At 42.8% G+C, this 71,661-nt stretch overlaps 3 protein-coding genes across 4 annotated transcripts; 1 reads left to right on the plus strand and 2 right to left on the minus strand.

Moving 5' to 3' along the window:
* Nucleotides 1-6,901: 6,901 nt before the first annotated feature.
* On the minus strand, nt 6,902-16,814 carry MRPL52 (mitochondrial ribosomal protein L52). Of its 2 annotated transcripts, XM_060780049.2 has the most exons (5): nt 16,646-16,754; nt 12,604-12,688; nt 10,079-10,146; nt 8,446-8,510; nt 6,902-7,067 (listed from the first exon to the last, which is right to left on the minus strand). In XM_060780049.2, the coding sequence occupies exons 1-5, from the start codon at nt 16,701-16,703 to the stop codon at nt 6,921-6,923; spliced, it is 423 nt and encodes a 140-aa protein (XP_060636032.2). In that variant the 5' UTR covers nt 16,704-16,754; the 3' UTR covers nt 6,902-6,920. The 2 variants fall into 2 exon arrangements, with proteins under 2 accessions (XP_060636032.2, XP_067325859.1); XM_067469758.1 differs by lacking the exon at nt 12,604-12,688 and having other exon boundaries at nt 16,646-16,814.
* Nucleotides 16,815-23,004: 6,190 nt separating this feature from the next.
* Nucleotides 23,005-44,194, plus strand: SLC7A7 (solute carrier family 7 member 7). Its single transcript, XM_060780051.2, has 10 exons — nt 23,005-23,110; nt 24,405-24,977; nt 31,248-31,373; nt 33,002-33,146; nt 34,794-34,917; nt 35,591-35,694; nt 37,043-37,139; nt 39,424-39,573; nt 41,485-41,668; nt 43,649-44,194. The coding sequence occupies exons 2-10, from the start codon at nt 24,464-24,466 to the stop codon at nt 43,729-43,731; spliced, it is 1,527 nt and encodes a 508-aa protein (XP_060636034.2). The 5' UTR covers nt 23,005-23,110; nt 24,405-24,463; the 3' UTR covers nt 43,732-44,194.
* Nucleotides 44,195-44,346: 152 nt separating this feature from the next.
* OXA1L (OXA1L mitochondrial inner membrane protein) lies at nt 44,347-54,613 on the minus strand. The gene is made up of 10 exons (XM_060780053.2): nt 54,473-54,613; nt 53,892-54,020; nt 53,200-53,389; nt 51,409-51,552; nt 50,020-50,105; nt 49,769-49,933; nt 48,001-48,105; nt 45,847-46,009; nt 45,648-45,728; nt 44,347-44,577 (listed from the first exon to the last, which is right to left on the minus strand). The coding sequence occupies exons 1-10, from the start codon at nt 54,572-54,574 to the stop codon at nt 44,474-44,476; spliced, it is 1,269 nt and encodes a 422-aa protein (XP_060636036.2). The 5' UTR covers nt 54,575-54,613; the 3' UTR covers nt 44,347-44,473.
* Nucleotides 54,614-71,661: the final 17,048 nt, after the last annotated feature.

A 71,661-nucleotide genomic window follows, 5' to 3' on the forward strand; every position in this document is an offset into this window, starting at 1 on the left:
TTGAACTGCCAGTCTTCAGGTCAGCAATTTCAGCAGCTCAATGATTTAACCCGTTGGGCCATCGCAGCCCTTTTAATTCATTGTATCAGTCTTTGGAGAAGCTGAATTCATGCTTGCCCCTTCCTCAGTATGTATCCTTTCAAATATTTAAACACGGCTCTCAGGTCTTCTCATAACTTTATCTTCTCCAGGCTCAACATACCCAGGTCCCTAAACCACTCCTCATAGGGATTGTCTTCCAGATCTTTGACCATTTTGGTCACCCTCCTCGAGACTTGTTCCAGCTGGTCCATATCTTTTTTGAATTGTGGTGTCCAGAACTGAACAGAGGGTTATTTCAGGTGAGGTCAAATCAAAGCAGTAGTAATACTTCCTTCGATCTGGACACTATATTCCATGCATGGGCAAGCTTGGGCCTTCCAGGTGATTAAGTGGCTGAGGGGGGAAATGAAGGGGCCTGAGGCTGTTAGGAATTGTGGGAGTTGAAGTCCAAAACACTTGGAGGGCCCAAGTTTGCCCATGCCTGCTATACTATTGATGCATCCTAGAATCGCATTGGCTTTTTTAGCTGCCACAACCCGCTGTTGTCTCACCTTCAGCTCACTGTCTACTAAAACTCTTGGAATCCAAAGGGTTAAAGCAAATGACAGCTATTAAAGACACACAGGCACACAATGCTATATAAAAATCAAATCGCCAGAGATGGCTGCATAACACACAGCCTCTGTATCCTGTCTCCGCCAACGTGACGTCGGCCCTAACCACCACATTCCCCCCATTTGACTGAGTCAGGAATATTGCAACGGATGCAAATAGGGACACAGTTTGAATGTCCCAACCACCCCTTGGCTGCCTTTGTGGTTGAGATTGGGGGTCACTGGAGACCCCCAAATATTGGGGGACTGAGTCTCAATATGGACAAAACACTAGCCATATGCCCCCCTCCCAAGCTCTGTTGGCTGTCCCTTTGGGTCCCGTGCCCTTGGCCAAGGTCCCAGGCGCTGATCTCATCTTGCTTTCGTGGCTATTACATCTGGAAGCAATTAGAGATATATGGTGGGAGGTGGGGGAAAAAGATGTGTTCAAAACACAGCTGGAATTAGCAAGGCAGAGAGATGGAGGGGGGAGAAGGGATGGGAGAAACACACACAACACTCCCTTCCCTCCCCATACTTTGCAGAGTTGGGCTTGGCTCGAGTGCCTCTCTTGCCAGTAGGATCATGGGATGGAAAGATGATTTTCTTTTCTTTTTCAGTGAAAAAATATCCCTGCTCCGTTCCCACCCCTGGCTGAGCCACTGACCCAAATTTGGCATCCAAGTTCCTGTATTCGAAAGCTAAAGAGAAATCCAGGCCTGAGATAAAGAGGGAAAGGATGGATTGGCAAGCAGTTTTAAAAAGCTGGAGTATATTCCGATGCTCTCTAAATATTTTGGATGGCAAGTCCCATCATCCCTTAACACAGTGTTTCACAATGTTCCTAATGCCGCAACCCCTTAATACAGTTCCTCATGTTGTGGTGACCGCCAACCATAAAATTATTTTCGTTGCTACTTCATAACTGTAATTTTGCTACTGTTATGAATCTTAATGTAAATATCTGATGAGCAGGATGTATTTTCATTCACTGGACCAAATTTGGCACAAATACCCAATACACCCAAATTTGAATACTGTGGGGTTGGAAGAGGGATTGGTTTTGTCATTTGGGAGTTGTAGTTGCTGGGATACAGTATTTTGGAGCCCCCCAACTAATCACCGATATATATTTTCTGTTTGTCGTGGGAGTTCTGTGTGCCATATTTGGTTCAATTCCATCATTGATGGAGTTCAGAATGCTTTGTGATTGTAGGTGAACTATACATCCCAGTAACTACAACTCACATATGTCAAGGTCTATTTTCCCCCAAGAGCGCCTCAAGAGCACCCCTGGGCAAAATCAACTATACTACAAATGCTTACTTTGCGTAATGGGTTGAGCCACCCCTGCTGGGATATATAGTTCACCTACAGTTCACCTACAGAGCATTCTGAACTATACTAACGATGGAATTGAACCAAACTTGGCACACAGAACTCCCACAACCAACAGAAAATACTGGGAGGGTTTGGTGGGCACTGACCTTGAGTTTTGGAGTTGTAGTTCACTTACATCCAGAGAGCACTGTGGACCAAACTTGACACACATCCTCAATATGCCCAAATGTGACCACTGGTGGAGTTTGGGGAAAATAGACCTTGATATTTGGGAGTTGTAGATTTATAGTTTACCTACAATCAAAGAGCATTCTGAACCCTACTAACAATAGAATTGGGCCAAACTTCCCACACAGAACCCCCGTGACCAAGAGAAAATACTGGAAGGGTTTGGTGGGCATTGACCTTGAGTTTTGGAGTTGTAGTTCACCTACATTGAGGGAGCACTGTGGACTCAAACAATGATAGTTCTGGACCAAACTTGACATGAATCCGCAATATAATATGCCCAAATGTGAACACTGGTCAAGTTTGGAGAAAATAGACCTAGACATTTGGGAGTTGTAGTTGCTGGAATTTATAGTTCACCTACAATCAAAGAGTATTTTGAACCCTACCAACTATAGAATTGGGCCAAACTTCCCAGACAGAACCCCCTTGACCAACAGAAAATACTGTTTATATTTGGTGACTCCACTGACACCCCCCTTGCAACCTCCAGGTTGAGATATGCTGCCTTAACAGCACAACCTTTGTATGAGGTGGATGATGGGATCTGTCATTCCAAATGCCTAAGAAAAGGTCAGCTAAGGGAAAGCTGGTAGGTGTATTGCAATGCAGACCAGCATATTTTAAGTTACTTAAATTATACCTAGCTTAACCGCAAGATGCCATCACCGGAAAAAGAAAAGGGAGTATTGGATGCGGCAAGATGCTCTCACCTTTACTCCTTCCCATTTTTATGGGGAAAGAAGGCAGTTTTTAGGATGGAACGAGACCGGAATAGTGTCACTGATTAAGGGGAGACCTCTTTCTGCATCAGGAAGGAAATCTGTGTATATGGTCTCACATATACATGGCTAGACTTTGCATCCCTCATTCTTTACTTTTGTTCTGTATTTCCTTCCTGCAGCGCAGTGACCTCAGCTCCAGCCGAGGTTCCCACAGGGCTGGGAAGAAGGGAAGGTGAAAAAAGGAATGAAGGAATCCACGCAGCAGCTGCAGGAGAGGCTGGGCTTCTCCTTTCTTCTTTTTTTCCCTTCCAAAGGGGAGCCAACATTCTTTCCAAACTGGCCCATGGCCACCTCCCAGGTTGAAGCCAGCCTGGGATCTCCCCCAACTTCCAAAAAACACATACGCACACTTCCATGAGCCAGCTGACAAAAGCAGAAGAATAAGTGCAAATCCCTGGCAACTCTTTCCCTACAGAGCCTGCAGGCCTGGGTTTCTAATATTTCCTTTGTGCAAAAATAGATCCAAATAAGTTTAACACTCCCCAAAAAACAAAAATCTCTGTAGAGTTAAAATACAGCCTATTAGGTTATTAGAAGGAAATGCACTTTAGGCATGCTCAGAGGACCTCTTACAATGTGTGCCTTTAAGATGTTTCCAACACTATTTGGAGTCGCAGAGAAAAGTGGGGTAGAAATATCCTAAATAAAATAAAAATTTGTTCAGAACGGTTTGCCAGTCATTTCCTCTGAGGCTGAGAGAGTGTGACTTGTCCAAGATCACATAGGTGGTTTCCATAGCTAAGTAGGAATTTATATTCTGGCATCCAGAATCATAATCCAAATACCAGTACTTAAACCTATACATCATGTTGGCTCATATACACACAGGTTGAGCAGAAGAGTTTGGAATTTTGTTTTCAGATTTTGGAATATTGGTATTCAGGCACATAATGAGGTATCTTGGAGACGGGCTGCCAATTATAAAATTCACATATGTTTTCTATAACCTTATACATATAGCTGGAAGGTAACATTATACGCATTTCAATATATTTTTGCCTGAAAAAAAGTTTGTGAATACTTGACCATCAGAAAGCAAAGGCATCACCTTCTCAGCTGCCCACATAGACAGTTTTGGATTTTGGAATATGTCAAGTTAATCCTGGATTAGGAATACTATCTATCTATCTATCTATCTATCTATCTATCTATCTATCTATCTATTTGGTATGGGCATACCAAATCACCCTGTCTCTCATCTGAGGAATCTGTATAAGGACCAAGTAGCAACACTAAGAACTGACCATGGAACAACAAACTGGTTCAAGATTAGGAAAGGCATACATATTGTTATTGCTGTGTTGTGGGTTGTTATTGCTGTGTTGTGGGCTCGCCTCATGTAAGCCGCACCGAGTCCCTTGGGGAGATGATAGCAGGGTACAAATAAAGTGTTATTGTTGTTGTTATTATTATTATTACATACGGCAGGGTTGTATACTGTCACCCAACCTATTCAACTTGTATGCAGAACACATCATGCAATGTGCGGGGCTTGACGAATGCAAGGCTGGGGTGAAAATTGTTGGAAGAAACATTAACAACCTTATTTATTTATTTATTTATTTCTTGCACTTATTGACCGCCACTCTCAGCCCTAAGGGCGACCTTAGATATGCAGATGACACCACTTTGATGGCCGAAAGCGTGGAGGAGCTGAGGAACCTTCTAATCAAGGTGAAAGAAGAAAGCGCAAAAGCTGAGTTGATTAAACATAAAAAAACCCCAAGATTATGGGAACAATGATTGACAAACTGGGAAATAGAGGGAGAAAACGTGGAGGCAGTGACAGACTTTGTATTTCTAGGTGCAAAGATTACTGCAGACGCAGACTGCAGCCAGGAAATCAGGAGGAGCTTACTTCTTGGGAGGAGAGCAAGGACCAATCTTGATAAAATAGTGAAGAGTAGAGACATCACATTGGCAACGAAGATCCGCCTAGTCAAAGCATAGTTCCCCATAGTCCCCTATGGATGTGAGAGCTGGACCTTAGGGAAGGCTGAGCGAAGGAAGAGAGATGCTTTTGAACTGTGGTGCTGGAGGAAAGTTCTGAGAGTGCCTTGGACCACCAGAAGATCCAACCAGTCCATACTTCAGGGAATAAAGCCCGACTGCTCATTGGAGGAAAGGATAGTAGAGGCCAAGATGAAGTACTTTGGCCACATCATGAGAAGAAAGGAAAGCTTAGAGAAGAGCATGATGCTGGGGGAAATGGAAGGAAAAAGGAAGAAGGGCCGACCAAGGGCAAGATGGATGGATGGGATCCTTGAAGTGACTGGATTGACCTTGAAGGAGCTGGGGGTGGTGACGACCGACAGGGAGCTCTGGCACTGGCTGGTCCATGAGTCACGAAGAGTCAGAAAAGACTGAACGAATCATAGAATCATAGAAGAGTTGGAAGAGACCTCATGGGCCATCCAGTCCAACCCCCTGCCAAGAAGCAGGAATATTGCATTCAAATCACCCCTGACAGATGGCCATCCAGCCTCTGTTTAAAAGCTTCCAAAGAAGGAGTCTCCACCACACTCCGGGGCAGAGAGTTCCACTGCTGAACGGCTCTCACAGTCAGGAAGTTCTTCCTCATGTTCAGATGGAATCTCCTCTCTTGTAGTTTGAAGCCATTGTTCCGCGTCCTAGTCTCCAAGGAAGCAGAAAACAAGCTCCCTGTGGCTTCCTCTCACATATTTATACATGGCTATCATATCCCCTCTCAGCCTTCTCTTCTTCAGGCTAAACAAACATCTATCATCCATCCATCCATCCATATGATGTGCGAAGTAGGTAACTTCGCACATCACTTAGAGAGATCCATGCATTAAATGGCAATTTCACCCAATGATAGTCTAATTAGTTTGCACATTGCCATAATTGAAATGTTTATCAATATACATAATTAAGATCTAGCCTCCAGTGGTGCAGTGAGTTAAAGCTCTGAGCTGCTTAACTTGCTGACTGAAAGGTTAGCGTTTAAATCTGGGGAGCGGGGTGAGCTCCCACTGTTAGCCCCAGCTTATGCCAACCTAGCAGTTCGAAAACATGCAAATGTGAGTAGATCAATAGGTACCACTCCGGTGGGAAGGTGACGGCACTCCATGCAGTGATGCCGGCCACATGACCTTAGAGGTGTCTACGGACAATGCTGGCTCTTCGACTTAGGATGAGCACCACCCCCCAGAGTCAGACACAACTAGAGGTAATGTCAAGGGGAAACCTTTACCTTTACTATATCAGTTACAGCAATGTGCAAACTAAACAACTAGGCTGTCACCCATTAAGATCTATGCATTGAATGGGAAATTCAACTTAAAGCTAATTTAACTTCTGACACTTAAATATATTAGAAAGAAAGTAAAGTCCTGGCATTCAGACATATTAAAAGCTCAGACATTATGATGCACCCCTAAGCAAAAACAACAACCACATGAAATAGTTATGCACACTGCCCAGAGGTAAACAGATGTACCTAGGACTCCTATGCTCACATTCAATTCCCTACCAAGGCACAGTTAGTTGCTAAAAGATTTGAAATAATTTGTATTTTTCTATGTCACCCGTGGCCTAGCCTGCCAAAACAGCCACTGGTTGTAAATGTTACTTTCTGGACTGCAATTCGTAGTATCTCTCAGCTTCTGGCAGTCCAAAAAGTAATCTGTCCAAAAGAATGGAAAAATGGGTATAATTTTCTTTTAGAGCAAAGGCTTCTCGAGAGACGTGGGATGCCTGGCGTTGGAATCATCTGTTTTCTCAATGTAAACATTAAGCTTTGGTCTCAGCCTACAATGCCGCCCCAAGCCAAGGCAGAAGGAAGATGTCTTCACACCGCAATGCTTGACAAATGGCCACGGAGCAGTGACAGAATGATGGAGGAGAGAAGGAACCTTTCCAATGATTAAAAAAGGAACGACTTTTCACATCTCACACAAAATTAAAGTATTTATTTGGCGGTTTCTGGAACAAAGTATGCTTTTGGCTGGAGCCGATTGCGTCGTTTTTCCTGAGCTGCTTGCTCCGCTTCTCTCTGTTTGGCTTCCCATTTCTCCATCCCACGATCGATCTCCGCAGAGATCTCAACCACACGACGCTGTGGATGAAATATGGAGTCAATACTGCATCCTAGAGAGCATGCTTATCATGAGAGAACACACAAATATACAATCTACCTTCTATGAATGTAATAAAGGTTAAATATGTTTGTATGCATTGTATGTATGCATTTTTCAGGGTGTCTCCAATATCCATGGGAGACACCTTGAAAAATATCCAATAGATATGGACCACACATAGCACTCATAACCACCATGACCATCTTAAAATAGATATGGACTACACATAGCACTCATAACCACTATGATCATCTTAAAATACATATGGACCACACATAGCACTCATAACCACTATGACCATCTTAAAATACTGGTGGAGTTGGAGGGGGGCGGTAATTGGCTAAGGATGATGTGAGTTGTAGTTCACTGATGAGTTTGTTATGATGGAACACGTTTCCATCATAACAAACTTAAAATACTGGTGGACTTGGGAGGAGGATGCCCATAGATGATGGGAGTTGTAGTTCACCCACAAAGAATACTCTCAACCTCACTGACAATGGATCTAGATCACACTTTGCACACACGCATCGTGACCAATGTTAAATACTGGAGGAGTTTAGTGAGAAATTGAGACAGGTGATGGGAGTTGTAGTTGTTGGGCGAGTGGGCTTATTTAAAAAAAGACCCTCCTCATAAATGTATAGCAGAGTAACTTGTTAGCAGCAGCATGACCCAGCAGCACTAGTAAAAAGTCATAAAGAAAACAAAAACACACAAACCAGTGCTATCTCTTCCATAGGAGGCTTTTCTTTGTAGGAAATTAATATGGTTACACTATTTACATGAACAAGATCTCCATAACACAAATAAAGTTCTTTATACTTCCTTCTTTACTTCCACGCTGGGCTTCTTTCTCATGCAGATAAACAGTTTCCTCTTACAGAGCCTCTTCTCACACCAAAGGTACACAGGAGCTTCACACAGTAGCATTTTACACACAGCAGCCTTCACACTGGAGCAGGCCCATAGCCAGGATTTTGATTCGGGGGGGGGGGGGGTGCTGAGTTTGATTCAAAGGGGTGGGGGTTGAGGAATACCGACTGTTAGGAATTGTGGGACTTGAAGTCCAAAACACCTGGAGGGCCCAAGTTTGCTCATGCCTGCTATAGTAGATGCTGACCATACAAGATGTGCTGGAGGACCTAAATTTCCTAAAAAGGCATTCTCTCTAGGACACTTTGGGTCTTCCAACACAACGCTTCGATCAACTTTTGCCAAAACTTCTATTGGAAGTTGGCCAAAAAAGACCCAGAGATTCTTAAGAGAGACCATATCTACAAAAGTGAAGGGTCTGATGTTAACTCATCCAATTCTGAAAAATGATGTCCCAAGTGCCGTATGATCCCAACTTACTGCAAGCTCGGCGTTCTTTTCCCTCCGACGGAGATAACCTTTCATTGGGGGAGCAGGTCGCCCATCTGGGGAGAGAAGAGGAAGACGGACGTTAGGGAAGATGGTTTATGTACCACTGCTCTCTGTGCTGGATGAATCCTAAATGTCATATTTTGTACATTTAGCAAGACACTAGCTGTCCCCTGCCACGCGTTGCTGTGGCCCACATGCGGGTTCGGTGTGGGAGGTTTAGCCCACTTCTATCATTGGTGGGGTTCAGAATGCTCTGTGATTGTAGGTGAAGTATAAATCCCAGCAACTACAACTCTCAAGATTCTATTTTCCCCAAACTCCACCAGTGATCACATTTGGGCATATTGAGTATTCATTCGAAGTTTGGTCTAGATCCATCATTGTTTGAGTCCACTGTGATCTCTGGATGTAGGTGAACTACAACTTCAAAACCAAAGGACACTGCTCACCAAACCCTTCCAGTATTTTCCGCTGGTCATGGGAGAACTGTGTGCCAAGTTTGGTTCAATTCCATCATCGATGGGGTTCAGAATGTTCTTTGATTGTAGGAGAACTATAAATCCCAGCAACTACAACTCCCAAATGACAAAATCAATTTTTTTGAGTGAAGGACATACATTGGGTTGTTAGGTGTCTTGTGTCCAGATTTGGTGTCAATTTGTCCAGTGGTTTTTGAGTTCTGTTAATCCCACAAACGAACATTACATTTTTATTTATATAGATAATGTTGAAAGGCCAAAATATTATGTAGAATCCACCTTTCTTATTATTTTTAGGAACAAAAAAGGGCCGGGCTTTAGCACAGCAGATTAACCTCTAGCTGTAGTAAATCAAAAGGTTGACAGTTCGAAACACAGGTCAGGGTGAGCTCCTGGACATCAACCCAGCTCACTGCCCACCTAGCAGACTGAAAGCAGCAATGGGAGTAGATAAATAGGTACTGGGTAGGTATTTAGGCACCCATAAGGAATGCCAGGAAGTTACTGGTGGGACAGTGGGTTAAACCACTGAACTTGTTGATTGAAAGGTCACAGGTTCGACTCTAGGGAGCAGGGTGAGCTCTCGCTTTTAGCTCCAGCTTTTGCCAACTTAGTAGTTCGAAAAAATGCAAATGTGAGTAGATCAATAGGCACCGCTTCGGTGAGAAGCGCTCCATGCAGTCATGCTGACCAGATGACCTTGGAGGCACCTATGGGCAACGCCGGCTCTTCAGCTTAGAAATGGAGATGAGCACCAACCCCCAGAGTGAGACATGAGTGGACTTAATGTCAGCGGAAAATCTTTACCTTTACCTAACGAATGCCAGAAAAATGCCAGTGATTCGATCGAAAGGACGAAGTTTAGAAACAAAAGCTCTTCAGCAGGGAAGATGGAGCGATAGCACCTCCCCGTGGCCGGAACTGAGCACAGCCTCCAAGACGCTGAAGATGGGAAAGCCTATATATACTTCTATGTATGTACAGTCTGTTTTGTTATTGTATAATTGGCATTTAATGTTTGTTGTATATGTGTTCTGTGATCTGCTCTGAGTCCATTTCGGCATGAGAAGGGCGGAATATAAATACTGTAAATAAATAAATAAATAAATAATAAAAATGATACAAATAGCCATTTTTCTCACCGGCAAAAGACCAATCAGGCAGGTCTGTTAAAGGCCCAAATTCTGAAGGGTTGACAGGGAAACCTTGCCTGCAAGGAAGCACAAAACACATTAATACGGCTACAAAAATAATGAGAAAGAATACTAATGGAACACCGTTGGTATTTATAATATATCATGGAAAAATCCCTCTCTATTCTGAACCTCAAACTTGTTGGTTTCAAGCATCATATTGTAATCATTACTACCTAAAGATGCTTCTAAACCCAGATGGGCCATTTAGATGTTGGACTGCAACTCCCATCTGTCCCTTTCCAGCATACTAGTGATGGGCAATAGGAGTTGTAGTGATGCAAGAGATCATGGGAGGCTGGCAGTCACCAGTCCTTGTCCTAAACTTAATGATGCAAGTGACCTTGTTTTTATGGAGCCCCCAGTGGCGCAATGGGTTAAACTTATGTGCCGGCAGGACTGCTGACCAATAGGTCAGCGGTTTAAAGAGTGGGTTGAGTTCCCTCTGTCAGCTTCAGCTCCCCATGCAGGGATATGAGAGAAGCCTCCCACAAGGATGGTAAAAACATCAACCATCCAGGCATCCCTTGGGCAACTTCCTTGCAGATGGCCAATTCTCTAACACCAGAAGCGACTTGCAGTTTCTCAATTCGCTCCTGACATGAAAACCCCTTGTTTTTATATTCTTCTTCTTGAGCTTTGGGGCTATCCTCTCCATCTACGAAGCAATGTGTTCAAATTGCAGGAAAGAATATTCTTTTGGAAAGGCATGACCTTTTAGACCATAACCTTTTGGAAAATCGGGGATATCCATAGCCTTTTGGAAGCATGACCCTTTTGGAGATCAGTTAGCATTCACACTATTTGGAATAACCACAACCCTTTTCCTGAGAAGAGTTAAATACTTCTTTGTGTGAATCTTCTCCCTAGTGGCAAATATCCACTAGTATTAATGCAATGTAAATTATGCTTCTCAGTTGTTAGACTGACATACCTGGTTATCTCTCTGAACTGTTAGGAACAAAGATATGCCAATGCACAAAATATATAGCAGATCTTCAGAAGTGTTATTTCAGTTGCCCAAAAACATCTACTCTCCCATAAAATATATTGCCTCTAAATCATGCTCTCAAGAGACCAAAAATAACTAGTCTTTGTTAAAGGTAACATAGTGGATTTATTCACAAACTTCATGTGTTCAGCATACAGGTACATTTCTTATTGGTTGATACTTTAAACAGTAAGTTCTCTAAAGAATTCTGTTTTAATCTGTTCTCTGTTGCATTCAGACTAACACTCTTTTCAGTCTAACACATTGCTGAACATTGACTCAATATAGACTGACTACTCACTGCAGCGTACTGACACTGACTGACTTCTAAACTGTACTAATTCAGAAGTAAACAAAACATACAGGCTTCTAAAATGGAGTCTCAGTCTGATAGTCCCAAATCTGGACACATGGTCTGGAGTCCCTCCCACAACCTCAAACAACATAGAGTTAAGGGGAAAACTGCATACTAAACCATATACATACTAAATTATATACATACAAAATCTAAAACAGTCGATGTAGCTCTTAATGAAACGTGCCACATTATCAGGGGGGGTCTGCGCCCTACACCAATGGAGAAATTACTCTGTTTAGCCGGTATTGCACCACCTGACATCCGCAGGGAAGTAGCAGCCAATAATGAAAGGACCAAGGCAGTGACATCTCCAGCTCATCCCCTGTTTAGATATCAGCCAGCACGTCAATGACTTAAATCAAGAAATGGTTTTCTAAGATCTACAGAGACACTCGCTGGAACACCTCAGCAAGAGAGAGTCCAAAAGTGGCAGGCTCAATCAATGGCTGATACCAAATGAGAGACTCCCCCCTGGGCAAACAGAAAACGGGGCGACTTGGAAGACACTGAACAGACTGCGCTCTGGCACCACGAGATGCAGAGCCAACCTTCAGAAATGGGGCTACAAAGTGGAATCCACAACATGCGAGTGTGGAGAAGAGCAAACCACTGACCACCTGCTGCAGTGCAAGCTGAGCCCTGCCACATGCACAATGGAGGACCATCTAGCAGCAACACCAGAGGCACTCCAAGTGGCCAGATACTGGTCAAAGGACATTTAATCAACTACCAAGCTTGCAAACTTCGTGTTCTGTTTGTTTGTTTTGTTTGTTAAAAAATGCAATGCAACTGTTTGGTCTGCCCCTGACATGATAAATAAATAAATACAAAATGGTAAGCAATCACAATTATATACACAACAAATAACAAGTATAGGAAGCTTGCAGAAGGTTGCTCTTTCCAACAGTCTACCTAAAGTGTAGGAAGGGCTTCCTGACATAAAAAGCAATGGAAATATACTGCATCAGACTGTGGTGGAGTCTTCTTCTCTAGGTTTTTAAGCAGAGGCTGGATGGCCATCTGTCAGGAGGGGTTTGATTGTGTCTTCCTCCATGGGGGGGATGGGGTTGGACTGAATGCCCCTTGAGGTCTCTCCCAACTCTACGACTCTTATCAGAGGCTCACCTCACCCTCCATTCGCCACCGGCTTGGTCAACAGCACTGCAATGGATGCTCCGGGTTGCGGAAGCAATTTTGGCCAAGTGAGATCCTAAATGGATTAAGATAGAAAGATAGGAAACATGATTTAATCATCACAAGGCATTGTACTACTTGAAGCCAACCTTGCAAGGTAAATAAAGACACTACTGTAATTTCATGGGAGACGGAAACAACTTAGGTTTTCTTGAGGTTTTTAAACAGAGGCAAGATGGCTATCTATTGGGAGGGCTTTGATTGGGTTTTCCTGCACCGCAGAAGGGAGTTTGGACTGGATGACCCTTGGGGGTCTCTTCCAACTTAATGATCTGAGGAATAAGCCAAGATATAATGCTAAATCTGTGATAGAAGAAAGGAGTTTCACCTTCTGCAGTTGGATTGTTCATTGACAATAATACTAAATATTATAATGCCAGACTTGTGTGGTGTTTAGAAGATTGAATACAGTCAACACACATTTCGGTGCTTGAGATGTTATCCCTCTTTCTAGGTATATTTTACCTGCTGATTCCAAAAATGACACCAGTTTCCGCCTATCAGCTCTAGTTTTTGAGATACGTATAATACGCCATATACCACTCTTCACAGAAAACCATGCTAATATCTATAACTAAGAAACTAGAGTTGATGTGGTCTATCCAATGCAATTTTTCTCAATCAGTGCCCCAAATAACTCCAGGAACTAAATGTCTAGATGTATTGGCCTAAAAGCCAATACATCTAGACTTATTTTTTGGCTGGGCTACATAATAATAATAATAATTAATAATAATAATAATAATAATAATAATAGACAGATCCCAAATGTAGATTCTGCAAAGAAGCAGACGAAACAATAGATAACATCCTCAGCTGCTGCAAGAAGATCACGCAGACAGACTACAAGCAGAGGCATAACACCCTTGCTCAGAGGATTCATTGGAACTTGTGCCACAAATACCATCTGCCTGCAACAAAGAACTGGTGGGATCACAAGCCTGAAAAAGTTACAGAGAATGAGCACATCAAGCTACTCTGGGACTTCTGAATTCAGATTGAGAGAGTTTTGGCGCACAATACTCCAGACCACACGATCGTGTTAAAGAACAAAGTATGGGTTGTCTATGTTGCAATACCAGGCAACAGCAGGATTGAAGATAAACAACTGGAAAAGCTGACATGATATGAGGATTTAAAGATTGAACTGCAAAGACTCTGGCACAAGCCAGTTAAGGTGGTTCCAGTGGTGATCGGCACACTGGGTGCAGTGCCTAAAGACCTTGGCCTGCACTTAAACACAATCAGTACTGACAAAATTACCATCTGTCAGCTGCAAAAGGCCGCTCTACTGGGATCTGCATGCATTATTCACCAATACATCACACAGTCCTAGATACTTGGGAAGTGTCCGACGTGTGATCCAATACAACAGTCAGCAGAGTGGTCTTGTCTGCTGTGGACTCATCTTGTTGTGTTTCAAATACTACTACTACTACTACTCATAATAATCATCATCTTGTTTTTATATCTTGACTGAGAAGCAAAACAAACTGACAACATTTAAGAAATGTGATTTAATTGAGTTGCTGTGAGTTTTCTGGGCTGTCTGGCCATGTTCCAGAAGCATTCTCTTCTGACGTTTCTCCTGCATCTATGGCAGGCATCCTCAGAGGTTGTGAGGTCTGTTGGAAACTAGGCAAGTGGGGTTTATTTATCTGTGGAATAATTTCCAGAGTGGGAGAAAGAACTCTTGTCTGTTTGAGGCAAGTGTGAATGTTGCCATTTGTTGCCTTGATTAGCATTGAATGGCTTTGCAGCTTCAATGCCTGGCTGGCTGCTGCCTGGGAGAATCCTTTGTTGGGAGATGTTAGCTGACCCTGATTGTTTCGACAATACAATTTAAGATCAACAACATACACATATTGGAAGAGAACTGAACATACAAGTCAATTACAATTAAAACCTGTTTTCCTTTTTAAACCACTGTTTACCTGGAAATAAACCATATGGCATATACCACTCTTAATAGAAAACTATGCTATAACTAAGAAACTAGAGCTGATGTAGTCGATCCAATGCAATTGCTGTGAGTTTTCTGGGTTGTATGGTCATGTTACAGAAGCATTCTCTCCTGACATTTTGCCCACATCTATGGCAGGCATCCTCAGAGGTTGTGAGGTCTGTTGGAAACTAGGCAAGTCGGGGGGGGGGGTATTTATCTGTGGAATGTCCAGGGTGGGAGAAAGAACTCTTGTCTGTTTGAGGCAAGTGTGAATGTTGCCATTGGTCGCCTTGATTAGCATTGAATGGCCTTGCAGCTTCAATGCCTGGCTGCTTCCTGCCTGAGGCAAGTGTGAATGTTGCCATTGGTCACCTTGATTAGCATTGAATGGCCTTGCAGCTTCAATGCCTGGCTGCTTCCTGCCTGAGGCAAGTGTGAATGTTGCCATTGGTCACCTTGATTAGCATTGAATGGCCTTGCAGCTTCAATGCCTGGCTGCTTCCTGCCTGAGGCAAGTGTGAATGTTGCCATTGGTCACCTTGATTAGCATTGAATGGCCTTGCAGCTTCAATGCCTGGCTGCTTCCTGCCACATCAGCACTTTTAATCTTGTACCCATTACTCTGGCCCGGCCCAGTTTTCTAGTGTCTTGATGTATTGTTTATTGCTTGTTGTTTATACTGCTTAACTGTTTTTAATTTGCTTTAGGTGTTGTATTGTTGTGTTGTGTTTTGAGGCCTTGGCCTATGTAAGCCGCATCGAGTCCTTTGGGAGATGCTAGTGGGGTACAAATAAAGTTATAATAATAATAATAATAATGTTGCCATTGGTCACCTTGATTAGCATTGAATGGCCTTGCAGCTTCAATGCCTGGCTGCCTGCTGCCTGGGAGAATCCTTTGTTGGGAGGTGTTAGCTGGCCCTGATTGTTTCGTCAGTACAATGTGATTTAAGATCAACAACATACACATATTAGACGAGAATCATACATACAAGTCAATTACAATCACTTAACACACCAAAAACCTGTTAAAATAATCAACATAAAATAACTAAGGAAGTAGAAATCATGTTTAATGGAAGGGCAACTGGCAAGGTCATTTAGTTCCAGGAAGTTTTTTAGAAAGTCTGGAGGATGCTGTGGTTTTAGTTGTGAACAGGTTTTTAATTGGTTTTAAGGGTTTGAACAGTTTATTTTGAAATACTATTAATTCTATTTCAATTAGGGGCTTGTCTCTGGGTGCATCTACACTGTAGAACTGATGTGGTTTGAAACCACTTCAACTGCAATGGCTCAGTGCTATGGAATCCTGCGGGTTCATATTTTGGTGAGGACCTAACCCTCTTTGGCAGAGAAGGCTAAAGGCCTTGATGAACTACAACTCCCAGAATTCCGTAGCATTGAGCCATTGCAGTTAAAGCGGTATCAAACTGGATTAATTCTATAGTGTAGATGCAACTGGGTTTTCCTATTGTGTACACACAAGCGTAGGTTTATTCTATCAAACCCCCATAGCATTGAGCCATTGCAGTTAAAGCAGTATCAAACTGGATTAATTCTGCAGTGTAGATGCAGCTGGTTTTTCCTACTGTGTCCACACAAACATAGGCTTATATCAAACTTCCCCCATAGTATTGAGCCACTGCAGTTAAAGCGGTATCAAACTGGATTAATTCTACAATGTAGATGCATCTGGGTTTTCCTCTTGTGTCCACAAAGGTTTATTATATCAAGCCTTCCCCCCATAGCATTGAGCAATTGCAGTTAAAGCGGTATCAAACTGGATTAATTCTACAATGTAGATGCAGCTGAGTTTTCCTACTGTGTACACAGAAGCATAGGTTTATTCTATCAAACCTCCCCCAAAGCATTGAGCCATTGCAGTTAAAGCGGTATAAAAGTGGATTAATTCTACAATGTAGATGCAGCTGGGTTTTCCTACTGTGTACACACAAGAATAGGCTTATTCCGCTAAACCTCCCCCTCCCCAACAACGCTATTCTTTTCTCCCCAGCTAATGAATCCATACCGATCCTCTGGGTCATGCACACTGCCATCCTGACGACAGGAAACGAGCTCAGTCCCATGTGTTTCAAAGGATCCGTACGGAAGAAACACCACTGGGGGCCGCCATTTTAAAAGGGCAGGGCGCCGCCATTTTAAAAGAAACGCTACGAAGGGCGCCGCCATTTTGAAACGTTGTGCCTCAGTCTTTTTCCTACGCTTCTGTTACGGGAACATTCATAAACCTGAAGCGTAGGGCGGAGCTTAGTTCACACCCGCCATCTTGTGTATTGGTTGCTAGGGAAACCGTTGCCCTTGGTAACGAAGTAGCAGACAGTTTCCAAGCAGGATAAGAACAAGGACAACAATAGTTGTTATAGAATCATAGAATCATAGAATCAAAGAGTTGGAAAAGACCTCATGGGCCATCCAGTCCAATCCCATTCTGCCAAGAAGCAGGAATATTGCATTCAAATCAGCCCTGACAGATGGCCATCCAGCCTCTGTTTAAAAGCTTCCAAAGAAGGAGCCTCCACCACACTCTGAGGCAGAGAGTTCCACTGCTGAACGGCTCTCACAGTCAGGAAGTTCTTCCTCATGTTCAGATGGCATTTCCTTTCTTGTAGTTTGAAGCCATTGTTTCGTGTCCTAGTCTCAAGGGCAGCAGGGAACAAGCTTGCTCCCTCCTCCCCGTGGCTTCCTCTCACATATTTATACATGGCTATCATATCTCCTCTCAACCTTCTCTTCTTCAGGCTAAACATGCCCAGCTCCTTAAGCCGCTCCTCATAGGGCTTGTTCTCCAGACCCTTGATCATTTTAGGATTAAAGGATTTAGATGTGGACTGTTCCTTTCCTGAAATGCTTTGGACCCAGAAGTGTTTTGTATTTAATTTCACATGTTTTTGGGATTTTGGAATTCCTGCATTTTCATAAAATGGAAATAAATAGGACTCATATTACCATTTCTTGCTTTAAAAAGTCCTAAGAAATTAATTAGATTTCCTTTAAGACAATTTAGGCTCCTTCCACACAGCTGAATAAAATCCCACATCTGTTTTGAACCAGAATATATGGCAGTGTGGACTAGATAACCCAATTCAAAGCAGATATTGTGGGATTTTCTGCCTTGATATTCTGGGTTGTGTGGTAGGGTCCTTAAAGGCATATTCATATATCATCCCTGTTTCCTTTTAAACCACTGTTTACTTGGAAATAAACCCCAAAGTGCAGTCTTCGGGTGATTCCAATATAAACGGTTCCGGCCCAGCCTACCTATCCGAACGCATTTCTTCCTACGAACCCTCCAGGAAGTTAAGTTCATCTGAGGAGGCCCTGCTCTCGATCCCGTCTGCTTCGCAAGCACGCTTGGCGGGGACGAGGGACAGGGCCTTCTCTGTGGTGGCCCCTCGGCTGTGGAACTCCCTGCCTAGGGATATTAGATCAGCCCCCTCCCTCCTGAATTTTTGGAAGAGAGTAAAAACCTGGCTCTTTGAGCAAGCATTCGGAACCCCGGAATAAATAGTCAAGCTTGAGATGGAGAATGACCCAGGAACGGCCAAGACGATGAAACGGATGAGGATTGGAATGAGAGGATATAGCTCTTTTTAAATTGTTATTGCAATGTCTTTTTTGTCTAAATGTTTTTGCTTTTTGAATGTATGTATTGATGGCATCGAATTGTGCCCTGAGTCGCCTGTGGGCTGATATGGGCGGAATATAAATAATGTAAATAAATAAATAATGTTATTCTTTTCCAGGAATATCACTTGTGATGCAGTCTCTATATGCCTGAACCAAATGGCATTTTGGAGTGGAGAAGCAGTCATTCAGGACTACATTTATTTATTTATTATTTATTTAAGTTACTTCTACCCTGCCCTTCTCACCCCCGAGGGGGGACTCAGGGCGGCTTACAAAAAAAAGGCACAATTTGATGCCTATGTCAAAAATACATACATACATAAAAGGAATTAAACAGTTAACAGGTTAAAATCATCAGTACATAACACAATAGTAAACAATCTCATGCTCAGTATTCAGAGTTCCATAAATCCATTCCGTTCCGTCAATTCCTGCCCATCACAAGGTCTTTCTTTAGCTGCCAGAATGTCCAAAAGCCTGGTCCCACATCCAGGTCTTCAATTATTTTCTGAATAAAAAAAGGGAAGTCGCTGATCTAATCTCCCTGGGGAGTGAGTTCCACAGGTGAGGGGCCACTACAGAGAAGGCCCTGCTCCTCGTCCCCGCCAGCCTCACTTGTGATAGAGGCGGGATCGAGAGCAGGGCCTCCCCAGAAGATCTTAGACTCCGAGGTGGGACGTAGAGGGAGATCCGTGCGGACAGATACACTGGGCCGGAACATGGAAAGAGCATGGAAGAACATGGAAAATTTGAACATGGAAAGAGCTGCAGCAGAAGCATTTCTAGCCGAAGAGGAATTCAGTATGATCTGGAAGGTTACCATGCTTTTCTTATGACACAGCTCTGTAAAGAATGGATGACGCTCCTTCTCTTGAGGTTTTTAAACAGGGGCAAGACGACCATCTTTTGAGAGGGCTTTGATTGTGTCCTCCAGCATGGCAGAATGGGGTTGGACTAGATAGCCCTTGGGGGTCTCATACAAATCTATGATGGGAGTCGGAAGCAACCCTGTTCTGGTATGGCTGTACCAGGAGCTCTAGCTTCTTTTTCGTTCTTTGAGTGTTTGCATGTATTTCAAAGTTCCATGCATTTTGCAATAAGGTGGCTCCCCTTGGTTTGCAATTATAGGGCCAATGACCCATCAATCATCATTAGGTTCTTTAGTTCCGCCTCTTTTTCTGGGTTTAGGAGGGGAAAAGGGGACCTCTAGTTCAGTTCTCACCAAGAAGCCTTTCGTACAGGGCGTGAGTCAGTTCCACCTGTAGAAAGCTTCGTCTTTTACAGCTTTTGCTGGGGGGATCCAGTCCTACAGCTCTACAGCTTTTGCTGGGGGAATTCAGTCCCACAGCTCTACAGAGAAGCATAGCTTTTGCTGGGGGAATTCAGTCTCACAGATCTACAGAGAAGCAGAGCTTTTGCTGGAGGAATTCAGTCCCATAGCTCTACAGAGAAGCATAGCTTTTGCTGGGGGAATCCAGTCCCATAGCTTTACAGCCAGCCTTCGCTGGAAACTGAAGACCTTCTTTCCTCTTGGAAATCTACAAAAGGACTCTGTTTGGTAAGGACCACTCACTGCAGCCATAACGCAATTTGGACCGGGTGTAGGGGCCCACGCCAGCAGAGCCTAAGACGGATTGCCCAGGTAGAGGTCAAGGATTTCCCTGATAGAGAAGAAACAGTTCATGAAGATAGTTGCCTGTTCCTTGTGGACAAGATTAAGAAAGCCACCAGTCGATTCAAAGCCTTGAAGTATTTGTTTGATTTATTGAAGACCTAAGCACTAATAAAGAACTTTGTTAAACTTTTCAAGTTTCTAAAGGCTTTGTTTAGGGAAATCTATAGGGCCTCTAATCCTAGGCATCCCTGGCATCCTGTTGGGCATACAGAGCACGTCCTGTTTACAGACCTTTTCACAGGCCCAGCACGTGACAGCACAGACCCCAAGACCATCAAGACTAATCTTGTTCTGCTATGTAGGAACACAATGAAAGCACTCCTGTCAGATGGCCATCCAGCCTCTACTTAAAACGGAATGTTGGTGGACAGGAAAAGAGATTTAAAGATGGGCTCAAAGCCAACCTTAAAAACTCTGGCATAGACACTGAGAACTGGGAAGTCCTGGCCCTTGAAAGCTCCAGTTGGAGGTCAGCTGTGACCAGCAGTGCTGTAGAATTTGAAGAGGCCCGAATGGAGGGCGAAAGAGAGAAACGTGCCAAGAAGAAGGCACGTCAAGCCAACCCTGACCGAGACTGCCTTCCACCTGGAAACCAATGCCCTCACTGCAGGAGAAGAAGCAGATCAAGAATAGGGCTCCACAGTCACCTACGGACCCACCAGTACACTGATCTTGGAACACTATCTTACTCAGATAATGAGGGATCGCCTAAGTAAGTAAATAAGTAAGTAAGTAAGTAAGTAAGTAAAACCTTTTACAGGAGAGATCACAACAACCTTGCTTGATGCCTTTTATTTTAACTTTAACTGAAGTACTTGTTATGTAAACATATATAACATATAAACATTATATAAACATATAAAATGTGAAAACTTAAAATCTTTTTTTTGGTAATTTTTTTCAGACATAACTGCAGTGTTTCTCAACCTTCCTAATGCTTCAACCCATTAATACAGTTCCTCGTGTTGTGGTGACTCCCAACCGTAAAATTATTTTCGTATGCTACTTTATAACTGTCATTTTGCTACTGTTATGAATCGTAATGTATACATCTGAGATGCAGGATGTATTTTCATTCACTGGACCAAATTGGGCACAAATACCCGATACACCCAAATTTGAATACTGGTGGGGTTGGTGGGGGATTGATGTTGTCATTTGGGAGTTGTAGTTGCTGGGATTTATAGTTCACCTAAAATCAAAGAGCATTCTGAACCCCATCAACAATGGAATTGGGCCAAACTTCCCACACAGAATCCTCATGGCCAACAGAAAATACTGGAAGGGTTGGTGGGTATTGACCTTGAGTTTTGGAGTTGTAGTTCACCTTCATCCAGAGAGCACTGTGAACTCAAACAATGATGGATCTGGACAAAACTTGGAACGAATACTTAATATGCCTAAATGTGAACACTGGTGGATTTTGGGGAAAATAAACCTTGACATTTGGGAGTTGTAGTTGCTGGGATTTATTGTTCTCCTACAATCCAAGAACATTCTGAACCCTACCAACAATGGAATTGGGTCAAACTTTCTAAACAGAACTCCCATGGCCATCAGAAAATACTGGAAGGGTTGATGGGCACTGAGTTCTGGAGTTGAGTTCACCTACATCCAGATAACACTGTGGACTCAAACAATGATGGATCTGGATCTGGATCTGGACCATCATTGTTTTGGTGTTGTAGTTCATCTACATCCAGTTCACCTACAATCGAACTGGAATTGGGTCAAACTTTCCACACAGAACTCCCATGGCCATCAGAAAATACTGGAAGGGTTAGAATCATAGAATCATAGAATCAAAGAGTTGGAAGAGACCTCTTGGGCCATCCAGTCCAACCCCCTGCCAAGAAGCAGGAATATTGCATTCAAATCACCCCTGACAAATGGCCATCCAGCCTCTGCTTAAAAGCTTCCAAAGAAGGAGCCTCCACCACACTCGGTTGATGGGTATTGAGTTCTGGAGTTGTAGTTCACCTACATCCAGATAACACTGTGGATGCAAACAATGATGGATCTGGACCATCATTGTTTTGGTGTTGTAGTTCATCTACATCCAGTTCACCTACCATCGAACTGGAATTGGGTCAAACTTTCCACACAGAACTCCCATGGCCATCAGAAAGTACTGGAAGGGTTGATGGGCATTGAGTTCTGGAGTTGTAGTTCACCTACATCCAGATAACACTGTGGACGCAAACAATGATGGATCTGGACCATCATTGTTTTGGTGTTGTAGTTCATCTACATCCAGTTCACCTACAATCGAAGAGCATTGTGAACCCTACCAACAATGGAATTGGGTCAAACTTTCCACACCGAACTCCCATGGCCATCAGAAAATAGAGTTGAGTTCACCTACATCCAGATAACACTGTGGACTCAAATAATGATGGATCTGGATCTGGATCTGGACCATCATTGTTTTGGTGTTGTAGTTCACCTACATCCAGTTCACCTACAATCGAAGAGCATTCTGAACCCCACCAACAATGGAATTAGGTCAAACTTCCCACACAGAACCCCCATGGCCAACAGACAATACTGTGTTTTCTGATGGTCTTTGGTGATCCCTCTGATACCCCCTTGCAAGCCCCCCAGGGGTCCCAACCTGCAGGTTGATAAACGCTGTGCTAGATAACTAAAAGATGTGGTGCAATTTCCTTCTAGAAACAGCTGATGCCTTTTATTTTCCACTTTTGTTTTTTACTGGCAGAGAAAAGCAAGCTTTTGGTATAGACAGGTCCCTTCTTTTCCCTCTGACGAAGAACTCTGTGTGCCTTGGCGAAGGAAACACTGCTCCTGCTGCTACTGCTTGAGAGAGAAAGTGATCCAAGGGGAAGGAAGCATGTCTGTCGTCTTGAGGAAGCTGCTTGCTACTGTTCCCAGAGGGCATGGCCATGGGGAGATCTGCCAGCCCCTTATCTCCTGTCCTGGAGGTAGGCTCCCCCTGCCCCCACCTGGCACCAGGCGGACCTTGGACTTAGTCAATGGCTCATCCTCCAATAACCCCCCCCCCTGCTCTCCACCCCCCCTTGCAACCCTTAGTTAGTTCCTCAAGTTAAAAGTGCTGTCCTGACAACTTCGTTCTCTTTATTTCCTAAGCCGGCTTGGAGTCGGTTGGCTGACACAGACCTGGAGTGAAGGGGACTGAACCAAACCAAACCGGTGAGTGCCTATCAATGTGTATCTCTCTCATCATCCCCAGCAGTGTTTGTTCCTAACACATACCTGTGCAGAGAAATTTAATGTCTCAGGACACTCAATCATCATTTGCCATTCTGTGCTCTCTTTTCCCCAAAGCTTTAACTCTCAGTCCTTGTGCTCTAGCTACTAGGCAACACTTTCTACTCCTTTGACAGAATGGGGGGAAATATCCACCTGGTTCCCCAAATCTTAGGCCCCATCAACACTGCCATATAATGCGGTTTACTTGCATCAAACTGGACTATATTTATTTATTTATGACATTTCCTGCCTTTCTCGAACTTGAAAGTGACTCAAGCTGGCTTTACAAAATAGGCAGCATTATATGTGTCTACATTGCCATACGATGCAGTTAAATTGCATCGTATGGCAGTGTAAATAAGGCCTCAGTTCACTCAAATAAGTCTATTGCAACGTTTTGAGTATAGTGATAACACCTACTGAAGTTTAATCACTTTGCTAGTGAATCCTTTAAAAAAAAATGTACAGATATTTGAATGACTGAAAACACATGTAGAGATGTTTTCAGTCATTCAAAACTAGGTCTGAATTCTCCCTATTTGGGAGGCAAAGGAATGTATGTGTCTCAATCTTAATGCTTGCCTTTACAGCAGGCATGCGCAAACTTTGGCCCTCCAGGTGTTTTGGACTTCAACTCCCACAATTCCTGTTAGGAATTGTGGGAGTTGAAGTCCAAAACACCTGGAGGGCCAAAGTTTGCGCATGCCTGCTGTAAAGGCAAGCATTAAGATAGGCGGTTAGGAATTGTGGGAGTTGAAGTCCAAAACACCTGGAGGGCCAAAGTTTGCCCATGTCTACTCTACAGTATCGGATTGAAAGCTGAGTATCCCTTATCTAAAATAATGGGAACCAGAAGTGTTTTGGATTTATTTTTGTGTTTGGAGTACTTGCACATAATGAGACACCTTAAAGATAAGACTCCAGTCTAAACACAATGTTCTCTTATGTTTTTCATACAACTTAGCGTCTACTGGTATTTTTATGCAGTAATTATAATTATTTAAGAATTATTTAATTAAATAATAATAATCTAATAATTTAATAATTAATATTTTTGTGCATGAAACAGAATTTGTGTACACTGAATAATCAGAAAGAAAGGTGTCACTCATGAGCAATTTGGTGTTTTGGAATTCTGGATAAAGGATGCTCAATTCAATTGTCTGCTCACCTGAGTAAGCGAGGAAGATCCTTGGCCTCCTAACTTCCCCAAATTTTGCCCCAAATTTTACAGGGCCTGGTGCCTCCTAGAGGCAAGGTTTGTGACTGCGCTACCCATCTCCCTGGCAAGCCATGGCCAACACCACCGACTCCGTGGCAGCTGCCCAGGATGACCGCCCGGCCAAGACGGTACCCAACGGAACCCCCACTTCATCTGACCAGTCTTCTGAAGACTCCATGAAGCTGAAGAAGGAAATCTCCCTGATCAACGGGATCAGCTTGATTGTGGGCAACATGATTGGCTCGGGCATCTTCGTCTCCCCCAAGGGGGTCCTGATGCACAGCGCATCTTACGGCCTCTCCCTCATTGTCTGGGCCTTGGGGGGACTTTTTTCCGTCTTTGGGGCTCTCTGCTATGCTGAACTGGGCACCACCATAAAAAAATCTGGAGCCAGCTATGCCTACATTCTGGAGGCCTTTGGGGAGCTGCCGGCTTTCATCCGGCTCTGGACATCCCTTCTTATTATCGAACCTACCAGCCAAGCGGTTATTGCCATCACCTTTGCCAACTACCTGGTTCAACCTTTCTTCCCTTCCTGTGAGGCCCCTTACCTGGCCAGCCGGCTCTTTGCAGCTGCCTGCATCTGTGAGTACCATTGGCAGGGACACTATTGGGGAGGATTTGGGTGAACTGGTGGATTGGTGTATTTAGGAAACCATCCTCTTTTGGACTGCAGCTCTCAGCGTCTCCCAACAGCTTGATCACAGGGGATTTTAGAAATTGTAGTCCTCTTTCACACACACTTCCCAAAATTCTTCAGCATCCCAGAGCAAGCCTGTGCTGTGGGGTGGGGCAGGGCAGATCTTTTGAAAAGAAAAAGCCTCTTGCAATGCCAAGGTTCATTTGAGCTTCCGGTAGGTTGAAGGGCAATTTTTTTGCCCCCACCCCCTTATCTAATCTGTCATTGTTTTTTTATCTTTTCTTTGACCTTTCAACCCATCCTGTGCAATGCTTGCCTTCCTTGGCCATGGTTTTGAGTCTATGTGCTCACTCAGGAGTTAAAAGGAAAGAACATGGAGGCATTCACATTTTTGACCTTATTAGGGCCCTTCCACACAGCCATATAACCCAGAATGTCAAAGCAGAAAATCCCACAATGTCTGCTTTGAACGGGGTTATCTGAGTCCACACTGTTGTATATTTATTTATTTATTTACAGTATTTATATTCCACCCTTCTCATCCCACAGGGGACTTAGGGCAGATTACAATGCACATATACACGGCAAACATTCAATGCCATAGACATACAACATATGTAGACAGACACAGAGGCAATTTAACATTCCAACTTTCCGGCTTCATGAGGGTATGCTCAATTCCAGCCATAGGGGGAGCTGCCACTTCACCGTCCACTTGTGACACTGAGTCCTTGATGGAGCCCTTCCTCATTCTTACGCATGCTGCTGGAAGGTTTTATGGTGTCGTAAATTAGTTAAATTAGCCTCCCCGCATAAAGTGGTACCTAAATTTCCTACTCGACAGATGTAACTGTCTTTTGGGCTGCATAGGTCAACAGCGAGCTAGACTATTAATGGTCAGGAACCTACTCCAACTCGGGCTGGCTTCGAACTTATGACCTCTTGGTCAGTTGTGATTTAATGCAGCTGGCTACTAACTAGCTGCGCCACAGCCCGGTTCACCAGTTATATTCCAGTTCAAAACAGAAAATGAGGAATTTTATTCATCTGTGTGGAAGAGGCCTTAGAAAATCCCTTTGGGCCTGAGATCCAAGGATCCTGGTTCCTAACATTGCCCCTGGCTATTCTTTTCCACCCTTTGCCCAGGTTTGGGAGACAAAGCCCTGCTTCTAAGCATTGGGTGAGTTTGTTTTCTTAGATTAGATCAATTTCTGGCTCCCAACCCCTCGGGCTAATCTTGTTTCTCTGGTTGATTAGAACATATGAATCAGATATCCAGGATTAGCCTCTCAATGGTGGTTCCTGTGGGGTTTTTTTTATCAGTTGTTTGTTTTCTGAGCCTTTTTAAAAGACTAAACCAGGTGAAACTTTCCCCTTGTACTTCCAAGCTGGAGCTGTGCTTCACCAGTTGGATTTTTCCCTGAAGCGATAGAATGATCCTGCTAAAGGGAAAGGTGGCAACCTTCAAAACTGCTATTCCCCCTTTGTGGCAGCCTCCTAAGCTTCCTTTCTGCTCTTTCAGAGGTCTAGAGAGAAACCAGGAGTTAATAACTAAGTTCCTTTTGTTCTGTGACACAAGGTGACCCAAGAAACAAAGACGTTGGGCATATACAAGTCTGTGCATGTGGGCAACCAACATTTCAAACTTGCCTGGAGGTTGCTGTTGCCTTGGTATGCCAGAGATAAACATTAGTTAACCAACAAGGAGGAAAAGACACTCGGCACATGCTCAGAAGGACTCTATTTTTCACATTGTTCTTTCTGACTCAGGGTCTCGTGATTTCCAGCTCGAGTTGCTCCATGAAGCATCTCTCTCTCTCTCTCTGTTCCTCTTTGTTCCCTGCGGGTAATTCTGGGTCTCTCTCAGGAAGCGAGGACTTCAGCTGAGGGCCAGCCAGTATGCTGAATCGGCAACTGTTGTCTGGATCCAGCTGGTGAGAAATGCAAGCGTCAGGCTCGCCCCAAAACCGCTCCCGTTGCAACACACAGGAATGCGCTGCCCAAAGAAGCCTGGGGCCTCTGGGTCAGACGTGAAAGATGGTTGTGGTGGTGGAGAAATGGGCTGATACGCTGGATTCAGGAAACTGCTGTCTTCAAGCAAAGAGGGATGCAAATGTTTAGGGTGAAGAGTAAAAGCAAGAATAACATATACTTAATATTTATATGCTCTCTCCCTGCATCATTCCCAAGTATCCAAACTACTTGGGATCATTCTGCATCATTCCCAAGTATCCCAAATAGTTATTTATTTACGATATTTATAGACCACCTTTCTCAGCCCTACGGCGACTCAAGGCGGGTTACAGATTGGCACTATTCGATGTCAGGTATTCATAAAAGTGCCATTAAAAACAATCAACATTACAATATATTTTAGATGTATGAATTTGGTAAAACTCTGAAAAGTAGGCTAGCATCATTACTGGAACTGGAATAAGTGTTTTTGCAATGCAATTGCTAATTGGTATATTCACGGGCAGGGGCGGCTCAACCCATTACGCAAAGTAAGCATTTGCAGTATACTTGATTTTGCCCAAGGGTGCTCTTGAGGCGCTCTTGGGGGAAAATAGACCTTGACATATGCGAGTTGTAGTTACTGGGATGTATAGTTCACCTACAATCAAAAAGCATTCTGAACTCCACCAATGATGGAATTGAACCAAATATGGCACACAGAACTCCCACGACGAACAGAAAATATATATCAGTGATTGGGGGGGGGGGGGTGCCAAATAATGTTTGCTTACCTTTGAAAATTACCTAGAACCACCTCTGTTCACGGGATTCTGAGCATTGTAGTCCTGAAGAGCAACCTTTCCTAGCCCTGGTTATTATTCCCATTTTAGAGATGTGGAAGCTGAATTTGAGAGACTGGGAACATATCTTGAGGCTACCTTGAAAGTTTTTGTCTGAGCTGAGATTCTTCTCACCAGCGATAGCTCATAGATATTGTTCTTCACCATTATTTTGCCCAAATCTTTGTTTTGTCTGGAAAATCATTGTCAAGGTAGGATCCCAAAACTGGTGGGTTCACTTTGCAAATCGAACCTCACCTCAATTTGTCAAAAGAAGAGCTCTTTGATCATGCATAGAGCTCCCATTGGCATTGGGATTTTGCAAATAAATAAAATGTAAAATCCAACATAACTGGCAATCCATGGATTCATTAAAAACATTGAAAGTAAAAAAAAGAAAAAGAAAAGAAAGCTGTTGCTTAGAGCCCTGTGCTTCCATTTATAGCTGAAGTCCATGCAATTGATATGGGGATGGTTGATAGAGGAGCAGGTAGCATAGGAAAGGATGGAAACTTTGCATTGCCACAAAAGAAAGCCTGAGACCATGCCCAGAAATGGCATATTATTTGAAGAATTGCCAGAGCCATGAGGAAACAAGCAGAGTTTATGTTAGCCACGAAGTCTCGGTTCTGAGCGTGTTCCAAGTCCGATAAGAGTGTGGAATTTATTGCCTTGTTTATAGAGAAGTTGAGTGATGTTTTTGAGGCGTCCCCAATTTCCCCTTTCCTCCCCTCCCCATAGAAAAAATGTACCCTTGACCTGGAACAAGAAAGAGTAGCTGAGGTTGGTGTGTGTGTGTGTTTGTGTGTGTATGAATAGGTAAGTACAGTCTTTGCTTTGATTGCACACCATCTCCTCACTCCCATGCTGCCCTACCCTGGACTTGGATGTCTGGCACTAAGCCGGATCCCTCATTAGCCCCTTGAGTCACAACAACTTGTTCCAGGAAGAAAGATCAAGGTTAGACTCTGATAGTATATAAAAGAAAGGGTGGGAAAGCAGAAGAAGGATCAGAGAGTAACTTCAATACCTCCCCCACCCCTCAGGATTCTGCCGGGAATGCCTCCCTCCCTCTGTAATGTTTTAACTCTCAGTGTTTGTTCACTTGTTATCGCGCTCATTGCTATTGTTTTTGCATGCAAAGAATTGTGTCTGGTTTCTTGAGTGAAAGAAGGAGAAGCGGCACTAGGTTTATGAGCCAAATTTTTGCCTTCGAGGGGCCACACTGCTTTCACACAAATGAGAAAAGCTCCATATCAGCCCATTCATATACAGGTAGTCTCTGAGTTACAAACATCTGGCTTACAAACGACTCAAAGTTAGAAACAGGGTTGAGACAACAGGAAATGAGAGAAATCTATCCCTCAGAATGGAAATGCACTCCTGAAAGAGTTATCATGGGGAAAAGGTGTCTACATTGAAGCTTTACCACCACTCCTTGTTTCCACAACAAGACACATTTTTCAAAATCCAATTATCACAGGGACAGAAAGGCGCTTTCAGACAGCACTAAATGACGGGTTTTCAACAGGGGTAAAAAATCTCGGGACTTCTTCTGACCACATACAGACCTGTTGGTCCTGGGATTTCTGCCTTTGTTGTCCAGACTTGATACTTTTCTGCTTTTAGGGGCTCCCAAGATGGCCGCTGGAGGATTTCCGCCGGAAACCTCGGCAGGTGTTTTTTAAAAACCCTGAGATGCGTATATGCGGAGGTCCAGATATGCGGATCATTGCAAAGATTCCATTCTTTGTCTTGACCAGAGAAACTGTGACCTCCACACATTTCATGAAGTTTCTGGCACACAAACAAAGTTTTTACCTTTTACTCAAGTGTCACCTTATTTTTAGAAACTGACCAATCAGGAACAAACATCTAAAACCCGGGAATAAACCTAGATAAAACAAATCCCGTGATTTCCAGTAGCAGTGACATACAGACATTCGAAGATGCATATATTCATCTCAAAACCACGATAATCCTGCACCTGGAAATCTCGCATTGTTTGCAGGGAACGGTGTCTGGCCCCTATTGTTTGCTGAGGAAGCTCCTGGGATAAAGGTACTGTCTGGACGGGCCCAAAGTAAGGTGAAATCTTTTGAACAGGAGTTCAACTAAAAATATAGATATTTGGCTGGAGTTATCCCTAAAAAATGTACCCGTTCCAACTTACATATACATTCAACTTGAGAACAAATCTACAGAACCTATCTTGTTTGTAATTTAGGGACTGCTAGTATTTCATTTTAATCCCATCTTCCTTCCTATTCAAGGTGGGCCCACAGCATTTTAAAACATTACAGTTCAATCCCTGTATTCACAATTTAATGTATCCATGCCTGACAAAATATTCCTCTATGGATATTTTCTATCTCCTGCAGTATGACTCTGTAGCATTCTTGGGCTAGTGGGTTACCAGGCATACTATGAGTCATAGACTAAAAATTCAACTTTCTCAATCTTGACTTTGTTTGTATCTCTTCAGTTCATCCAGCCATCCTGACTGCTAATGGCCATCTCAGCATCAACTCCCTCTTGCCAATATGACCAAGAAACAGAAACTTGGTGGAATATGTAGATTAAACGATCCAGTCCTCAGTAGATAGGGAAAGCCATATGGCTCCCAGTAGTCATTTGTGGGATCAATATAAACAGGAGCAATGTTGTCAGTGGCACTGCTGGGAAGTGGATTAAAAGCCCTCATGAAAAGTAGACATGACAGTGTTCTAACCTCTTCTGCATATACATCCTTGATCGCATATAAACAAACAACTGTATTTGAAAGTATCCCATGATAAGGTTGTTCAGTGGAGGCAGATGGGCCTGGCCTCCAGTGTGCTTTGATCTAGGTCAACCTGGAGAGCAATGAGGTTGGAGAAGGCAGTCTAGACACTGGGAATCACTTGTGTCCTGATGCTTGTGTCTCATTTTTCTGCCTCATTACGGTTTCCCCATGTACTTGATATGCAGCTCTTTATTACATGAATGGATTGCAAATTGAAGCAATTACAATCCCATTCCTAACTATTTTCCATGACCAGCCATTGACAAATGTGCATATGTATGGGTATTAAATAGGCTTCCCAGATGTCAGAGCCAATATTTTCTTAGTTTAGATTTGCTTTTTAAAATGTATATGGCCTACTGTAACTGATTTGGTTGATGCTTAATGTAATGCCATGACCAGGACCTTCCCCCTGTGCCATGATCAGCACTCTTTCTCTGCGACATTGCAAGTGGTTGTTCTGAGGTTTCATACTTTGTCTCCAAAATCTTGGGATAGGTGATGGGGGAGAGATTCAGTTCATCTTTTCTTATTTAGACTTCTGTGTTTCAAGGAGGAAGTTGATACTGTCTTTGGGTCCTTTATCTCAGAGTGATTCTTCACCCTTGTGAACTGTGTTTTGTTCTCCCTTCTAGGCTTGCTCACTTTTGTGAACTGTGCCTATGTGAAATGGGGGACTCGGGTTCAGGATCTGTCCACCTATGCCAAAGTGCTTGCTCTCATTGCTGTCATCATTGCTGGCATCATCCGAATTGGACAAGGTACTAACCTTCCATACCTACATCCTCTAAGTTTGCTGTCCTTCAGGTTGACCCATGATGTAGTACTTCTAGTATGGAGCCCATCTCAGCTTTTATTGTGTTTCAACCTACCAGTCCTGTGAGGTATGTGTTTCAGGCCATTTTAGAGACAAATCAGAATGACCAACCCTAAGTTATGAAGTGAGAATTGAAGCCACATCCTAATGCAGGTTCCCAGGTGTGCTTTTTTGCCTCTCTGGGTTTTGGGACTTGCTTATACAGACATCCTCTTAGTGACTGTAAGTGTCAAGTGATGGTCTACCTGTGTGAATAGGTGCTGTTGACATCTTGGCACAGCAGGTACTAAACTCTGGATACTGCAGTTTAAGAAGGATAATTTACCTGTCTGAACGCATCTCTCTCTATGATCCACCTTGGAGGTTACGATCTTCTGGGGAGACCCTTCTCTTGGTTCCACCCCCTTCGCAGATGTGGTTGGTGGAGACAAAAGACAGGGTCTGCTTGATGGTGGCCCCTCATCCATGGAACTCCCTCCCCAACAAAATTAGAACAGCCTCTTCCCTCCTGTCCTTCAGGAAGAAAGTAAAAACATGGTTATGGGACCAGGCCTTTGGACAATAATCTTCCAGAGCAATAATTTTATACAGATTAGTGCAATGATGATTTGAATAGCCTTGGATTATGAGTTTGGATTGTTTAGTTTTTAATAATTGTTGAAATGTTTAAATTTCTTGTTTTTAACATATATGATATTTATTGTATGTATGTTTTATGGCATCGAATTGCTGCCTGTCTGTGAGACTGCTCTGATCCCCTTCGGGGTGAGAAGGATGGTATACAAATGTCGTAAATAAATAAAAATAAATAAATAAATATTATGGTAACCAAATCTGGAACTCAAACCTTATAAAGCTGAGGGGTTTGGGTAGACATAGCTTGCAGGCTGGGTGGTAATACGACAACCATCTTTAAATAACTTGAGTTGTTTTGTAAAAGATTGATTGGATGTGTTTTTGGCTTATCCAGAAGATAATTCATGAGTTAATGGATTCAGATCACAAGAAAGGCACTTCCAACAATACATTAGGAAGAACTTCCATTAGGCAATTGTTGTTTAACAATAAAGTGGGCTATTCTGGAAGATTGTGGACTCCTTCATTGCAGGTTCTTAAACAGTGATTGGTTTTTTGTTGTACACCTTTCTGATTGATGCAAGAAGGCAACCCTATTATCAGATTTTTGTGGCAAGATGCTGAGAAAGTGTGGCTGGCCTAAGATCACCCAATGGGTTACTGTGGCTCTGTGTGGATTCAAATACTGGTCTCTAGGGTGGTTGCCCAATGCTAAAACCACCGCATCATGCTGGGTCCTTCTTAGGGATGTTTTAGTTGTGGCTTTCTGCATTGGCAGAAGGTTGGACAGAACTGGAAGTGCACCCTTGGTAGAGCAGCCTTGGTACTATTCCAGTTCTGTGATTATGTGAGAACACTATTTTACATTTTCTCAGGCACAGTACTTTTCATTAGAGCCAGTTCCCACACATATCCAGTGGCAAGACATCAAGCCATGGCGACAATGACATATTGGGTGATTTACTAATTTACGAGAACTGATATCTTTCCTCACAGGACATTCTGAGAACTTTGCAGACTCTTTCGAAGGCTCCTCTTGGAATGTCGGGGACATCGCATTGGCACTCTACTCGGCGCTTTTCTCTTACTCCGGATGGGACACCCTCAACTTCGTCACAGAAGAAATTAAAAACCCTGAAAGGTCAGAGCATGAACCGTGTGAGAATGTTGTAGTTAGTGTAGGGACATAATTTTTGTGTCTGTTCTCAAGTAGTTGAGGTCACCATGGCTTGGAATGAAGCCAGAAGTTCATATTAGACAATGCTTGTGATGTCCCCGAGGAAGAGCAGTATTACTAATACCACGGTTGCATATATACTATAGACTTAATGCAGTTTGAGACCTCTTTAACTACCATGGCTTAATGCTATGGAACCCCAAGTGTTGAAGTGAGGCATCAGCATCCTTTTCTGGGTAGAGAAGGCCTTGTAAAAGTCTCACTATTCCTCACAACTCTCATGATTCCTGACAATAGATTTCCCTAGTGTTATTCACATCAGTAGTCTTTGTTTAACACTTCTGCGGAAACTGGCTCATGTGGAGAATGGCTACCATCTAGAGTCCAACATTTGACATTACAACAGTTAGATTTTTGAATAGAATCGAGGATTGCTTGCATTTCCTTTTAAGCTCAAGTGGCGAAAGAGACATGTTGTAGAATAAAGTATATTGACATCTGCAGGAAAAAAAAGACATAGATGGACTGCTCTTGGTCTGCATTTGATTAAAAATCAGTAAAAGAGAGCTTGTTGCAATTAAACAGAAAAAAGACAAAAACCTACTGACTTGGCACATGGAAGAGGAAGCAGTAAAAGACTCGATTGTTAGATGGGCTCAAAACATAGGCCAAGAGATAAAAATGGCCTAATGGGAAAAGACATGGAAGAGAAGAATGAAATACACGGCATAACAAAACCTAAAAGAAAATGTCTACAAAATGCATCTGCGATGGTATCTTCCTCCAGAGAGACTAGCAAAGATGTACAATTGCATTGACAAATATTGGAAATGTGGGAAAGAAAAAAGGCACATTTTACCATATGTGGTGGACATGCCACAAAGTAAACAACTGGAAACAGATTCATGTATATTTCAAAAAGGTGTTAAACACAAATTTCAAATGACATCACAAATGTACCTTTTGAACATGCCTGATGAAGACCTGGAGAGGAAATTTGGAAAAAAATTGTTTTACATGACAATGGCAGCTCGAATAGTATATGCTAGATTTTGGAAAACCTCAGAGATACCTCCTTAGAAGAATGGGAAAAATACATAACAGATTTGCCGATAATGGATAAAATAACTGTACTCTTAAGAGGAGAATTGAGAACTTTGTCAATGAATGGCAACCAGTGATTCAACATCTCAATGTAAAATTAAACTAGAAATGAACATAGAGGATCCTATAAGACTATAGAGAAGGAGGAAGTGGATAGTAATTTAGAGCCTATGATACCTTTCTATGTATTATTTAAATAGAAGACTGCGATCCCTTAAAGAAAATATATTATCTGAGAAATGATTATAGAACACTAAATGTTGGAAAGTATTGCACTGTACACAGTAAACACAAATATATGTCTGTTTGAATAAATAAATCTAAAAAAAGAGAAATGACAGGAAGTTTGACCTAGACATTAGAGGATTCTGGGAGACTGGCTTAGGGAGCGGTTTTCTAAGGGTTGGGTTCATAATATGGGCTATTCACCTTGTAGTCTTATGTGATTGGGTTGTTGGAGAGGTATACATTATCTGGTATACTTTTTCTGTCTCTCCTATTCTTCAGAAACCTGCCCCTCTCCATTGGCATCTCCATGCCCATCGTCACTGTGATCTACATAATGACCAACGTGGCCTATTACACTGTGCTGAGCAAAATGGAGATATTGGCAAGCGATGCCGTGGCAGTGGTTAGTATCATTCCTCTTCATGGCTGCTTGCTTTAGAATCCCCGTGGTTCTTGCCTTCAGTCAGATATCTTTCTTCACTGAAAGCTCCTGCATGAAAAAAGTAAAGGATTCCTACAGCGTGAAGGAGCAGCGTGCCAATTTATTAGTTACTTTTATTGTCCTGCAATATGTATTTTCTTGGTTGATCAGTTCATTACAGAAGAGGTGGGAGAAAGTGTGTTGGTGCATGTGTTTTAAAACTGTTTCTGGCCATCCCAAAACAGTGGCCTTACAGCCGAGGCGGATGGGAGTTCCACCCCTACTAAAGAAATAAATAATGTCATACTGCAGGGTTGGGCAACCTTGGTGGCTTCAAGGGCAAGGTTTCTTCAATGGAACCCTATGAAAACTGCATGGGATGTCTAAAATGCCAGAAATTGGGGTGATGGAAACAAAAGCAAAAATAGCCAGAAATTTGGAGGATTTAAAAAAAAAAGATATTTTACAGTGTGGCAGATGAGGGCCCTGCAACCTATTTAAATATTGGTTTGCCACTCCTGGGGGTTTGCAAGTGGCATGCAATATTATTTTGCTGGTACATAAATGTCTGGGTGGGGTATATATGTGCCTGGAATCACACATTCCCCACTTCTTACGACCAGCTCAATTGGTGTTCCTCTCCTCTTCTTTCCAGACTTTTGGCAATCAGGTTTTTGGAGTTATGCAATGGGTCATCCCGCTTGCTGTCGCCTTGTCCTGTTTAGGAGGCCTTAATGCCTCTATCTTAGCAGCTTCCAGGTAATAAATCTCTCCCTCCTTCTTTCTATTTTTCCATATGTATGTTTCCCATGCCTTAGGATTCTCGAAACATTTTTGAGATCTTCTCACTTCTGTTGGTATCCTCTAGGAAATCATTTTGTATGAAAGGCAACCACCTGGATGAAAAAAATGGTACCATATCAAGGAAATTCTATGGAAAGTTATCTTTTGCATTTGTTATTGTTTATCTATTTTAAAATTGAAATGTAGTTGTTTACAAAAGGACCATATCCCCATGGGCAATGTTATATAACAACTTGGAAATAAATGCTTTATGCTGGCTCACAGAATCACCAAGTACTGAAGATGGTTAGTGGGTCCCAGTTACATATCTACATGAAATTTCAAAACACAGCTAAAACTAATATATCATTTAAATGCATAGCTATTCATTCAAATTATTCATTTGAATGTGATATTCCTGCTTCTTGGCAGGGGGGTTGGACTGGATGGCCCATGAGGTCTCCTCCAACTCAGTACAAAATTAATATAGTTTGCATTTTCTTATACAGCATAGATAGGAAACCTTTGGCCTCCAGATTCTTGCATCACAAGTTCCACGATTCCTTAACCATTGGCTTTGTTGAATCTTTTAGGTGCTTTCCACATCAAAAACATCTGAAAGGCCAAAGTTTTCTCATCTCATCAAGCCATATTGGGTGTGGGAAGATAGAAATAAATACACACATAAGTAAGCAAGTGTGATCTAGACCTTGGTGTGAGTTATCATCTTTCAGTGTTTGATTCATTTCAAGATAGTTGGTTGTTTTCAGTGGTTTAAATATATTAAAATTTACTAAAATATTACATACATATCACAGCACACAATTGCAAGCCCATCCCACTCATTTTCTAAAAGCCTGATGGCATAAGAATGCTTTAATTTGCTGGTGCAAGAAGAAAATCACCCTAGTTTTCCTAGGGAGAATCCTGAAGTTTGTGAGCAGAGAAGGCCCTGCCCCTAGTTCCTTCTGAGACCAAATTAAACTTGAACTTTCTCTATAAGCCAAAGTGACGGAACGGAGGCTATCATTACACATCATGTAATATGGAAAAAATGATAGTGCTGGAAAAATCTAAAGGCAGTAGAGAAAGTGAAAGACCACTGTTCAAATGGGTTGATAGGCTTCAGTTTGCAAGACCTGAGCAGGGCATATGGAGATTTCATGTTCATAAAGTTTCCATAAGTCAAAACCATCTTGATGGCACATGAGAGCGTTTTGCACAAGGGTGCCCTTTCCCCTCTGAATTCACAAGCTGGTCTTGGATCAATAAGTTTCTTTTTCATTGAGCCATACTTTCCCTCAAACTTGCTCACTTTCCACAGGTTGTTTTTTGTCGGCTCCCGGGAGGGGCACCTGCCAGATGCCATCTGCATGATTCATGTCTGGAGATTCACTCCCGTGCCAGCCTTGCTCTTTAATGTAAGTCCCATGGGGCAAGGGGAGGTGTGGGAAGGGGGGTCGGTCTTTTAAAACATCTCTGTTTTCCAATAGTTTGCTCAGGCAGGAATTCGACAAGCCACACAGAAGGGAAACAAGCCTGCAGACCTCCTAATGAGTAGTTGACTAAACTTTGCCACCTTTATTTCCTAGATTAAAATGACGATTCTGTTCATTTTTACTAAGAAAAGAATCCCTCTGTGTCAACAGCAAGGGTGGATATGTGCAGGTTGATTTATGTAGACTTCAGGAGGAAAGATACAATATAAATCTTACTAATAATAGAATAATAGAGCAGCACATTTGAAAAAAGACAATATACATATACAAAAATGTTGTTGGCTAGTATGATAAATCACAGTGGCTTTTCTCTGCATAGGAAAGAATGTTAGAAAATTATATTTGTTCATAGTGCATTCCTACCCAACATTTTTCTGGTATCTGTACAAACTTGCACCCAGGCTTTTTTTGTGTGTGTGTCAGGAGTGACTTGAGAAACTGCAAGTTGTTTCTGGTATGAGAGAATTGGCCATCTGCAAGGACATTGCCCAGGGGATGCCTGGATGTTTGATATTTTACCATCCTTGTGGGAGGCTTCTCACATGTCCCCACACAGGGAACTGGAGCTGACGGCAGGAGCTCATCTGTGCTCTCCCCGAATTTGAACCTCCGACTTGTCGGACTTCCGTCCTGCTAGCACAAGGGTTTAGCCCATTGCACCACCGGGGTCTGAAGCTATGCATCCAGGTGACATAGTTTTAGATCCTGGATTCGACAATAAAGGACATAAACTTTTTTAAAATAGGAAGCTTGATGTGTCAGAAATTAAACATCCCTTAAAACAGTTCAATACTCAGAGGAGAGAGGCTTTTTTTTGGTTGAGAGTATTGCATACTTCGTTGGACAGAGGATCAAGGCCTATGCATAGGTGTCCAAATAGTTCCATGACCTTCAACATTTCGCAGATGAGAACTGGGACTTAAGTGGCCATGTACCACCAGAGAGTGGTAAAGATGACAAAAGGTATTAATGAGGAAGAAGACACAAGCTAGGGGAGGCTGCAGCAATTTGCTTTTTCTGAGCCTCCTGTGGAAAGCAGGATTTAGCCTTTTTCTCTTTCCAAAGTGCAAAATATACTTTTGCACTTTGAATCCAGTTTACAGCAGTTGAAGGATGCCAAGAACACAGAGGGAGGAAGGGAGATAAACGGATATTTTTTTGAAAAGCTGAAAAGTTGGATGACAGAGGATTATCTATGTGTAAACCGCTTTGAGTCCCCCTCGGGGTGAGAAAAGCGGTATATAAATGCTGTAAAATCAATCAATCAATCAATCAATCAATCAATCAATCAATCAGGACTGTTGTTGCCATATGGGGACAGTTGAAGGATATGCTGTTCTACAAGGGAAGAAGGGTGAGAAGTAGGAGCTGGCTCCAGCCAAAGAAGCAGAATGAGGCAGTGGACACTGGGACAGATAGGCAAGAGTCAAGCTGTAAGAACTTAGAGAGCAGAAATGTGTATGTGACCCACCATGTCCTTTACCTGTTTGGTCAGTTTGCTGCCCCTTTATGTCCCCCCACCAGTTCCGAATAGTCCCTGTGTTGGGAATATAGGGTCTTGTCCTTTGTCTCAGCATGTTTTGGGCAAACATCTCCTAGTCCACCTTTTTCCTTCCTGAAATTGAACTCTGGCTCACTCAACAAACAGCTGTTTGGTGAATGGACTGGAATGCAACAGGGATAGAGAAAAGGATGAAAGCTCTTCCCCTTGCAGTCTTGTTCCCGCCAGTCTTTATAGTGTGTCTGGGAATGTCAGGTCCCAAACACCCACAGTGGTCCATGCTGAAGACATCCAAAGGCCAGATGTGGCCTGTTTGTGGTCTAGATACCATTACACTACTGAGAAAGCAGGTCTGAGCTGCTGTTCGGAAGGCTTCTCTGTTAGAAACCACCATGGCAGCTGCTGTCTGAGAGCCCAGGAAGGAAGAACGAGGTCAAGTATAATGAGACAACACCTAAAATAACACAAAGCAACAATTTCGGGAATACTTGTGGGTTCTCCTAGGGAGATGCGTGTGGGTGGTCCCAGTCTTGGTGAGGACTGGGTTCATAGACTCCATTATCTATTCCACGAGTCTCACTGACAGGGTTGCTATTCCGAGTTCATGTAGAAGTGTAGGCGGAGTGTGAGCTGACAGGAAAGCAGAAGAGTTTATTCTAGTAACGCTGCGTGGGCCTTGCTCCACTTGTCTCACGTTTTCTACAGGGTGCCATGTCTCTGGTCTATTTGTGTGTAGAAGACATCTTCCAGCTGATCAACTATTATAGCTTTAGCTACTGGTTCTTTGTGGGGCTGTCAATTGCAGGGCAACTCTACCTGCGCTGGAAGGAACCGTCCAAAGAACGACCCCTCAAGGTAGGGAGAGAAGAAACAATACCAAGTTTATATGTTGAACATAGGAGCCCCCTCCCAATGTACAAAGCAGACTACCTACTCAGGGTCTCCTAATACTGATTAGATGTTCACACACTTTTACTTTAACACAGGAGTAGGCAGCTCCTTTCCTCTGTATGCTTTTGAACTAGAGATGCTTCATAACTGGTTATGCTGTGATGGACTCCCAGGAATCAGATATGGGATGCGAGTGCATAATTATCCTCTTTGGCTGTAAAATAAGACTGGGCACAGGTTTAGGCATTGACTGTCTGCCCATTTAAGCCCAGGAGATGTCTTTTTGACAAACTGGATACGATTTTGGGTTACCTTATATACTCGAGAATAAGGTGACCCGAATATAAGCCGAGGCACCTAACTTTACCACAAAAAAACTAGGAAAACGTATTGACTCGAGTATAAGCCAAGAGTGGGAAATGCATTAGTTACTGATCAATTTCAAAATCAAAATAGATACCAATAAAATTACATTAATTGAGGCATCAGTAGATTAAATGTCTTTGATAGTTACATAAAACTGTAATTTAAGATAAGACTGTCCAACTCTGATTAAACCATTATTCTAACTTTCTTCATGTGCTTAGGTATCCTTCCAATAATAATAGAGTAAAATAATAAATGTAATAAAAATAATAGAGTAAAATAATAAATGTAATAAAAATAATAAGAGTAAAATAATAAATGTAATAATAATAATAATAATAATAATAATAATAATAATAATAATGTAAATGTAATAGTAACAATCAGTGGTATTCCCCATAGTCACCTATGGATGTGAGAGCTGGACGATAGGAAAGGCTGAGCAAAGGAAGGTAGATGCTTTTGAATTGTGGTGTTGGAGGAAAGTTCTGAGAGTGCCTTGGACTGCCAGAAGATCCAACCAATCCATACTCCAGGAACTAAAGCCTGACTGCTCATTGGAGGGAAGGATAGTAGAGGCCAAGATGAAGTACTTTGGCCACATCATGAGAAGACAGGAAAGCTTAGAGAAGACAATGATGCTTGGGAAAATGGAAGGAAAATGGAAGAGGGGCCGACCAAGGGCAAGGTGGATGGATGGGATCCTTGAAGTGACTGGATTGACCTTGAAGGAGCTCGGGGTGGTGACGGCTGACAGGGAGCCCTGGCGTGGGCTGGTCCATGAGGTCACGAAGAGTCGGAAACGACTGAACGAATGAACAACAAAATAGTAACAATAACAGAATAGAATAACACATGTAATAATAACAGAATAACATAATAACTAATAATAATAGAGTAAAAATAATAACTGTAATAATAAAAAATAAAGTAATAAATGTAATAAAAATAATACATAACATTGACTCGAGTATAAGCCATGGGGAGCTTTTTCAGCCTAAAAAAAGGGATGAAAAACTCGGTTTATACTTGAGTATATATAGTAGTTCCATTTGTGAACTGTGGCAGAATGCCGCCTCCCCCCAATGTATCTGAGAGAATATTCTGGGATAAACTCCCTACTATTAATGCTTTCTGTTGTTGTTGAAGCAGAGTGGTGAGTTGGAGAGCAACCTTCTAAGTTTTTCCCCCGAGGGTAATGGCTTCCACAGTAGCTCTCTCCTGCTTTAAAATGCAAGAAGTTTCTATTTGGTTTAGACTAAAGTTCACTTGTCTTCCATTTCTTGCAACAACAGGCAAGTGTTAACACGGGCCTCTAAGAATTGCCCTAGTGTTCGCATGATAGACTTCAGTCTATTTCCTGGAGATTCTTAATTATCTCTCCCCTTGGTGGAGTGTCCGTCTCCTGCCTTCTTTCGAGCAACCTTTTGAAATAGGAGTGAGCCCAACTTCCAAGGGCTTGGGGACAATTTGCAGTTCCTTCTTTATGTCTTCTTCTCTCCTTACCAGCTTAGCATCGTCTTCCCCATTATCTTCTGCTTTTGCACCATCTTCCTGGTAGCAGTCCCCCTCTACACTGACATCATCAACTCGCTCATTGGCATCGCAATTGCGGTTTCGGGCCTCCCTGTCTATTACCTGGTGGTGCGAGTACCTGAAGAAAAAAGACCACAGTGCCTACGTCGGGTTGCGGGTGAGTGATGGTGTCTCCATCATTTCCCAGATCTTGTCTCTTCTTGTCCCCCAAACATACTGTGATATAATCCGACAAGACTGTATAATAATGTATTTGGTTTAAATGTTTATTTATGTTTTATTTTATAGATGGTTTTATGTGTTATATATACTGATTGTTTTGGACTTGTATTGCTCCACTCCCTTTTTTATTGTTTCACATTACAACAACATCTTGCTTATCCTTAGTATTTGTTGGTGCACATTTTGTTGGAGTACATTTTACAAATTATAGGGAAAGAGAAGCTTCTTTTGTCTATCCTAAATCTCCAGGAAGTTCCATTCACCTACAGGGAAAGATTCATACATTTTCCCCAGAAGATTTCCTACTTATAGAAGATTATAGACGCTTCATTTCCATGTAACATTACTACATTGTCTCTTTTTATACACCCTTCTCTTAAAAAATAAAAAAAAGTGGAGGGAAAAATAGATGACCTCTGGTCTATCCCAATCTAGTCACAAAGAAAGCTATAGTATCATACGCTTCACACTCTAGACCAGTGTTTCTCAACCTTCCTAAAGCTACGACCCCTTAATACAGTTCCTTATGTTGTGGCGATCACCAACCATAAAATTATTTTTGTTGCTACTTCTTAACTGGAGTTTTGCTACTGTTACAAATTGTAATGTAAATATCTGATATGCAGGATGTCTTTTCATTCACTGGACGAAATTTGGCACAAATACCTAATATGCCCAAAGTTGAATACTGGTGGGGTTGGGGGTGGGATTGATTTTTTTTCATTTGGGAGTTGTAGTTGCTGGGATTTAGAGTTAACCTACAATCAAAGAGCATTCTGAACTCCACCAATGGTGGAATTGAACCAGACTTGGCACACAGAACTCCCATGACCAACAGAAAATACTGGAAAGGTTTGGTGGGCATTGACCTTGAGTTTTGGAGTAGTAGTTCACCTACATCTAGGGAGCACAGTGGATTAAAACAATGATGGATCTGGACCAAGCTTGATACGAATGCTCAATATGCCCAAATGTGAACACTGGTGGAGTTTGGGGAAAATAGACCTTGACATTTGGGAGTTGTAGTTGCTGGGATTAATAGTCCACCTACAATCAGAGCATTCTGAACCCCTCCAACAATGGAGTTGGCCCAAACTTCCCACATAGAACCCCCATGACCAACAGAAAATACTGTGTTTTCTTATGGTCTTTGATGACCCTTCTGACCCCCAGGTTGAGAAAGGCTGCTCTAGACCTTTCTGATAGTTCTTTTCTCATATTTCAACACAAAAAAACTTTAATTTAAAAGCAGGATACAAATAAAGAATAATAATAATAATAATAATAATACTCTCTAGTGAAACATTAGAAAGACTAATTTACAGGGCAGACTCCCATCAGTTCTAGTCAATTTTGAGACACAAAGAGGTCCAGCTGAATAACATCTGGAGAAATGCTGGTCCCTGTGAGCTTGATCTACTTTGCCTTAAATTTTGCTTCACCATTCCAGGTACACTGGAATGGGTAAGAACTCCTATAACCAGGGCATAATCACATTGATTTTTCCCTTCTCCATTGCAAGCAGAAAAAAAAGGTTCTACAAGGTAACAAATTCTGCAAGCAAAGTTGGAGGAGGCAAAGATCTGCCCAGCTATTTCAAACACAGCATCGGAATTTCACATTTTTGCAGAGAGGGAAATCTTTCAGTCCAGGGATGGGGAACATGTGGCCTTCCAGATATTGTTGGGACTACAACTCCCATAAGTTCTAGTCAATTTTGAGACACGAAGAGAGGTCCTGCTGAATAACATCTAGAAAAGTGCTGGTCTCAGTGAGCTTGTTGTATTTGCCCTAAATTTTGCTTCACCATTCCAGCTACAATCTAGTTGATATCTATTATATTGGCTGCTCTCAGATATGTTTGTTCTCTCTTTGCCTGTTTTGCTAACTGGTGAATTTATTGTTTTTCTCACAGCCGCTGTGACACGTTTCATTCAGATTGTGTCCTTGTCTGTCTTGACGGAGATGGATCCCGACAATGAAGTAAAGTCTCAGTGACGGAGACAGAATTATCAGGGAGACTGGCTTCTCCCTTCTCCTCATGCAATGGACTCTTCTAAGAACTCTTAATTTATTGTTTCTGACTTTGTTGTTGGAAACCAGGGTGACAACTGCTGCAGCATCTTTGGGACTTTTTGAAAATACTTTCCACTCTCTCTTTGGTGCACAAGGACCCACATCAGCAGGAGCCCCAATAAACCATGACCACTCCATAGATTTTCCCAGGGATGAAAAAAATAGTCTTCAGCAATGGTTCATGGCTGCCATTACTGGACTACGCTTGTTTACAAATGGATGATCACTGCTTCCAGCAGAGGCCTTCCAAAAAAATCCAGAAACAGAAGTCAAGAGAGATTGCAACTGGTATTAGGGGAACACAGCCAATAAAACATCATTTTTTGTTAAATTCTTTCCTTGTCTGTTGAATTATGGCCTTTCAATGAAAATGAGCTACACAGAGTTATTTTGCACATGCAGAAAATTATTTCTGGAGTGAGATGCGCGTAGCTGAATGCATACAGAGATCGGATGCTGGCTTAATGCCACCACCTTCCTTGTCTCTCTCTCTCTTTTACACTAACCTGACTGCAGTAGAGCCAAAAGAGGGAGAAGGAACTTCCAAGTCCTTTATTAAACAAAGATCAGAAAACTGGAGCGGTGGTGACAGTAGGAACATGACAACCTGCTGCTGTGTCAAGTCTTTGCTTTGAACAGGGCTGCTGAAGTTGACAGGCATGGCTCAGCCTAACGTATCCTCCCATGGTCTCTTTCTTGGGGATGGTTTCGTCGCAGGAGGTGGGTGCTGCTCCAGAGGATTGTGGGAAAAGGTCTGCTGCAGTGGCCCTGAAAAAGAATGAAAAAATTGGTTGGGTTACTGTGAGTTTTCTGGGCTGTATTAACCAAGAAAAATTGTTTAATTAGGACCAATCCTGTTTAAGGAGCCCCTGGTGGCACAGTGGGTTAAACTGCTGAGCTGCTCAGCTTGTTGACCGAAAGGTTGCAGGTTTGAATCCAGGGAGTGGTGTTAGCTTCCGCTGTCAGCCCCAGCTTCTGCCAACCTAGCAGTTCAAAAACATGCTAATGTGAAGAGTTCAATAGGTACTGCTCTGGCAAGAAGGTAACGACGCTCCGCGTAGTCATGTTGGCTACATGACATTGGAGGTGTCTATGGACAACGCCGGCTTTTCAGCTTAGCAATGGAGATGAGCACCAACCCCCAGAGTCGGACACAACTGGACTTAATGTCAGGGGGAAACCTTTACCTTTACTTGTTTATAAAGCCTTCTGAATTGCTGGGGAGTATATTTTACAAATTATGGAGAAAGAGAAGCTTCTTTTGTCTATTCTAAATCTCCTGGAAGTTCAACTCACCTACAGGGAAAGATTCATACACTTTCCCCAGAACTATTTCTAAAATACCTACTTTTTTGTTCTAAGCCTCAATATCCCCAGTTTTGTACCGTCTGCTCACAGGGAGGCAGTTGGATTATTTTGGATGCTTTTTTCCTATATCTTTTGCCATTTTACAACACTATATTTTTAAAGTTGTGGCCATCAGAAAAAAAAATCACAGAGCATGTAATAAAGTTTGTGTACATTGATGCATCAGGAAGCAATGGTGTCACCACCTCAGCCACCCATATGGACAATTTTGGATTTTGCAGGACTCTTGATATTTCTCATAAGGGATGCTCAATGTGTACCACATTTTCTACTGATCGCTAGCAGTGCAAAGAATACATTCCCTTGTGTGTCCAACATAAAATACATCTTTAGCCCAGGCATGGGCAAACTTTGGTCCTCTAGGTGTTTTGGACTTCAACTTCCACAATTCCTAACAGCCAGTGCACCAAAGTTTGTCCATGCTTGCTATAGAAGGTGTTAAATGAGGATTAGGGATGAAGGAGGCCTACCTTTAGCTGCCAAATCCAGGTGGTTTTTGATGCGCCGCTCCCTTTCTTCCAGCTGCTGAGCCAACTGTGCATTCTTCCATCCTGCAAGGTGGGTTGAAGCAGGAAGCAATTAGATTTGTATGGGTTGGCATACTTACAGGACCTCTCCGCCTAACTCTCCCTGTTGCCGCCTTCCAACTCCCCCCTCCTGCCAACTTGCCTTTCTTGAGGCTCTTCACAAATCCCTCCTGGGGAGGCAGGTCAGTCGGGTCGTGCTCCACACGCTCAGGGATGCGGAGGCGGGTGCGAATGGCAGGTATACGCAGAACACCCACTTGCACCAATGAGAATAGGTTCGAAGTCATCCAATAGGTGAAGACAGCCTGCATGGAAAAAGGAAAGAGAGAGTACCAAGCATTGTTATTGTCAGGAGTCAATTTCTGACGGCGTGAAGACATCACAAATTCCCTCCGTGACATCCTGACTGAATCATTCTGGCTGCCTCAGTTTTCTCTCTGTGACATTTTGAAGCCAGCAGAGAGCGCTGGAAACCTTGTATTGGAACTTGTGAAGCAACAAGCTCTAATAAGGAAACTGAGAAGAGGGGGGAGATGAGCAGGAAAGGTGTATAAAAGGAAGTGGTGGTGGGTAAAAGTCAGTAGTGTATTTCTTTGCTGCAGAGATACAAGCAATATATGCATTTCCAAGCAAAACCGGCTTGTGAGTGATCATTTAATATTGCTATATAAAACCTACAGTCTTACAGTTATGGCCTGTATAGGAAAGCTCTGCATAGCTTGACTACAAAAGTGGGGTGTCCCTAACCTGGTTATAGGTACTGGATCCCACTTTAACCGCTACAACTTTTATGTCGTAGTTAATCCTGAGAGTTGCAGTTTTGGGAAAGGACCAAGAATTCTCTTCCAGAGAGTAATCATGTTATATTTGATGGGAACTGAATTGAATTGAATTGTGGGACCCTGAACTGGTCAGTGTTTCAGGTGAGATCTGACCAAAGCAGAATAGAGTGGGACTATGACTTCCCTTGATTTAGATACTATAGTACTATTGATGCAGCCTAGAATCACACTGTTGGCTTGTGACTTACTAAGATTCCTGGATTCCTTTTACATGGGCTGCTTTCAAGCCAGGAGTCGCCTATCCTATATCTCTACATTGCATTTTTTGTTAAATTTTCTGTTAGTTTCGGTCCAGTTTGCTTTTTCTGAACTAAACTACAAATCCCAGAATTCAACGGGGCAGAGACATGGCTGTTAAAGAGGGATTAAATTGCCATAAATTTGGTAAAAATTTATATTGATAAATATAAATCAAATTGCTGCCAGTTTGCTACCGGGTACAATTCAAAGTGCTGGCTTTAGCCTATAAAGCCTTAAACAGTTCTGGCCCAACTTACATGTCCGAACGCATCTCCCCTTATGAACCATCTAGGAACTTAAGATCATCTGGGGAGGCCCTGCTCTTGTTACCGCCTTCGTCACAAGTACGTTTGGTGGAGACGAGAGACAGAGCCTTCTCGGTGGTGGCCCCTTGGCTATGAAATGCCCTCCCTATAGATATTAGATTGGCCACCTCCCTTTTAACATTCCGGAAAAAAGTCAAGACGTGGCTTTTTGAACAAGCATTTGCAAATGCAGAGAAACAGACATAGGAAAATGGAACTACGACAATGAGACCGGACAGTGTTTTTAACAAGGAGACACTATGAATTTATATTTTATTGATTTGTTTATTTTTTATTATATGTTATGTTTTTAATTGTTTTTACGACATTGTAAGCATTGAATTTTACCCTGTTAACCGCCCTGAGTCACCTAGGGGCTGAGAAAGGCGGTACAGAAATACAGTAAATAATAAATAAATGCCCAGTGTGGAAACTTCATGGAATAACTGCCTCAATAGATAGTTCAAATAGGATCTAGTGCTTTATTTAGGCCTCCAAAGCTCTTGTGTGGCTGGCATTGCAGGGTGTGTAATCCTTCAACTGCCAAGGTGAGAGAATTTGGTTACATGCAATGAGTCTAAATCGGTGATGGTATGTTTCATATCAATATATAACATCAACCACTACCTGTTCATAACAATTTCTACAGCCATGATTCCTAAACTATGGTCTACTGGGTGTTTTGGATTTCAACTCTCAGGAGACCCTCATAGCTTGCTTGATAGGTCAGAGACCCTGGGAGCTGAACTCAGAGCACCTGGAAGACCAAAGTTTGAGAGCCACCATTTTCTCACCCCTGGGGGGGGGGGGGGGGGGGACACTCAAGGTGATTTACACCATACTAATAGCAAAAATTCAATTCAATTTTACAATGAGGAAGGAGATGAAATGAGACAAAACCTTTCTCACCGTTGGGAAGGAGATCGTGAGAGGCAGAATAACAAGTGGCATCACACGCATAACCGTCTTCATAACCCGGAGGTTTGGGTTGGACACTCCTGATTCAGCTCCCAGCTGCAGAGGGGAAGGGGGGGGGGTGGGGTGAGGGGGAAGCAAATTATACTTTCCTGCTATTACCTCATCTATATATATAAAATGCTTTGTGCGTAATGAGTACCTTAAAAACAAAAGAACCAATGCGAAATCACACCAAATTTGGCAACAAAATGTCTCACAACACACAGAGTGACCATCACTCAAAAAATTTTGATTTTGTCATTTGGGAGTTGTAGTTGCTGGGATTTATAGTTCACCTACAATCAAAGAGCATTCTGAACCCCACCAACAATGGATTGAACCAAACTTGGCACACAGTTCTCCCATGACCAACAGAAAATACTGGAAGGGTTTGGTGGGCAGTGTCCTTTGGTTTTGGAGTTGTAGTTCACCTACATCCAGAGATCACTGTGGATCTGGACCAAACTCTACAAGAATACTCAATATGCCCAAATGTGAACACTGGTGGAGTTTGGGGGAAATAAACCTTGAAATTTGGGAGTTGTAGTTGCTGGGATTTATAGTTCACCTACAACCACAGAGCATTCTGAACCCCACCAATGATAGAATTGGGCCAAACTTCCCACACAGAACCCCCATGTGGGCCACAGCAACGCGTGGCAGGGGACGGCTAGTTTTAATATATTTTCCTTCTTTTCTGAATTTGTTCCTATCTTAGAGATGTGATACTGAAATTGTGGGATAGACTTTGTGGCATATGGCCATCTTTCAGGGCTGCTTTGATTGTGTTTCCCTGCATAGCAGGGGGTTGGACTGGATGGCCTTTGTGGTCTCTTCCATGATTCTATATGTGTGAGGAAATTATATAAAGCAGTGTTTCTCAACTGGGGGTTGTGACGCCTGGGGGGGGGGGTTGCAAGGGAGGTGTCAAAGGGGTCACCAAAGACCATCATTTTCTGTTGGTCATGGGGGTTCTGTGTGGGAAGTTTGGCCCAATTCTATCGTTAGTGGGGTTCAGAATGCTCTTTGATTGTAGGTGAACTATAAATCCCAGCAACTACAACTCCCAAATGACAAAATCAATTCTCCCCTCAACCCCACCAGTATTCAAATTTGGGTGTATTGGGTATTTGCGCCAAATTTAGTCCAGTGAATAAAAATACATCCTGCATATCAGATGTTTACATGACGATTCACAACAATAGCAAAATTACAGTTATTAAGTAGCAATGAAAATAATTTTCTGGTTGAGGGTCAACACTACATGAGGAACTGTATTAAGGGTTCGCAGCATTAGGAAGGTTGAGAAACACTGATATAAAATAAGAATTGGGCAGCTTTGTAACATCTGTATCATACATATCGGAATAGGACTAATGCACATTGGTCCCATTCCACATTGCGCTTATGCTGTGTCCTTACACCGTGTTTCTGTAATCACTAACAGAGTTTCATAGCCCATCTGCAAATAGCTAAGGATTCCCAACATTATGTTGATTAAAAGGTAATATTCTGGGGTTTGTATTTAGGAAGATGCTTGACTAAGTCCATAAATCCAGTCATTGCCCTGGCTGTTCAAGTCCATCACAAATGATCCCAAAGCCGTAGTTCTTTGTGCTTTCTAGAGTCTTGTTGTGAGAAGAGAAGGTTGCCGACAAGTCACAATTAATGGCCAAGTCCTGTAGAGGCCTGGTGGTCAGCTTCAATGCCCACAGCTTACCTCTAAAATGACCCACATGGACGCCGTCACCGCCAGGGGCAGGACGTAGTACGGGTCGGCAGCAGTGAGGTCTGCAAACCACCACAGCCCACCCGTTTGCATGCTGGGGACAGGGAGCTCGGCCATTTTGCGCAGGGCGATGAAGAAGGAGATGAAAATGGGAGCCTGGGGAGAGAAAAATAAAGACATTTAAATTGTGAGTAACTGGGAAGTGTAGTGGTGTTGAGGGAAGATGTGGGATGGAGGCTCACCTGGACCAGGGGCACCAGGAACCCCCGCAAGGGGTTGACGTTGTGGGTCTTCTGGTAGAGGGCCAGATCCGAATAAGCCTTTGCAACTGCAAAAGAAACAAAAACTGCATAATGTCATATCCATCTTAATATCCACTTCCCAACATCTATAGATCAGCTCACCCTTCCTTGATCAGGGGCCGCATCTACACTGCCAATTGATGTAGTTTTAGAATGGAGTTTAATTGCATTGAACTGAGTTATATGGCAGGGAGAGTCCTATAATCCAGTTCAATACAGCATTAAAGGCAGTGTGGATCCAACCTGGCATTATATGGAAGGACTAGATGACAATTTTCAGTAGTTATGGTAAGCATTCTGTTTATAGATTATGGGGATTATAGTCCAAAACATTTGGTGCAGGTGTATTGTCGAAGCCTTTCATGGCCGGAATCACTGGGTTGTTGTAGGTTTTTCCCCCTGAACATCCTGTTTAAGGAGCCCCCGGTGGCGCAGTGGGTTAAACTGCTGAGCCGCTCAGCTTGTTGACCCAAAAGCTGCAGGTTTTTTCTGAAATGAACAAAATCTGGCTACCAGTATTAAAAAACTCTAAAATTAAAACAGCAAAACAGCAGAGGGAAAACAATCAGGGACATCTAACCACCTCTCAACAAAAGATTGCTCCAGGCACTTCCAGGCTATCAAATGCTAATCAAGGTGGTCAGTTGAAACATTCACACCTAGCTCCAGCAGAGGTGTGAATGTCCCACCCCGGTCTTTCCACAGATATATAAACCCATTTTCCTAGTTCCAACAGACCTCACTACCTCTGAGGATGCTTGCCATAGATGCAGGCGAAACGTCAGGAGAGAATGCCTCTAGAACATGGCCATATAGCCCGAAAAAACCTACAACAACCCATTTGGTGCAGGGCTTCTTAAACCTTTTGCACTTTGCAACTCTTTCTGCCCAAGACATTTTTGCATGGCCCTGGGTATTATTTAGGTATATAAAGACGTGTAAATGTCAGACATTTACTAATAATAAACCAGCATTTGCAAAGCTTGCTAAACAGGATTTTATTTATGAAGTACAAGTGAATCATTTTCTGCAGTTTACTGTGTTGCTGATGGATTTGTGTAATGTCTAAAACAGCCACTACGTGGCAAGAGAAACCTTTAACAGTTGCACACTTTTTTGTGACCACAGCACTTGAGCTATAGATAGGGGATCCCATTTGGGGTTGGGATCAACATTTAAGAAGAAGTGATTTAGAGAGCATCAGGCTAGGAAAGCCTGGATTAAGGATCTTTCTTGAGCACCCTTATTGCTCCTTAACAAACAACATGGTTCCTTTGAATGTTATTATAGCCAGGCCATGGCCTGTTAAGCCACTAGACAACAACTCACATTCAAATTTGTTTCCCGACTGCTTGGCTTCATTCATGCGGGTGGTTAGCTCACTGATTTGGGGCAAGTGGTTGTTGAGCTTTACTGCCTCTCGCTGTCCCTTTACTATGAGAGGGAAGACCAGGCAACGCGCCACCACAGTCCCTGAAAAGTTTGGGAGGAGAGAAAAACTGTTACTTGGAAATACAAAAACAAACAAACAAACAAACAATAACCAACCCCCCCCTCAAGAATTTCCCATAATGCTGTCCCAAAGTTCATGATTGCACCTGACGAGCTGTAATTACCAAAAACACAGAGTTTGGTACTTTTTTGACTCAAAATGCCACTGCAAGGACTTGAAAATTAGCAAGTAACAGAAGAAATGTACTATATAAAGAAGCTAAATAAATAGGCATGCAGTTGTAGTTTATCACAGCATTGACCCTCATTTATCTGCAGGATCAGTATCTGTAGTTTCACTGATCCTCATCCAAAAAATGTGCCCTCTTGAGGCCTTTTCTAGGTGCTCCAGAATGATCCTTTGATATTCTGGTTCAAGAATAGGGCTCACTATTATTTATGGTTTTACAAACCTAAACTATGTCCAGGAACATATCTCCCTGAGGATACGGGGAATTGTAATGTACATGCATTTGGCAAAGGCTCTTCCAAGTTGCCTATGGTTGCTGAAACAGGCTAGGATAGTGAAATGAAGAAAGGGTGGTAAGTTATCTGACTGGTGAGTTGGGACTCTGGGAGTTGTAGTCCAATGGCAACTTTCCCATAAATTGGGAAAGCTAAGCACCAACATCGATACAATATCTATGCACAAATCAGGTGGTTAGGAAGCAAAGCCTGGTCCTCACTCACTGGAATATCCTCAGTGAATTAGCGTTCCCCTCATATGTTCTTCTTGGGGAAAAATAAACAAAATTCAGAGACAACCTTTTTTGTCCACCTCTCCTACTATGTAGGCCATAACAACAACAGCAACAATAGCAATAGAACCATAACATACCTCTAGCTCAAAGTTTAAATGTCATGAGACTTCTGTATTTCAATATATATACAAACAAGCTCACACTGGTCAATTGTAGCTATGAACTCAAATCTATGGGTCCTATCCACGCCAAACAATTACAGGCCGAGTATCCCTTATCCAAGTGCTTGGGATCAGAAATGTCTGGGATTTTTTTCCAGATTTTGGAATATTTGCTTAATGAGATCTCTTGTAGATCTAAATCTGAACATGAAATTCATTTATGTTTCATTTACACATTGCTAGTGGGGAATTGTATATATAACATATTGGAATAATTTTGTATATGAATCAAAATTTGTGTACAAAAACAAAGCTGTTGGTATCTCAACAATATGGATTATTTTGAATTTTGGCATTCTGGATAAGGGGTGCTCAAACAATATAACACCATGTTGCACTTTTGCTATTCCTGCATCTGATCAAATCCTGGGATTTGTAGTCTGGTCAGGCCCTAGAGTTCTCCAGATGAGAATTCTACATCCTCCTTCTTAATCTGAAAATCTGGAAGTTCCATAGTGAGTCATGGCAGTGAAAGCGGAATAACACTCTAATAATATAATGTGAATGGGTCCATGGTCTATCTAAGAAAGTGTCCTGGGTAGGGTCCTGATTCTTTGATCAATTTTGGGATGAGATGCGAAGAAGTGAGTCTGTGGTCTTCACTGTACCAAGGCTACAAATGCCATGGAACCCCAGGTCTTTCCAAGTAGCCCACACTGCCCTGTCTGCCAGGGGAAAGTCGTATCCAACCCCAACACTCTCTTCACCTGCGACAATGGCTCCCCACCAAGGGAGCCCCACGTCCACATGGAGGCACTCCAACAAGTTCTGGATTAGGCCGACCGGGGTGTGGGCGCCTAGGCCCAGCTCAGCGAAGCTCAGCTCCTGAACAGCCTGGCCAAGATCTGCTGTGGGGAGAGAGGTCTCTATAGGCGGGGAGACGAGAGGCTGAATAACCTAAAGGCAAAAGAGAATAATAATAATAATAATGACATTTTTTTTGTCGTGTCAGGAGCAACTTGAGAAACTGCAAGTCGCTTCTGGTGTGAGAGAATTGGCTGTCTGCAAGGACATTGCCCAGGGAACACCTGGATGTTTTGTTGTTTTTATCATCCTTGTGGGAGGCTTCTCTCATGTCCCCGCATGAGGAGCTGGAGCTGACAGAGGGAGCTCATCCACCTCTCCCCGCATTCAAACCTGCGACCTGTCAGTCTTCAGTCCTGCCGGCACAGGGGTTTAACCCACTGCACCACCAGGGGCTCCTATGACAATAATAAAAACTTTATTTATATTTTACCCTATCTCCCCGGAGGGACTCAGGGCAGATTCCAAGCATAAAAGGCAAACATTCAATGTCAGAACACAACAACAACACATCCCGGGCCTTAGTTTGAGGACCCCTGGTGTAGACCTTGAGATCTTTTCCAACCTCACAATGCTATAAATGTATTTCCCTTACCTGGGCACCAGCAACGGCTGCTGTGCTTTGACACCGAATTGCTGGTCTCAACAGAATAGCACAGCCACCATTCAGTGGATGTCGATGTGTGGAAAAGGGAGTTTTGACTCGCAGGCACCTTCTGTGGATCTGGGAAGCAAATGCGAGGACGCACAAAAATAATTAAAAGTATCGCACCAAAAAAAAAACCAAAACAAAAGAAATAACTTTTCCTGGTTGTGCGTATAAGAGGTGTTTATGGGTGCATCAAAGTGCATTAGTTCTCCAATGTGGATGCACCCAATGATCACAAGGCTCTAGTCCAGGCCTGGGCCAATTTGGGCCCTCCAGGTGTTTTGGATTGCAACTCCCATCATTCCTAACAGCCTCAGGCCCTTTCCTTTTCCCCCTCAGCCGCTTAAGCGGCTGAGGGGGAAAAGGAAGGGGCCTGAGGCTGTTAGGAATGATGGGAGTTGCAGTCCAAAACACCTGGAGGGCCCAAATTGGCCCAGGCCTGCCCTAGTCCCTGGCAGCCCATCTGCAAGGTCATGACCCTTGAGCATGCTGCAGTCACAGACAGTGACCCCACCCACAGCACTCACCTGCCTGTGGAAGTTCCCAACAGAGGGGTTCATCACCTCTGTGACCCCAACCCGGCTCCATGCTCGCCCTGCAGTAGCAGCTGCTGCTGTAGAAGCCGCCATCTCTTTCCTTGGCCCCGCCCCTCATGAGCATCACGAGCTGCAGGCTCAGAGCATGCGCAGTGCAGCGAAGCGACGCCAAGGTTTGGTCTCTCGCCGCCATCTTGGTCATGGGCAACTCTTGGTTAAGGGCAAGAGTTCAGAGCATGCGCAGTGCAGCGAGGCGACGCCAAGGTTTGGTCTCTCGCCGCCATCTTGGTCATGGGCAACTCTTGGTTAAGGGCATCGCGTTTCACGGATTGTCTCGCTCTTGGCGAGGAGCAAAAGGGTTATTTGGCAAGAAAAAGCAATAAAAAAAATCAATATTTCCGGCTTCAAGATAGAGTGCGTGCGTAGTCTGTGCGAAAGAGAGCAAAAATGTTGGCAATGCAGCCATGTTTGAAAAGGGCAATGCCAGTCTGTGCGAAGAGAGGGCGGCCATGTTGATCTAAGGCAAAAGTGCGGGAAAGCGGAAGTGCCGCCATATTTTGTGTGGGCAGTGAAGTCTATACCGCCATGAAGCGGCGGCCATGTTGATTTAAGGCAAAAGTGCGGGAAAGGGGAACTGCCGCCATATTTTGTGTGGGCAGTGAAGTCTATGCCGCCATGAAGCGGCGGCCATGTTGATTTAAGGCAAAAGTGCGGGAAAGGGGAACTGCCGCCATATTTTGCGTGGGCAGTGAAGTCAATACCGCCATGATAGCTGTGGGCAAAACACACACAGCCTCCTGTGAAGTCTATGCCGCCATGAAGTGGCGGCCATGTTGATTTAAGGCAAAAGTGCGGGAAAGCGGAACTGCCGCCATATTTTGTGTGGGTAGTGAAGTCTATGCCGCCATGATAACTGTGGGCAAAGCCCTCACAGCCTCCTGACTTAATGCCTGTCAGTTCCACTCATGACCACTTGAAGGCAGCAGAGAATCATTCAAGAAGAAGTTATTTCTTTGCCTATGATTAGAGTGGTGTAATTCTCAATTTAGCCACATGGTGGCAGCAGATAATTAGAAATACATACTCCAGCCAGTTCCTAGGGTTCAGCATCTATTCCTATTTGGGAAAATAAATATAAAATATAAAATAAATATAAAAATAAATATAAAAATAATAAAAATATATAAATATATAAATATAAATATAAAATAAATATAAAAATTACCACAGCAAAACAACAGAGAGTAAACAAACAGGCACATCAAATCACTTCTCAACAAAAGATTCCCCCAGGCACTTCCAAGCCATCAAATGCTAATCAAGGTGGTCAGTTGAAACATTCACACCTAGCTCCAGCAGACAAGAGTCCTTTGTCCCACCCTGGTCCTTCCACAGATATATAAACCCTTTTTCCTAGTTCCAACAGACCTCACAACCTCTGAGGATGCCTACCATAGATGCAGGCGAAATATCAGGAGAGAATGCCTCTAGACCATGGCCGTATAGCCCGAAAAAACCTACAACAACCCAGTGATTCCGGCCATGAAAGCCTTCGACAATACATAAAATACTTGCATTGCAGATAGGAAAGGGAGAAATGGAAAATTATTTAAGCATCTTACCTTAAGCAACTGCTTAGCCAGATTTCATCTGCTTGCCATTAAAGGGTGCATTTACACTATAGAATTAATGAATCTACACTATATAATTAATGAATATCTTCATTTATATTAGTTCCTCCAGGATGACTCTATTTATTCAAACTCAAAACCCATTGTTTACAAAAGAAACCACATCTGAGAATCTAACATAATTATAGAATGTAATATAATATACTGTATATACATATATTTATAATATTATAATGTAATGCAATATAATACGACTACCAATAATATGATATTATAATTATATGTTTATATTACATGTAATATTACTAATAATATTACAATATAATGGTATAGTACCATATAGTAATATTTAATACTATATTGTCCTATATATTGTCCAAATTTGGTGTCAGTGTAAACTTTGTGTTTTGTCTGTTTGTTTGTTTTGTTAAAAATGTAATACAACTGTATTGTCGAAGGCTTTCATGGCCGGAATCACTGGGTTGTTGTAGGTTTTTTCGGGCTATATGGCCATGTTCTAGAGGCATTCTTTCCTGATGTTTTGCAAGCATCCTCAGAGGTAGTGAGGTCTGTTAGAACTAGGAAAAAGGGTTTATATATCTGTGGAATGACTAGGGTGGGACAAAGGACTCTTGTCTGCTGGAGCTAGGTGGTCAGTTGAAACATTCACACCTAGCTCCAGCAGACAAGAGTCTTTTGTCAAACCCTGGTCATTCCACAGATATATAAACCCATTTTCCTAGTTCCAACAGACCTCACTACCTCTGAGGATGCTTGCCATAGATGCAGGCGAAACGTCAGGAGAGAATGCCTCTAGAACATGGCCATATAGCTCAAAAAAGCCTACAACAACCCTGTAATGCAACTGTCTGGTTGCTCCTGACACGATAAATAAATAAATAAATGTAATTAGTGCAATGATTGGTTAATGAACACTGGAATGGAACAATGGATGACGAATCTGGAACATGTTTTTGATGACGAGACGACAGTGAATGGGTACTGTAGTAACTGTTTATTAATTGTGTAATGTGTTAGGTTGTTAATTGTTTCTATACTGTAGCACTGAATTTTTGCTGTTCGTATTTGTTGTGAACCGCTGTGAGTCGCCTTCGGGCTGAGAACAGCGGTATATAAGTAAGGTAAATAAATAAATAAATAAATAAATAATACTGATATTGTACTATGCTAATAATATAATATATTGTATGTATATATATCTTGTAAGCCGCTCTGAGTCCCCTTCGGGATGAGAAGGGTAGCATATAAATGTCATAAATAAATACATAATGAACTCGTCTACTGTCTTGGATGAAAAGAAATCTGATTTACAGATTTCCAGGGCCTGCAACGCTCCATGTGTCCACTGGAGGGCAGTAGAGGATTATGAAAAATGGAGTTATTCCCAGTTGACTGAAGACAAGTAAGGAAAGAGAAAGGAATAAAGAGAAAGCCTGTTACTGTTGTTTACAGGGATAGACAGCAAATGGGCAGGAAAGATGGAAATTAAAAGAGTTCACTGGAGTGAAGATTATAATTGTATATTATCCAGCCCTTCAGTCCCTTGAAGTCCAGCAGTCACCAGCCAATCCCTCTCCAATGCCAGAAATACAGCTTAATGGTGTAACATTAGAAAATGTTGACCATTTCCGCACCCTTGGCAGCCACCTCTCCACAAAAGTCAACATTGACACTGAAATTCAACACCAGTTGAGCTCTGCAAGTGCAGCATTTTTCTGAATGAAGCACATAGTGTTTGAGGATTGGGACATCCGTAGGGAGACCAAGGTGATTGTTTATAAAGCTATTGTCCTCCCAACCCTGCTATACGCCTGCAAGACATGGGCTATCTACAGACATCACATGCAACTCCTGGAATGCTTCCATCAGCGCTGCCTCTGGAAAATCCTGCAAATCTCTTGGAAAGAGAGGTGGATAAATGTCAACGTGCTGGAAGAAGCAAAGACCACCAGCATTGAAGCAATGCTTCTATGCCATCAGCTCTGTTGAACTGGCCACGTTGTCCGAATGACCAAAGATTACCATCTCAAGAATGAAAAACATAATGTTGGTGGACAGGAAAAAGCCAACCTTAAAAACTGTGGCATAGACACCGAGAACTGGGAAGCCCTGGCTCTTGAGTGCTCCAGCTGGAGGTCAGCTGTGACCAGCAGTGCTGCAGAATTTGAAGAGGCATGAATGAGGGTGAAAGGAAGAAATGTGCCAAGAGGAAGGCATGTTAATTCAACGCTGAACAGGACCGCCTTCTGTCTGGAAACTGATGCCCTCACTGTGGAAGAATATGCGGATCAAGAATAGGGCTCTACGGTCACTTATGTACCCACTGCCAAGATACTACACTTGAAGGAGCATTATTCTCAGTCTACGAGGGATCGTCTAAGTAAGTAGGCGATCCCTACTTACTTACTTGGAGGAGGGCCAATGTGGTCCCAATCTTCAAGAAGTGAAAAAAGGATGACCCAAACAATTACTGTCCGGCCAGCCTCACGTTGATACCGGGCAAGATTCTGGAGAAGATTGTTAAGGAAGCGGTCTGCAAACACTTAGAAACAAATGCAGTCATTGCTAATAGTCAACACGAATTTATCGAAAACAAGTCATGCCAGACTCATCTGATCTCTTTCTTCGATAGAGCTACAAGCTGGGTAGATGCGGGGAATGCCGTGGATGTAGCGTACCTGGATTTCAGTAAGGCCTTCGGCAAGGTCCCCCATGACCTTCTGGCAAGGAAACTAGTCCAATGTGGGCTAGGCAAAACTACGGTGAGGTGGATCTGGAATTGGTTAAGTGGACGAACACAGAGAGTGCTCACTAATGCTTCCTCTTCATCTTGGAAAGAAGTGACGAGCGGAGTGCCATCAGCAGGGTTCCGTCCTGGGCCCGGTCCTGTTCAACATCTTTATTAATGACTTAGATGAAGGGCTAGAAGGCGGGATCATCAAGTTTGCAGATGACACCAAATTGGGAGGGATAGCCAATAGTCCAGAGGACAGGAGCAGGATTCAAAACGATCTTGACAGATTAGAGAGATGGGCCAAAACTAACAAAATGAAGTTCAACGGTGACAAATGCAAGATACTCCACTTTGGCAGAAAAAATGAAATGCAAAGATACAGAATGGGTGACGCCTGGCTCGAGAGCAGAACGTGTGAAAAAGATCTTGGAGTCCTCGTGGACAACAAGTTAAACATGAGCCAACAATGTGATGCGGCGGCAAAAAAAGCCAATGAGATTTTGGCCTGCATACATAGGAGTAATAGTGCCTAGATCCAGGGAAGTCATGCTCCCCCTCTATTCTGCTTCGGCCAGACCACACCTGGAACCACACTGTGTCCAATTCTGGCCACCACAATTGTAGGGAGATGTTGACAAGTTCGAATGTGTCTAGAGGAGGGAGACTCAAATAATCAAGGGTCTGGAGAACAAGGTCTATGCTTAAAGAGCTGGGCATGTTTAGCCTGAAAAAGAGAAGGCTGAAAGGAGACATGATGAGGTCCATATATAAATATGTGAGAGGAAGCCATAGGGAGGAGGGAGCAAGCTTGAGCTCCCTCTTTTAGCTCAAGCTCCCCATGCGGGGATGACAGAAGCCTTCCACAAGGATGGTAAAACATCAAAAACATATGGGCATCGTCCTTGCAGATGGCCACTTCTCTCACACCAGAAGCGACTTGCAGTTTCTCAATCAATCAATCAACCAATCAATAAATCCATCGAAGGGTGCAGTTCTTATTATGGCCATAGGAGGGCAGCAAAGGATTAGACATAGATTATCCTGTAATTTCAGGTTGAGTTCATGGTGTTTGACCTCATGAGTCCACCAGAGGGCAGCAGAGGATAGGAAAAAACAGTTTTTGCAATGAAAACATATTATTATTATTATTATTATTATTATTATTATTATTATTATTATTATTATTATTATTATTATTATTTACAACATTTATATGCTTCCCTTCTCACCCGAAGGGGACTCAGAGCAGCTTACATTATATATATATATATACACGCAATATATTAAATTACATTGCTTTAAACTCCAAGGGCTATTACTTATTATTTGTATTACCTTTTTATGGATCAGGCACTTGAGAGCAATTTGAGCAGGAATGTAGCTTGGTTTTAGTGGAGTAGTGATACATTTCTATTGTGTTTCACAGCATATTTGACTGCGTTAAATTGAGTATTTCTTATCCAAAATACTCGGGGTCAGAAATGTTTTGAATTTTGAGTCCCTCCCCATTAATTTTGGATTGCTTGCATGTGTATATGGTGAGGTATTTTGGAGATAGGACCCAAGGAGGGCAGCTAAAATGATCAAGGGTCTGGAGAACAAGCCCTATGAGGAGTGGCTTAAGGAGCTGGGCATGTTTAGCCTGAAGAAAAGAAGGCTGAGAGGAGATATGATAGCCATGTATAAATATGTGAGAGGAAGCCACAGGGAGGAGGAAGCAAGCTTGTTTACTGCTTCCATGGAGATTAGGACGCGGAACAATGGCTTCGATCTACAAGAAAGGAGATTCCATCTGAACACGAGGAAGAACTTCCTGACTGAGAGAGCCGTTCAGCAGTGGAACTCTCTGCCCCGGAGTGTGGTGGAGGCTCCTTCTTTGGAAGCTTTTAAACAGAGGCTGGATGGCCATCTGTCAGGGGGGATTTGAATGCAATATTCCTGCTTCTTGGCAAGGGGTTGGACTGGATGGCCCATGAGGTCTCTTCCAAGTCTTTGATTCTATGATTCTATGAAGTGTAAACACAACATTCATGTATGTTTCATATACACCATCTATCTATCTATCTATCTATCTATCTATCTATCTATCTATCTATCTATCTATAGCCAGAATATACTTTTATACATAATAATTTTGAGTATATTGACCCATCAGAAAGCAACAGTGTCACTCATATGGATTATTGTGATTTAGGAGTATTTTGGTTTTCGGAATTTTGGAAACAGGATGCTCAACCTGTATAAACTAGCCCTGATTTGCTTTTTGGGTGCTTGCAGTTCTCAAGATCGCCACCGGAGGGCAGCAGAGACTTAGAAATCTGTCATCCAGCTCTATGGAAATCTGAATACCTGTACTTATTATTATTATTATTATTATTATTATTATTATTATTATTAACTTTATTTGTACCCCGCTAACATCTCCTGAAGGACTCGGTGTGGCTTACAAAGGCCAAGGCCCTCAATAAAACAACAGCATAACAAATACAACAATAAACTCATAAAGCAAACCAATAAACATTAAAGCAATAACAATAAAGCATCAAAACAATACATCAAGACACATTTAAAACTAGGGCCGGGCCAAATGTAATGAATAAATTAAAAGTGCTGGACATGACAGGTGAAATGTAAGGATTTTAGGGTAGGTGCAATGTGCAGGCAATCTTAAATCTCTGGTAAAGTGCGTTTGGGACATGATGCTGTGAGTTTCCTATTCTGGAAAGGCACACTGGAACAGCCAGGTCTTCAAGCTCTTCCTAAAGACCGCCAACGTTGGGGCTTATCTGATGTCCTTGGGGAGAGAGTTCCAGAGTCGGGGGGCTACCACAGAGAAGGCCCTGTCCCTCGTCCCCACCAAACGCGCTTGCGGCGCAGGTGGGATCGTGAGCAGGGCCTCACGAAACAATTCAAGTGAAAAAACAACATCACTCCTTAGCAGAGAAGCAAAAAACTTTGTAAAACTACAACTCCCATAGCACTGAGCAATAGCAGTAAAAGTGGTGTTAAACTGCATTAATTCAACAGTATAGATCAAGCAAAGTAGAGCCCTCTAGGTGTTTTGGATTGCAACTGCCATAATTCTCAAGAGTTGATAAGATAGTTGGGATTTCTGGGAGTTGAAATCCAAAACACCTGGAGGGCTGAAGTTTGCCCAAGCCTGGGATAGATACTGCTTGAGACAAAGAGGCTGCAGTTCACATTAAGTCCACAGGAGGGCACCAGAGGATTAGAAAAGGAAACATATTGAGATGATAATATTTATTTATTTATTTATTAATGCACTTGTATACCGCTAATATCTCAGCCTAAATCGGCGACTCATTGCGGTTTACAACATTTAAAAAACAATATTCAGTTAAAAGCATAAAACACATATACAGTACAAATTATTGGGCCACCAATAACAATCCTATGCATCTCATAACTGGAATCGTAATCCAAAATTCATCGTCCGTGTATAACCAATCCTTAGTCATCACAATTCGTTACAACGGATTAACCGAATGCTTGTTTAAACATCCATGTCTTCAATCTTTTCCGAAACACCATCAGCGAAGGGGCTGATCGTACCTCTATGGGGAGGGTGTTCCAAAGCCGGGGGGCCACCACCGAGAAGGCCCTATCTCTCGTCCCCGCCAGCCGAGCTTGAGAAGCAGGCGGGATCGAGAGCAGGGTCTCCCCGGAAGATCTCAAACTCCTGGTGGGTTCATAGGCAGAGATTGGTGCTTTCAGGTATTTAATTTTTTTATGTTTTTCTCATCTTTTTTGTTTCTTTCTTCCCCACTCTCTCTCCTCTCAACGTAGTCTTGATAATGGTGAAGGTGATAATGAACAACAATAATAAAAGCAGTGATAAGAACTGTGATTCACAAGCCCTCCCGTGTGCAAAATAAAACATTATGTCATGAATCTTCCAATAGGATCAGGACTCTCAACCATTTGGAAGTGTAGGATGCATCATGTTGGGCTTGAGATTTCAAATAGCTGCATTTCCCAATATGGCCACACGAGGGCAGCAGAGGACAGAGAAAGATGCTCAGTGGATTCCAATACAGGGATTAAAATTTGCTGCTAAATATCTTGAAGGCACCACTGAATCTTGGAAACTAAGCAGGTTCAGCTCTGGTTAGTGTTCGGATGGGAGACCAAGGTGCTGTGGTTATACTTCAGAGGAGCAAACTAGCAAAAACAACTTTGAGGAGTCTTTGCCTAAGAACATTTCCTGGACATTAATGGTCCAGGAAAAGGAGTATTACTTCTCTGCTAAATTCCCAAAATCTCAGCTCCAACCAGTGGAACACATACTCTGTCTCCTTGGAATACTCACTCCATATTCAGTGAATATTCTAATAGTATTCAAGCATTTGCCATAATTTCCAAAGCTGAAATACTCAATGTGGCCACATGGTGGCAGCAGAGAACTAGGAAAGAGAACTATCTTTTTTAGCAAGGTTGCAACTGGCATAGCATTTTGTTTGTTTACCTCTTTATGATTCCTTTATGATCAAAGACTGCCATATTTCTCCCCTGGTTGTTGAGGGCATTGGAGAGAACAAGAAAGGCTTCAGTTTACAGTGGAAGGGGGCATCAAGTCTGTAGAATTAATGTGTATTTGTAGAATTATTATATAGTATTTGTGTTTTTTAACTGTGCTGTGACCCGCCTCGAGCCATGGGGAGAGGTGGGTAAGAAATAAAATCATTATTATTACTATTATGCAGTTTTATACCACTTACATTGCCATGGCGCAGTGTTGTGTAATCAGGGTACTTTGTTTCTAACTGGACTGAGGTCCAATCATAGAATCAAAGAGTTGGAAGAGACCTCATGGGCCATCCAGTCCAACCCCATTCTGCCAAGAAGCAGGAATATTGCATTCAAATCACCCCTGACAGATGGCCATCCAGCCTCTGCTTAAAAGCTTCCAAAGAAGGAGCCTCCACCACACTCCAAGGCAGAGAGTTCCACTGCTGAACGGCTCTCACAGTCAGGAAGTTCTTCCTCGTGTTCAGATGGAATCTCCTCTCTTGTAGTTTGAAGCCATTGTTCCGCATCCTAATCTCCAAGGAAGCAGAAAACAAGCTTTCTCCCTCCTCCCTGTGGCTTCCTCTCACGTATTTATACATGGCTATCATATCTCCTCTCAACCTTCTCTTCTTCAGGCTAAACATGCCCAGCTCCTTAAGCCACTCCTCATAGGGTTTGTTCTCCAGACCCTTGATCATTTTAGTTGCCCTCCTCTGGACACATTCCAGCTTAGAGTCAATTTCTCTCTTGAATTGTGGTGCCCAGAATTGGACACAATATTCCAGTTGTGGTCTAACCAAAGCGGAATAGAGCATGGGTAGCATGACTTCCCTAGACCTAGACACTATGCTCCTATTGATGCAGGCCAAAATCCCATTGGCTTTTTTTTTTTTTGCTGCCACATCACATTGTTGGCTCATGTTTAACTTGTTGTCCACAAGGACTCCAAGATCTTTTTCACACGTACTGCTCTCGAGCCAGGCGTTGTCCCCCATTCTGTATCTTTGCATTTCATTTCTCCTGCCATAGTGGAGTAGTATCTTGCATTTGTCCCTGTTGAACTTCATTTTGTTAGTTTCGGCCCATCTCTCTAATCTGTCAAGATTGTTTTGAATCCTGCTCCTGTCCTCTGGGGTATTGGCTATCCCTCCCAATTTGGTGTCGTCTGCAAACTTGATGATCATGCCTTCTAGCCCTTCATCTAAGTCATTAATAAAGATGTTGAACAGGACCGGGCCCAGGACGGAACCCTGCTTGTGGCACTCCGCTCGTCACTTCTTTCCAAGATGAAGAGGAAGCATTGGGGAGAATCACCCTCTGGGTTCATCCATTTAACCTATTACTGATCCACCTCACCGTAGTTTTGCCTAGCCCACATTGGACTAGTTTCCTTGCCAGAAGGTCATGGGGGACCTTGTCGAAGGCCTTCCTGAAATCCAGGTACACTACATCCACGGCATTCCCCGCATCTACCCAGCTATCGAAAAAAGAGATCAGATTAGTCTGGCATGACTTGTTTTTGATAAATCCATGTTGACTATTAGTGATGACTGACCGCATTTATTTCTAAGTGTTTGCAGACCACATACTTAACAATCCCTTGCATCATTATTGATACTGGATTTTAAAGGCTGCAATACCAACAATGTCTACTTGAGGGCAGCAGAGGCCAAGAGACGCTCTCCCAGAAGTTCAGCCATTGCTGGGGAGGGGGAGTCATTTGCAGAGAAATTAGTGGAGCAAGAATTAAATACTTCCTGTGAGTGAAAGTGAAAAACAATAGACCCATTGACCCATGCAGGAAAGGTAGACATGGAGGGCCTGCTGGTGTGAGGCCTCTTAACCTTAACCTCTTTGGCCACTTGGAGCATGAGGTCTGGGTTCAATTGAGACCCCTTCTACAATGCCTAGTAGGATTGGTTAGGTTTGTTCGGAAGAGTTCGGAAGAACTTTCGACTTTCGAAGCAGTTTTGAACCATGCAAGAAAGGTGGGACGGGCAAATCCGAATTTGAACCACTAACCCTTTTCCCCCGGAAATATTTTAATTTTCAAAACCATTAAGCAACTTTGGTAAAGCTTAAAAAGTTTTAAAATCTCATGCTTTCCCTCCCTGGCGATGCAAGCGTGGCTGGCGTGGCTAAGCGTAGCCATTGTTGTAGTTTGTGAAGGCCAAGCCCCCAATGGTAGAGATTGCAAAAGGCCCGGCTGTTAAACTACTTGTCCCACACTGCCTTGCTGCTCATTAGCGAAAATGGCTGAAGGACCCCTATAGCTGTCTGTAGCAGTCTTTGTCTAAATATAAAATAAACTGATTGAATCTACACCGGGATTGTGGCGCAGCTGGCTGAGTGTCAGCTGCATTAAGATCACTCTGACCAAAAAGGTCATGAGTTCGAAGCCAGCCCGGGTTGGAGTGGGTTTCCAACCAATTGTGTGTAGCCTGTTGTCGACCTTTGCAACCCGAAAGACAGTTGCATCTGTCAGGTAGGAAAATAAAGTGTGGGGAGTCTAAATTAACCGATTTATGAGGCCATAAAGAAGACTCCAGCAAAAGCATTCCAGATGGGAAGCATGCGGGGAATGCGGAAGTACTTCATCAGTGTCGCAGATGGACGATGAAAGCGACAGCTCCCCTGGCAGCCAGAAAAAGTTAAATAGCCTCTGTCTATGTCTGTATATGTTTGTACGTCAAAAATTGGCATTGAATGTTTGCCATATATGTGTACACTGTAATCCGCCCTGAGTCCCCTGCGGGGTGAGAAGGGCGGAATATAAAAGCTGTAAATAAATAGACAATAAATAAATACAAAGGTGTCTAAAGAAGGCAGCAAAGCAAATGGATGTCAGGAGAGTTTGGATGGTGCCTTTCTGCCCTGAAGAAGGGGGTCAGTCTAGATGTCCCTTGATGGAATCTCTACTATGATTTCTCTTCTCCACCAATTTAACACAGTTGGTGCCACACAAACAAAGTTTCTGGAGTAGAACCACTACTTTCAAAGTAAAGACCACCCAATAAAACAGGAAATGACACTTTCTAACAAGGAACAGATTTTCTTTATGATTAAAAACAGGTTTTTTAAAATAAAAGCTTTGAAAATTTGCCAAAAATCCATGGATAAATAAAAGGTTATGAAATTTGGTGAACTAACAGTGGTCCATGTGTTCTACCACTGTGGAAAGGTTAATTAGGATTGGTCTAAAAATGAGGGAGGGATAATTCCCAAAGTTTCCCCAGTGCCAGTGCTGTTTTTTTCTTACTGCACATGCGTGTGTGCCATTAATGAATTGATTCCAAAGTTTCGGAAGTTTTGGAAAAAATTGATTTTTTTTTAAAAAAAGAGAAGTGACTTTAGAGCCAAACTACTAGTGACCCCTACATCCCAAACAAGTTTTGGACCGTTTTTTAAATCATCCAAGCCTACTACCTAGTAATACATATTATCAAAACAGATCGTCCACATTATCTTTTTGAACTGGATTATATGATTCTACACTGCCATATAATTCAGTTCAAGCAGAACATCTGGATTTTATATGGCAGGAGTGTAGAAAGAGTCTGACTATCTGTTGACCTATGGTGATCCCATGAATTTTGTAGGATTTTCATAATAAAAAATTACTCTGAAGTGGTTTTGCTAGTTCCTTGCTCTGAAATAGAGCCCACACCACCCGGGATGCCTCTCTCCGATCCAAGTACTAACCAGGGCCAGCTTTGCTTAGTTTCCAAGAACAGGCATTATTTCTGGTGCCTTTGGAATATTTAGCAGCATTTACTCCTTTTCTGGAATCCATATAGAATATTTCTTAATCCTCTGCTGCCCTCCAGTGGCCATGTTGAAAAATGCAGCCATTTGGAATCTCAAGTCAGATGTGATGAATTGGTTGAGGATCCTGATCCTATTTGTTAGTGGTCTGGTCTCACATCCAGTTACTGAACCAGGACTGACCCTTCTTAGTTTCCAGGGCTAATTAAGCTACGGCTTGAGTGATTTCCAAAACTACAGTTCCCAGGATCCCATAGGTTGGAGCCACTGAAGGGGCTGAGATAGTGATGTTGTTGCTTTCTGATGGATCAATGCACACTGTGCTGGTACGGCTGTACCAAAAGCTCCAACTTCCTTTTCTTTCTTTGAGTCTTTGCATGTATTCCAAGGTTCCATGCATTTTGCAATAAGGTGGCTTCCCTTGGTTTGCAATTATAGGGCCAATGACCCATCAATCATTGTTAAGTTTTGGTTCCGCCCCTTTCCCCAGGGCTCTGGAAGGAGAGGGAGCCATTTTAGGTCAGTCTTGCATTGGAAAGCTTAGCTACAGGACGTGGATTAGCTCCACCTGTAGAGAAGCTTCGTTTCTCACAGCATCCGGGGGGAAACAGTTCCAAAGGACTCCAGTGGAGAATCTACAAAGCCTTGACTGGTAGGTCTACTCGGGACCCAAGAAGCAGTTTGGAGCCAGGAGTAGAGCCCACACCAGCAAACTTTAGAAAGTAGATTGCCCAAGGAAGGGTTAAAAAGGCTTTTCCTCTTAAAGAAAAGAAACAGTTCATGAAGCCAGTTGCCTGTCCCTTGTGGACAAGATTAAGAAAGCCACCAGTTGATTCAAAGCCTTGAAGCATTTGTTTAATTTGTTGAAGATCTAAGAAGTATTTAATTGTTTGTTGAAGACTTAAGCAATAATAAAGGATTTTGTTAAACCTTTCAAGCTTCTAAAGACTCTGTATAGGAAAATCCTTAGGGCCTCTCAGCTGAGGCATCCCGGCTTCCCGCTGGGCACAAAAAGCACGTCCTGTTCAAAAGCCAACTGCTATAGGCCCAGTGTGTGACAGCACATACAAAGTTTGTTTCATGCACAAAATTAACACAACAGTGTATAAGACTACCTTCGGGCTATGTGGATAAAGGATATGTGAAACATAATGGATATCATGTTTAGATTTAGGTCTTATCGCCAAGATATTTCATAATGTACAAATATGTAACTATAGGCGTTTTCATTTCCTCTCTGCACTCCAAAGTCTGGTCTCTTTGTTTTCTGACACTTCTAGGTTTGGAAATGACACAACCTTATAGAATCGTTGCGTTGGCAGAGGTCACAAAGGCCAAGCTTTCCCACCTCAACCTGCCATGCAAGAATACACAATCAAAGCCCCCCTAAAATACAGATACCCACCACTCCATTGCCACTCTGTGCATTAGAAACATAAAGTTAGCTTACAGTGGCTCAGATCCTTGATTGGTTCAGTCTTTGGCTGGAAGCAGCAACGGCTGTCTGGGTTTTCAGGTAGGATCCGTACTTGGAGATCACATCTGAGCACTCAGCAGGCCTGATCCTACTTACCTACCTAGTGCATTTCGGTGGCTCGAATTCTGTGTAGTCATTATGGCAGTGTTTCTCAACCTTCCTAATGCCGCAACCCCTTACTACAGTTCCTCATGTTGTGGTGACCCCCAACCATAAAATTATTTTCATTGTTACTTCATAAATTATGAATCGTAATGTAAATATCTGATATGCAGGATGTATTTTCATTCACTGGTCCAAATTTGGCACAAATATCCAATATGCCCAAATTTAGATACCAGTGGGGTTGGGGGGAGGGACTGGTTTTATCATTTGAGAGTTGTACTTGCTGGGATTTATATTTCAGCTATAATCAATCTATTTATTTATTTATTTAGAACTTTTATATACCGGTCTTCTCAACCTCCGCAGAGGGACTCAGGCCGGTTCACAACAAAAGATTCATAAACAATAGTTTAAAATATCACATTACATAATGCACTAATACATAAAACACATTAAAATACAATCATATAATTACATAAGGCCAAGTCATCAGAATGAAATCACAATTCATCACCATCTGTCCGTGTGGTCAAGAGTTATTGACTCACTCATCAAATGCTAAATTCCAGAGCCAAGTTTTCACCAGCTTTCTAAAAGTCAGGAGAGAAGGGGCAGTTCTAATCTCCAGTGGGAGAGAGCTCCAGAGCCAAGGGGCCACCACCGAGAGGCCCTGTCCCTCGTCCTCACCAGACGCGATTGCGAGGGTGGTGGGACTGAGAGCAGGGCCCCTCCAGAAGATCTTAATAACTTTGATGGTTCATAGGTGAGAATCCGTTCGAACAGATAAATTGGGCTGGAGTTGTTTAATCAAAGAGCATTCTGATCTCCACCAATGATGAACTGAATCAATCTTGGCACACAGGACTCCCATGACTAACATAAAACGCTAGCAGGGTTTGGTGGGCATGGCTCTTGAGTTTGAGAGTTGTAGTTCACCTACATCTGTAGACTCAAACAATGATGGATCAGGACCAAATTTGGCACAAATACTCAATATGCCCAAATGTGAACACTAGTGGAGTTTGGGGGGGAAAATAGACCTTGGCATTTGGGAATTGTAGTTGCTGGAATTTATAGTTCAACTACAATCAAAGAGCATTCTGAATCCCACCAACAATAGAATTGGACCTAACTTTCCACATGTAACCCAGATCACCAAAAAAAAATACTGTGTTTTCTGATGGTCTTTGGCAACCCCTCGGACACTCTCTCGCGACCCCCCCCCCCAGGGGTCCCAACCCCCAGGATGAGAAACACTGCATGATGTATTTGTAACCTGGAGGTACAGCTCTCATTGCTCCATTCTCTTATAGCTATGTAAAGACCCTCCAAGGTCCTGCATAATAATCAGCCATGCTGGGTAAAGGAGGTCTTTTCAATTACTTGTTGGGCTGGAAGAAGCAAGTAGGGCAATGGTAAGGGATTGCAATGGGGTCCTGCTTCTGATTGTCACAACCTTGTTCCCTGTGGGGAAGGGGATGGTAAATGTCACCCATGTGACAGGGGTGATTTGAATGCAATATTCCTGCTTCTTGGCAGGGGGTTGGACTGGATGGCCCATGAGGTCTCTTCCAACTCTTTGATTCTATGATTCTATGATTCTATGTTGTGCCCTAAATCAGCCACACCTTTGCTTTATGCAACTTATGGCTTTTATGGTGGGCTTAGATTAGGGGTAGAGGTAAAAATGAAGTATTTTGGCCACATCATGAGAAGAAAGGAAAGCTCAGAGAAGACCATGATGCTGGGGAAAATGGAAGGAAAAAGGAAGAGGGTCCGATCAAGGGCAAGATGGATGGCTGGGATCCTTGAAGTGACTGGATTGACCTTGAAGGAGCTGGGGATGGTGACAGCTGACAGGGAGCTCTGGCGTGGGCTGGTCCATGAGGTCATGAAGAGTTGGAAATGACTGAACGAATGAACAACAACAAAGATCAGGGGCGTCACTCATTTTCATCAAGGGCCACATCAGCGTTATGGTTGCCTCCAAAATGTTGTTGAACCCATGGATCGAGAATCCATGGATATAGAGGGCCAGCTATAATTCCTTTACATAGTGGTTGGTGTTCTTTAGTTTGTACCCAGTTTGAGTCCTCAGATGTTATTAAATGACAACTCCAATCACTTTTGATTATCCACCAAGTGAACTGGGGTTAATAGGAATTGCAATTCAACAGCACTTATGGCTTTGAGGTTGGGGAAAGGTCCTTAGGATGGTAGGATGGTGAATAATTAATGTGATGCAAGAGGAAAAATATTTCAATTATATTCGATAGAACAACATTTGCTTTCCTATATCCAGGGCTGGTGAATGTCTCATCGAAGAGTATTTTGGGGGACTTGGTATACCTGTTAAGGGAGAGTTTTATCATTCAAGCCATTGGGGCCTCTGGCAACTGAAGGTTGCAGTGTGGGTGCAGTGCCCATAATCCTTTGCGGGTTGTGCTTGGTGCACCACTTGCTCAGCCGCGCATGAGTGCCCTTGCCATGCAAATGCCCTTCTCAGGCTCGGAGATGTTTATCACACCCTTTGCCCATCTGCCCTCCACCCAGTTCTGCTCTTACCTTCAGAGTTTCTCACTTTGGATAATTATAGACTTGGGTCAGTAAAGCTAGAAACTGAGAGAATAGTTATAGAAAGAAACCAGGCAGCCAGATCGTTCCCGAGAACAGCAACTGCCTTCTTTTAGCTCTGATGTCATTCTCTCATTTTCACTTGTGAACCTTGTTCTGTTCTCCTCCTTTTCTGTTCATCAGGAAGCATATTGCACCTCTTTTTAAAGTGTATCCCATTCCCATAAGATTATCCTAGGTCAGTATTTTTCAACCTGGGGGTCGGGACTCTTGGAGGGGTCATGAGGGGGGTGTCAGAGGGGTCGCCAAAGACCATCAGAAAACACAGTATTATCTGTTGGTC

The sequence above is a fragment of the Anolis sagrei genome, chromosome 6, assembly GCF_037176765.1.
Source record: "Anolis sagrei isolate rAnoSag1 chromosome 6, rAnoSag1.mat, whole genome shotgun sequence".
Lineage (NCBI taxonomy): Eukaryota > Metazoa > Chordata > Lepidosauria > Squamata > Dactyloidae > Anolis > Anolis sagrei.

Bases quoted from the DNA above. Each gene is read 5' to 3' on its own strand.
- MRPL52 (XM_067469758.1), bottom strand. From the start codon at position 16,806: ATGGCGGCGCCCTTCGTAGCGTTTCTTTTAAAATGGCGGCGCCCTGCC. The intron at 10,147-16,645 runs GTATGGATTCAT...GCTTCCTTGCAG, and splicing joins GTGCATGACCCAGAGGATCG to GCAAGGTTTCCCTGTCAACC. The intron at 7,068-8,445 runs GTAAGTTGGGAT...TTTCATCCACAG, and splicing joins AAAAGAACGCCGAGCTTGCA to CGTCGTGTGGTTGAGATCTC.
- SLC7A7 (XM_060780051.2), top strand. From the start codon at position 24,464: ATGGCCAACACCACCGACTCCGTGGCAGCTGCCCAGGATGACCGCCCG. The intron at 35,695-37,042 runs GTAATAAATCTC...CACTTTCCACAG, and splicing joins TCTATCTTAGCAGCTTCCAG to GTTGTTTTTTGTCGGCTCCC. The intron at 37,140-39,423 runs GTAAGTCCCATG...CGTTTTCTACAG, and splicing joins TGCCAGCCTTGCTCTTTAAT to GGTGCCATGTCTCTGGTCTA.
- OXA1L (XM_060780053.2), bottom strand. From the start codon at position 54,574: ATGGCGGCTTCTACAGCAGCAGCTGCTACTGCAGGGCGAGCATGGAGC. The intron at 53,390-53,891 runs GTAAGGGAAATA...TTTTGCCTTTAG, and splicing joins CAGCCGTTGCTGGTGCCCAG to GTTATTCAGCCTCTCGTCTC. The intron at 44,578-45,647 runs GTAGGCCTCCTT...ATTCTTTTTCAG, and splicing joins CCTGGATTTGGCAGCTAAAG to GGCCACTGCAGCAGACCTTT.